Source organism: Mauremys reevesii, linkage group 3, assembly GCF_016161935.1.
Source record: "Mauremys reevesii isolate NIE-2019 linkage group 3, ASM1616193v1, whole genome shotgun sequence".
Lineage (NCBI taxonomy): Eukaryota > Metazoa > Chordata > Testudines > Geoemydidae > Mauremys > Mauremys reevesii.
In genome coordinates, this window is record NC_052625.1 from 190237027 (window position 1) to 190309115 (window position 72089).

The 72089-nt window shown below is 42.2% G+C and overlaps 2 long non-coding RNA genes across 2 annotated transcripts in view; one reads left to right on the forward strand and one right to left on the reverse strand.

Moving 5' to 3' along the window:
• Positions 1 to 9908: 9908 nt before the first annotated feature.
• LOC120400457 lies at positions 9909 to 28254 on the forward strand. The gene is made up of 3 exons (XR_005595823.1): positions 9909 to 10123; positions 23641 to 23732; positions 28096 to 28254. It is a non-coding gene; the product is annotated as an uncharacterized LOC120400457 (long non-coding RNA).
• Positions 28255 to 70722: 42468 nt separating this feature from the next.
• Positions 70723 to 72089, reverse strand: part of LOC120402124 — an 8841-nt gene continuing 7474 nt past the window's right edge. Inside the window, exon 3 of the long non-coding RNA XR_005596996.1 lies at positions 70723 to 71898. This is a non-coding gene — a long non-coding RNA (uncharacterized LOC120402124). The remainder of the gene's footprint in view (positions 71899 to 72089) is intronic.

Sequence of the window (72089 nt, forward strand, 5' to 3'; positions counted from 1 at the left end):
GGTGAATCACTTGCATTGTGAACACATCTGAAGAGATACCACCCACTAGAGATGTACACATACACTGGTTCAGACTGGATTTTCCAGAGACCAACAGACAAAGAACTGGCTTTTGGCATAAAAGGATTGCATTTAAACGGACTCAGAGCCTTCTTTCTGATCCAGCAAATGGACAGGACCTTCTGTCCGAGGGCCTGAACCCTTGCAGAATAGTTGGAAAGACTTTGGCCTACTAGGGTCCCATAGACTGGTAAGTGACTTCTGATATAAGCATTTAGCATGTGTATAGGAACTTGTAATGCTTTTACCTTAACAATAAAGGTGCTTGCTCAGAAACAGCTGTTTGGCAAACTGTAACTGCTGGCATACAGTGTTCATGGCCCTTGGAGAGAAAAAAAAGTGCAGGCATTGGCCTTTAGGCAGACTGGCATGCTCGAGATATTACAGTATCAGGCAGGGAGCAGTGCAGCCTTAAAATTCCCAGTCAGAAGGGAGTAGGTCATGGCTGAAGACCAGACTGGGAACTCCTGGAGCAAACCATGGAGCAGATTCAGTTACCCTGAAACTGTGACAGGAAACTGTGTCATTTAGGCACAGCCCATAGCAAGGGATGGCACAGAGATGTACCACCATCTGGGAGCTCGCCTTCCTGAGATTCCCAGTTGGCAGTGCTTAATGTGTTATGGATTGCTACCTTGAAGAGCTGGACTGGCTCCAGGGGTGAGTGCAAAGCATCTGTATGGAGTCATGGATCCTTCTCCTTGCCCTTGTGATGGGGGCACCCCGGGTTTGTTAAACGGACTACAAATTATAAGCCACTTGCCTGGGAGAACACTGCCTCCTACTAAGGTAAGACCCTTTAGTTCCCTTCCACACTCTTTGGGGAGGCAGGAATTAACCCCTGGAGTAATTGCTCTGCTCAGTTATAAACCAACCCTCTTGTCTAGGCAGAGACAAAGCCTCATTTAGTACAAGGGACCAGTCAGGGGCCGTTAAAGGGACATCACATATACCCCACTCCCCAGCAATAGCACAGCATACTAAGTGTCCAACAGCTGAATATACAGATGAATATTCTTTCAAAGGATTAAGAGCCCAAATATCCCCTAGCCCCTGTATCTTACGTAGGTTCCTCCTGCCCCTTGTGGTGGTGGCTGCTCTTTGGGTATGGTGCATGCTGGTGAATGGTTAACCCTGGTCCCTGCTGCATCAGCTGGTGTTCATCCCTGTGGTCACTGTGCTGATCAGGACTCCTCTGCTCAGGCTATGCATCCCCTTTCCAGCCCTGGCCCTGAGTCAGCCTACTGGCTCTGGGCCAATCGGGTGTCCTGCAACCAGTTCCCTTTGCTCACTTGCATAGGGCTGAGCTCCCAGTCTGGAGTTGCATTCCAATGAGAGACAGGCTGGCAGCAAGAAGTCAGGAGGGATTTCCAACCAGCCCTCTAGCCAGCAGCACTCGGACGCTCCCCTCTCTGGCCAGCCCCTAATCAGTCAGGGCTCATGGGGGTAAGACTGGCTCTTTCACACTGCTGTTGATCTGTGGAGCCCCTTTAGGACACAATGTACCCCTGGGGTAGCAGGGAACAGTCTCTGAGCCTGAGCAATGGTGCCTGGTCCATACACTAGCCATGACAGTGCTGGGGAGGGCAGGGAGTCACCTTTTTGTCCTTCCTACCCCCTGAGCACACATCTAAGGGCAGAGTATAATCTAGCCCACAACTGTCATAGGGCCTCAATTTACCCCGAGGGTATTTCCATGACTTCAATGGCTTTGTACAGGGTGTGACTCAGAATTTGGAATCTTCTGCATTGAGACACCTACATCTAAAAAACATCTGGTCAAATTCTGCTTCTTGTTTGTACTGATGTAACCCCGTCATGAGCTGCACTGGTGTAAGTGAGCAAGAATGTGTGGAAGGTAAGAACAGAAATGTGACCCTTAATTTCCAGGAAGAGCAGCAACGGTTTAAGAAATTTCTTAGTCTTTCCTTTCATTATTTAACAGATAAACATTTTATATTAGGTAGATCATCATTCATGGAAAACAAATCCCTTCACTGGGGAAAAATACTATTCTGTTTATGCTGCACATTGCCCAGCCTCTGTTAATTTGACTGTAAGAACATGTTTCATGGGATTCATTACTGGATTTGGGAGCATTATGGCTTCACCTTTCTGATTTAAGAAAAATAAAACCTTCTAGTAGATTAAAAATACTCAAAAACTGGAAAGTAATTATGAATGCATTGGGCTGGAATTACACACCAAAATGTAACCTAAAGAGATGTTAATACCACAGGGTATCTGCTAGAAAAAGCAAACAAAACGCCTTTTTTCAATGATGTAAAGAAAATATTTCCCCCTACTGTTATTGCTCTGTTTGTCACCAAGCTAAATACATTTTTTAAACTAAAAATAATTTCTCACAACAAAACTGAATGGGGAAAAAAATGAACAATTATATGAAAATGGCAACAAGCTTTTAAAAAAGTAACTACCAGTCCAAACATTCAGTGAGTGGAATTCTGGCATGCTTTGGGGTTGGCCAGAAAAATGGGATTAGATTAACGGTGCATACGTGCTGGCGGCAGCAACTTATGCTTGTTTGTTTGATTGAATACAAATAGCAGCAAATTGCTAGTATTTGTAGAAGAATCAATTACATTACAAAGATTCATTGCATCCCTTGTTGGCCAGGCATAGATGTGCATATCATTGCCCCTGTTCAGCAAGGTGCTCGCAGTATTGTCTTATGCTTGTTTCCGTTTAATATACATAAGAGCAGCCTTCAGTTACTCTGTACATCTCTGCTATCGACAAGTCATGCTCAGCTAGCCAAACACCCTTCTCAGTTGCCTGCTCTCTACAGATATGCCAACACTGCAATTAAACACCCATGGCTGGCTCGAGTGATCTGCCTCATGCTCATGTAGCTCGGGTTGCAGGGCTATAAAATTGCTATCTAGATGTTCAGGCCTGAGCTGGACCCTGGGCTCTGGGACCATTCCTCTTCATGGGCCCAAGGCCAATGGGCCTCATGCAGCTCCCATTAAAATCAGTGGAATTATTCTCATTGGAAGCTGGATCATTAGGCAAGGGCTTAAGTGCTTTTCTGAACTGGGGTCCTAAGTTTCCTTCTCTCACTTATGATTACATGTTATTGTGGGATTCCATGGTCTGCAGATTCATTAATTAAGTTTATAAATAAGAATAGTGGGTGGATGGGTGTTTGCTTATTTATTTGTTTGTTTTCCTTCATTGCCGGTGCTGGAAACTCAACCCAGGTACTGAGAGACTATCTGATTTTTTTCCTATTATCACTTGTAATAAAGGATCCACCAGTCAAATTAAACTCTCAGGGCTTCTTTACACTTACCGGGGGATCAATGAGCGATGATCAATGCATCGGTGATCAATTTAGCAGGTCTAGTAAAGACCAGCTAAATTGACCGCAGATTGCTCTCCCATCAACTCCTGTACTCCACCGGATTGAGAAGAGCATTGGGAGTTGACAGGAGAGCATCTCCCGTCAACATCGCGTAGTGTGGACCTTGTGGTAAGTAGGTCTAAGCTACATCGATTTGAGTTATGCTATTCACATAACTCAAATTGAGTAGCTTAGATCGAATTTCCCCTGTAGTTTAGACAAGGCCTCAGTAAACCCTTTGCATCCCTGCTGTCTCCAGATTAACACCTGTGCAGTCCCATTGCCCATAATGGATTTGCCCCAGTAGGACTGATTGGCCATATAGATGGAACACAGTGCTACAGTCGAAAAGAACAGATCCCATCTCTTCTAATTGGCTTGCCTCTTCCAGGCTAAAAAGCAATAAAAACGTATTTTAGTCACTCAAGTAAGCAGATTGACTCTGGATACATATGGGGGGCAGAATGATTGGATAGGATGGTGCCATTTTTAGGCATTTTGTCAGAACAGAACTATAGTTTAAGCACCCATCTGTTACAGCATATGCAAGTTGAATTACACATTCAGTTACAGGAGATGAGAAGGGTAGTTTCCTACTTGATTATCCAGTTTCTCCCTGTCCAAGCTTCTTTTATTGTCCAGGTAAGCCACTGAAAATGGGGGAATGTTGTTATGACCATGCTGTGTTTTGTTTTTTGTTTCTTCACAATGGAAAGGAGAATCAATGCCCTTGTCTAAGCTGGCATGGAGGAGTGGGTGATTTTATATGTGCAGAGGAAGAGGATCTGTTTCCAAATTCCCTGACAACTAGAACAATTTGAGCAGAGGAAATTTAAAATGGGATTAGACCAGCCAGAAGAAAAATTACTATATAAAATTACATATATAAAAATTAAGTGAGCCAAAGTTTCCAGTTTCCTTTATTTAAATATGGTTGCAGATAAATTAACACTAACCTGATTTTGTTAGCTGAAAAATTAACATAAAAAGAAACACAAAAATTATCAAGTATCCAAAACCTGACAAAAAAGTTATTGCTTAGAGACCTTTTCTTGGTATGAAAACACTAGATTGTAATTTAATTCAAAAAACCTACTTTTCTGCGGTCTGACAAACCTCTCTAAAAATTATTTTCTTGCTGATTACAGAAGCAGACAATTGATGCCCAAACTATCAAAGGTTGTATTGTCAGTATGTTAATCATCATGTTTCTTAGCAACCACATTTTATTTACAAGTAACAATACCTCTGCGGAAGGCTGCCACATTTAATGACAAGCAGCTGTGTGTGGAGGGGGAGGAAGATGCACAAAAACTTAGCACCTTTAGTATTAAACAGTTTGTGAAGTGGGAAGAGACCTACTTTTGCTGATATTCAGGCCTTGTCTATACTAGAGGGCTGAGTCCTTGGTAACTGAACTAGTGGGACAGCACCAATGTAAGTACAAAACAGTGTCCACTCTAATCATGGTTTGGGTTCCAATTCATTTGCACCTTTGCCCACATTAGTATGCTAGCACTGTACTTCATGTCTTCAGTTGCCTCTGGGTACCCATCCCACAGTTCCCACCGCAACTCCTTGAAGCATTGGCTTCTGTGAGATTTTGAAAGGTTTTCTAGGAACCAAAGGAAATTGTGAGAGAAGTCGTCAGACTCCCACAATTCCCACATGGCACTCCCAGCATTAACCCAGTGCCAGGGCCATTCCCTAGTATTTTGTCTTAAAATGAAAACTCTATCCTTCATCTTCTCAGGTCACCGCTTGCCACACCTGGCAATACCCATATCTGCCACCTCAATGTACACCACATGATTGGGTAGGACTAAGATCAGGTGGCCCTAGATCAATTCCTTTGAAGGTTAACCAGAGCCTGTATGTCACCTCCAAATCAGATCGCAGTGCGTTTGTTTGTAAGAGAGTTTCTTCCAGAGACAAGCCAGTGATCAAATCCACGGAGAGACAGAAATAAAAGATTTTGATGTTTACTGTAAAAATAGCATTCCAGAGAGCTCTACAGTGTGTGGGACATCTTTCTTCACGGCCAGCTTGATCCCCTTTGGTCAAAACCACCTAAGCAATCATCTGCTTGGGATGTGAAGTCTGTGCACTGTGGGAGGACTGTTCGCGCCAGTTAGGCAATTATTCCAGGGATAACCATACTGACCCTAGGAACACAGGAACTGCCAGATAGGATCAGATCCATGGTTCATCAAGTCCAGTATCCTGTCTTTGACAGTAGCCAATACATGATGCTTCAAATGAAGGTGCAAGAAACCTCACAATAGGTAGGTGGGAATAATCTGTCCTCATTAAGGTCTCAACCTAATTCCTAATAATTAGGGATTGGTTTACACTCTGAAGTATGAGACTATATATTCCTTCCAAAATTTTTGTTAGCATTAACTATTATAACTCTGGATATTCTTGTTATCCATATATATGCTTTTCAAATGCTGCTCTTTTTTTTTACCTCAGTGGCATCCTTTGGCAATGATTTCCCAATCAGCTGTTACATGAAAACGTACTTCCTTTTATCAGTTTTGAATTTTCCACCTTTTAATTTTATCAAATGTCTCTTTGTTCTTGTGTTATGAGACAGGGACAACACCCGTGGAGACTGGCAGGGTGAACCACCACACTGCTTTAAGCAGTTCTAATCCAGATGGTGATAGTAGCAAATCTCTGCACCACTGGGGGCACTTTAGTACATGGACGTGAGGTGGGTGGCAGGCACACTACAGGGATGGCACGGAGACCAGCTTGATGAATTGGTGTAACATAGATAAGGTCACATATTACAACCAGTGCAGAGTCCTTATAGCTCCGTGGACTGCAGACAACTTTGCAGATTCACAGATCTACTATCTTTGCCAATAAGCAGGTAGAGGGAAGCTAAAACAGTTCACAAGATTGATTCTTGCCAACAATACAAAGACATGGCAAGTATCTCAGTGCAGATGGGTTCAGAGTGGCATTGGCTGACTCCACAGGGACCCACATCTAGGCTCAGTTATCTAAAAAGATAGTCACTTGATACCCTACTGAGGGTGAAGCAAATGGCGAGGTAATGAGGGAGTACTCTAGAGGAAAATTTCTTCCTTGGAAACTTTCTTTAGCACTCAATTGTGCCATTTAGGAACAGTCCTGTAGTGGGATAGAGTCACACAACTGTCAGGGAAACAGAATCCTTCCTTAAACTCCCAATCAATGTGCTAGGGGAATATGGCAGCTCCTTAGGGAGGAAGAGTCTCCTCACCCATGTACACTAGCCCTTCTCCATGGTCCAGTGCGGAGTCATGGCCCCATATCCTCCCTACCCCTTTTGATGTGGCTAGAGAGAGCAGTCCCTGCATTCTTCAAAAGGCAAGGAGAGCAGTTGTGTCTGGCTTCCTGCAGGTCATTCAAGAGGCAGGGAAAGCTCCTTTTCCTCATCGCAGTCACAGTGGGCCCCTTAGTTATGATGGCAGTGTTTTCTCCCTAATAACAAATCAGCTGCGTTAGTCATATCACTCTGGAAAAGTAACCAAATGAAAAATAAATCACCATTTCAAAGCACTGACAGTGCTACTGACAATGACATTCAACAAAGCACATCAAGCAGACTTCACTGAGGAGTGTTTGATAAACTTAAAAGCCTCAGGAGACTTTGAAGTCTTCTAAGCACCCAGCATAGCTGCAGTTACTTACTGTTATTGCATCCAAGAAAGAGCCACCAATATGCTACTCAGATATCCCGGAGAAAGACTCTCTCATATATACATATATTTATATACACACACCGCAAGAAAATTAATGACTTTGTGTGAAGTAGCACAAAGTATCTGAAGATACCGCTAATGTTTCTGCTTTGAAGGTCATCTGAGAGCCAGAGTCCTTATATTGACTATAGCAACAGAAGAAGTTAACTTCTTCAAATCGGTGCAGACAGGCTAAGGTCAATTTGACCAAGAGCAACGAGAAGTTCAATCAAATATTATACTGACATTTTCTGTACTCTAACAGCTTTCATCCATGGATGTCTACTCTAGATTATTTACGAACTTCCTAGCAGCCATGTAGAGTGCAGAAAAGATAATTATATTTGTTTTAGAGATGGGTAAATGGAGGCATCTGGAGAATAAGGATCTAATTTTCAGAGGTGCAGTGCATCAGAAGTTTGCATGTACTTCAGTGGGACTTGCTGTTGCTCAGCGCTGCTGAAAATCAGATCCCTTAGAAATCTAAAGAAGCCTTCAGCTGACTAACAATAGGCACCCACTTTGGAAAACTTTTATTTTTACTGTTACTGTTTATTACAATTCCTTATCCATATTAGTCCCATTAAGAACTAGTCACAATCTTTTGTGCTAATCCGTCTCAAAGTTTGCTAACCCTGTTGTGACACCCGGGCACCCGCTTATTCACCACTGTTATAATTAAGATATGTTTTGCACAAAGTATGACTTGTGAGGTATCATTCTAAAAGTCTTGATCTACTAGACATTAATATCTCATTGGATTGTATGTGCTATCATCATATGTGAAGTTATGAAGTTTGGCTAGGTATTAGGGCTGTCAATTAAAAAAATTAAGCGTGATTAATCATGTGTTTAATCGCACTGTTAAAGAATAATAGAATATCATATATTTAAATATTCTGGGGTATTTTCTACCTTTTCAGATATATTGATTTCAATTACCACACAGAATACAAAGTGTACAGTGCTCACTTTATATTTATTTTTATTACAAATATTTGCACAGTAAAAAACAAAAGAAATAGTATTTTTCAATTCACCTAATACAAATAATGTAGTGCAATCTCTTAATCATGAAAGTTGAACTTGCAAATGTAGAATTCTGTACAAAAAATAACTGCACTCAAAAATAAAACAATTGTAAAACTTTAACACCTACAAGTCCACTTGGTCCTACGTCTTGTTCAGCCAATCGCTCAGACAAACAAGTTTGTATACATTGATTTGCAGGAGATAATGCTGCCCGCTTCTTGTTTACAATGTCACCTGGAAGTGACAACAGATGTTTACATGGCACTGTTGTAGCCGGCGTTGCAAGATATTTACATGCCAGATATGCTAAAGATTCATATGCCCCTTCATGCTTCAACCACTCTTCCAAAGGATATGCATCCATGCCGATGACAGGTTCTGCGCAATAATGATCCAAAGCAGTGTGGACCAACACACATTCATTTTCATGATCTGAGTCAGATGCCACCACCAGAAGATTGATTTTCTTTTTTGGTGGTTCAGTTCTGTAGTTTCCGCATTGGAGTGTTTCTCTTTTAAGACTTCTGAAAGCAAGCTCCACACCTCCCTCTCAGATTTTGGAAAGTACTTCAGATTCTTAAATCTTGGGTCAAGTGCTGTAACTATCTTTAGAAATCTCACATTAGTACCTGCTTTGCATTTTGTCAAATCTGCAGTGAAAGCGTTCTTAAAACAAATGTGCTGGGTCATCATTTGAGAGTTCTATAACATGAAATATATGGCAGAATGCGGGTAAAATAGAGCGGGAGACATACAATTCTCCCCTAAGGAGTTCAGTCACAAATTTAATTATGGAAGCATGTCCTCCGGAATGGTGGCCGAAGCATGAAGGGAATACAAATGTTTAGCATATCTGGCACGTAAATACCTTGCAATGTCGGCTGCAAATGTGCCATGCAAACACCTGTTCTCACTTTCAGGTGATGTAAATAAGAAGCAGGCAGCATTATGTGCCGTAAGTTTAAACAAACTTGTTTGTCTTAGTGATTGTCTGAACAAGAAGTAGAACTGAGTAGACTTCTAGGCTATAAAGTTTTACATTGTTTTGTTTTTTGAGTGCAGTTATGTAACAAAAAAAATCTCCATTTGTAAGTTGCCCTTTCACAATAAAGAGGTTGCACTACAGTACTTGTATGAGGTGAATTGAAAAATACTATTTCTTTGTTTATAATTTTCATAGTGAAAATATTTGTAATAAAAATAATATAAAGTGATCACTGTACACTTTGTATTCTGTGTTGTAATTGAAATCAATATATTTGAAAATGTAGAAAAACAACCAAAAATATGTAATAAATTTCCATTGGTATTCTATTGTTTAACAGTGCGATTAAAAGTGTGATTAATCATAATTCATTTCTTTAATCGTGATTCTTTCTTTTTAGTTAATCGTGTTAGGTAACTGTGATTAATTGATAGCCCTACTATGTATGTGTTACTGAAACATGTGGTGAGGTTGAAAACACCCACAAGCAGCCTTTAAGGTGCAACAGTAAAAAGGCCAAACAATGTTAATGACTTCTTGAGGAAATGCACACAAGCACAAGGATTACCCCAGGAACTGTGTATAATAGAAACCTCTCAGAGAGAGCACTACGCAATGGGAACTGTTTGACCCAGGTCATAACAAAAGAGCTTTCCAGCAAGTGGGAAAAAGATATAAAAGGGGGAAATGACATCATAATGGTACCTCACTCTCCCTCCAACAACACACCTGGAAACACCCAAGGAACAAAGACTGAACTGGGGGGAGTGATGGTCCCAGGGTAAAATAATTTCTACCCTGAGAAACCCAAGCTGCAAAGTCAAGGCAGCTTCTGCCTTAAGAATCTGCCAGTCTGTTTATCACTCAGGATGAAAATTTGCTGGTTTATATCCTACCTATCTACTGTGTTAAGGCCAGTTTGCAGTTTTGTTTATTTACTAGGTAATCTGCTTTGATCTGTTTGCTATCACTTATAATCACTTAAAATCTATCTTTCTGTAGTTAATATACTTAGTTATTTTATGTTTTAATCAAAACTAGTGTGCATTTGACTAAGGTGTCTGGGGAAAATCTCAGCTTGGTTACCACAAGTGTGTATGGTTCTCTTCACATTGAGAGAGAAGTGGACCGGGTATTAAACCCATATACTGGCCAGATTTGACCAGGGCAGGACGGTACTGCTCAGGGTCCTAGGCTGGGAGGCTGGTGGTGAGAGAACCTGCATATGACTGCAGCTGGGTGTGTCCCTACCTATGTGAATGCTGGTGAAAGGACAAGCTTGGAGGGCTTTGCAACTTGTCACAGAAGCACAGTGTGAGTGGGAGCCCAGGCTGCTGGGTTAGAGGTCTCAATGGTACCCCAGTTCCAGGTGGCACCCTAGGGGGAACCTGTCACACCCGTAACACAGGGGGAGTTGGTAGCAACCACTCTATTTAGGATGCCTAATACTTTCCATTACAAAGAATGCTTGCCACTTTTTTTTTTTTTTTGAAAACCATTAACATCTCCATTTTTGCAGCAGGCCTTTGATATTTGGCACACTATGGAAGTGAGACAAGGTTGGTGAGGTAATATCACTTACTGGACCAACTTCAGTTGGTGAAAGGTACTCAGAGTGTCACAGCTAAATACAAGGTGGAACAGATTGTTAAGCATAAGCAGTTAACACATACTCTAAGATACCATTCCAGGTGAAGTAGCAAGCTTATACATCTGCAGTATTAGGGAAAAGGGGGGGTAAGTGGGTTGTTGTAATAAACCATAAATCCTGTGTCCTTATTAAGTCCATGATTTTTAGTGTCTAGCAAAGTTATGAATTTAAGCTCCCAGGCTCATCTGTTGAAGGTGTTGTGCAGGTTTCCTTTGAGGTTGAGGACTGAGAGGTCAGATATGGAGTGACTGCTCTGTGAAAAGCGTTCATCCACAGGTGAAATGGTGTTTTGGTCTTTTGTCATTTTTCTGTGTGGATTCATATAGTGGTTTTACCCACTATACAATATGTAATATGTAAAAAATTTTAGGTGCTGGGAAGTGTGAAACGTTGCCTGCTTGTCTATCAAGGAAAGAGAACAGCCAGGTACAAAGCTTGGTCAGCAACCTGATCAAGTAAACAACTGGGTCAGAAGTCCAGTCAGATAAACAACTGAGTTAGCAGACTAATCTTACTGTTAGGAGGAAAGTGCTTATACAGTGTATAATGAATAACTTTGTAACAATGTGTTTAAGGTGAGCACCTGAATGTGGAAGTACACTTGCATTTAGCCCTATGCTGTGCCCTATTTTGGTGGACTGATCACTCACTGAAGCAGCAAATAAATGACATACTTCTTCAGCTCAAGAATCTGTGATCCTGTGCATTCTCCGTAGTGGGGAAAAGAACCAGTAAACACCCACGTAGTTCTTACTGGAGCATTTAGTGCACTGGAGGAGGAACACCATATGTTGTGATAGGTATGTGTTGCGGGGGGTGGGGGTGGGGGGTATGTTGATCATCATAGTAGTGGAGATGCATAGGCAGGTTTTGTATCTGTTGTTCTGGCAGGGTCTGGTGTTGCTTTTTGTTGGTGTGTCCTGGTCTGTGGAGAGCTTGCTTCTGATGATGAGCTTAGTGGGGTTGGGGAGTTGTTTGAAAGCCAGAAGTGGGGGTTCAGAAAAAAATTCTTTGAGGCTGTGGTCCCCATCAGGTATGGGTTGTAATTGTTTAATTATACACTATATGGATTCCAGTGTGTGGTGTCAGATGACAACTAGGGAGTGTGTGGTCGAAGGGTTTTATTTTCTGTATTGAAGCAGGTTTTCTCGGGGTATCTGGATGGCCCATTCCATGACGTGATCTACTTCTCTGGTGGAGTGTTCTTGTTTGGTGAAGGCAATTTGAGTGTGTTCAGTTTGTATCCTGGACTTTCTACTCTGAGCCCGTTCCGTGGTATCTGAGCACCTGGCTGTAGATAACAGATTTCTTGGTGCATTTGTGGTTGTTACTGGAAATATAGTAATCAGTGGCTTTCTCATATCTAGTTGTCTGTAGGGTCGCACTTTTGAAGCAGATCACAGTACCTAGAAGTCGATGCTGGTGTGGGAGTGTTCTAGAGAGATTTTGCTGGATGCATGGTGGCTGTTGAAATTGTGGTGGAAATCTGTGAGGGAGTTTGTCATCAGTCCAGAGAATGAAAATATCATCAATGTATGTCATGTTTATCACTGGTTTCATGGTGCAATTGTCCAGAAATTTTTCTTCAAGGTGACTGATGAAGAGATTAGCATATTGGGGAGCCATCTTAGTACCCAGGGCTATTCCCATGGTTTGGACAAAGTGTTTGTTGAATGTAAAATTGTTATGGATAATAAAGACACGGACGAGTTTGACGGGGTGTTTGGGGTGGATATCTGAGAGTATGTCTACACTGGCACTTTTGTCGGTGTAACTAATGTCGCTCAGGGATCTGAAAAAACACACCCCCTGAGCGAAATAAGTTACACCGACAGAAGTACCAGTGTGGACAGTGCTGTGTCAGCGGGAGATGCTCCACCACCGACATGGCTACCGCTGCTCATTGGGGGTGGTTTAATTATGTCAATAGGACAGCTTCTCCCATCAGCATAGAGCGGCTACACAGGCAATCTTACAGTGCCGCAGCTGCATTGATACAGCTATGCTGCTGTAAATTCTCTAGTGCAGACATAGCATGAGTGTTGTCCATTGTCTTGTAGATATTTGAGGCAGGCAGCAATGCTGTCATTGTGAGGGATGTTGGTGTACAGGGAGGTGACATCCCTGGTGGGAAGTATGGTGTTCTGAAGGAAGCTGTTGCTGTTGCTGAGTTTTTGGAGGAAGTTGGTTGTGTCCTGGAGGAAGCTGGCCCTTTGTGTGGTGAGCAATTTGAGGATGATTTCTCTGAGCCATGATATTCCTTCAGTAAGAGTGCCATAGCTAGATATGATGGGTCTGCCTGGGTTCCCTTCTGTGTGTTTCTTGGGAAGCATGTAGATGGTCCCTGAGGTAAGTTCTTGGGAGATGAGGTTGTAGCATTTTTCTTTCGGGTTGTTTTTCCTGGATTTGTTGTCTTTGTGCAATTCCATTCAGATTTAGCTACAGAGTTGTAATGTGTTAAAAATAGTCATTCTCCTTCTTTTACTTACTTTCCATAGGGAAATTTTAGCACCCTGTCCCAATCACTGAACTTTCTAAAGCACCTGGGCCTGCCATCACCAAAGAAGCAACCGCATAATCTGGGCTAGTAATGCCTGGGAACTGCCAGAACAGCTGTAGCAGGATGAAGATGGGGTGAAAGCAGTGATGGGCTTTCCCAACAACCCCTTTCCCTCCCCCGCCCCGCAACATTCCTGGCATCTCTCCTGGGGGCACTGTATGAGGCAGGAACTCCTACAGCACCTCAGACCAACCACATAGCCCCAGTGTCCCATTTTCCCCTTCTCCGCAGAGGGCACAACATAGATCTAGAGCTCCCCCTACTCCCAGGCTGATGACAGGAAATAAAGAGTGACGCCAAGCTCCCCTGTCAGCCCCCCAGATCCAGCACATGGGTACCCACCCCGTAGGGCATCATATTGGGCAGCTCCCAGGCTGATGAGAGATGCTGAGCCAGACACTAACCATAACCACCACCCCCTGCAGATCTCAGCAAATGGTGCAAGAAGCCCACCCTCCCATTCTGGGATAACAGCCTTCTCCTGCTGACAACTATTGCAGTCACTCCTTTAGTTGAAGTGACAAAAGTCTGTGTTGCAGTGCTGAATGCTCAGAGTTTGAACCCTGCTGGAGTGCTTCTTACAGTTGTACATAATAGAATATTTTTTTATCATTCTCTTTTTGAAAAAAACATAGGAAATTACATACAAAATGGTAAGTTAAAAGAATATTATTTAGGGTGCAAAATCAAACATTCAGAAGTTTTTTAAGTGCCAGATTTATGGTTTCCCATGAAACTTTAATTTGGCCCCTTGTGCATGTACATTATGGCACACTCTGCAATTACATGATCACATATTAATTTTTCCCCAGAATCCCTGCCTATTGCACAGGTTGGATGCTCAAGGGGTCCAAATTAAGGTTGCACAGACCATTGTAAATCTGGTATTTTCTAGTGTTTAACTTTGCAATCTAAATAACATTCTTTTAATTTATCAAAGTCGGCCTATAGGTTAGGCCAAAGGAAAAGCTATGCCACCAAAAAAATACAAAGCAGCCCCCAAGAAATAGCAAAGTTTCAGAAACAATGGTATTGCCACCAAGGAATATCATCAAAATCCAGAGAACAAACTGTAATATTCTATGAAGAACTATCTGTGTATCAAGGGCTATAAGAAAAAAAGTGTAAAGCTATCATCAAATTAATAATGATATTTAAAGACGCCAAATTTTAATAAAAACTGAACTCGCAGTGTGCCCAGAATTTCTGTTACTGTTGTGGCAGTGTAGCAAAACTTCATAAACACAATTTAATCAGCCCATTATACTCTACTCTATATGAACTATATAATTAATCTTGCTAAAGGCAGAGAAGAGGTAAATTTTTTTCCTCATGGTTAAGTTTAATTCTGTCAAGCAGCTTTGTGATCATTAATAAAACCTCAGTGTTTTCACCATTACGCACCTTTGGAAATATGATGCTTTTTTCACAGCAGTTTACAATTAAAATTCCAAGTAGAAAATTCAACTCATGTTTAAAAAATACTGGAAAAGATGGGCATGCCTGTGCTAGCAATTAGGCAAGGATCACACATGCATGGAATAAAGGTTGTGCATGAAATGTGTACTTGTCCTTAAATAGGCATGAGACTTTCATGGCACTAATCTTCCATAGGTGATCCTCACTCCTTTGCCAGAATCAGTAGCTCAAAAATGACATTTATATGTCTCCAAATGAAAGTAAGCATCTATTCAACACCATAAATTGAACTGATAGAGGATTGTGAACTGTTTTTTCTTGCTTTTTGCTTATCTTTTTAAATTAACTTTGTATTGAATTTTCCATAAAGGAAGACTATAACCAACCAGTAGAAATATTATAATATGAATTTTACTTTTCTAATTTACTTCAGCTAATTTGTTTGATTTTCTAATGAGCTAAGTTGCTCTAACTTCAGTTGCAGTCAGTCATACAAATAGTGGAAACAAAAAATTCAAAGCATCAAAAATAAATTAGATGAAACACTTAATAAACTCCAGTAAGGAAGAAAGATAATGTTTACCACCAAAAGTTATATACCACATATGCGACAATATTAAAAAATAGAAAAAATAATGGTTCAGCCAACAATGGGAATCATATAGTGTACACGTTGAGTTTGTATCTTATATGATATCTTAATGGGAAAAAATTGTCATAGGAAATTAGGACCATAAACTCCAAGAGCAATTTATCACCTTTTTACAGGAGCAACTGCAAATGCAAAAGAATGAGCACATTGCCACGTGCAATTGCTGTACTTGCTACTGAATTTTTTTCACATGCAGTTGTGAAAATGTGCATGTCCTGTGTGAAGCAAACACATTTTTTCAAAGCTGTGCTATATGCAAGAAATGGACGGCTCAGGAAATTGGTAGTGAGATTTCAGATACTGTTTCTTTAGGATCATGTGTTCCAATCCAACTCAGATTAATAGTGATCCAGAGCTGCCATCTTTTATGTTTGTATGGCAGCTTAGGTGAAACGAGTTAGTGGGTTTAGATCAGTGGCCCCCAAACTTTTTAAGTCACGCCCCCTTTACCCCAATATAATATGCGCCCCCCAGGAGCTGTAGTCGGGAGTGGGTCTGCCTCTGGGGCCGAGGGGCCAGGGTCAGGGGCCGAGGCTGGGCACATGGCAGGGCTGGAGCAGAGCTGGGAGCAGAACGGGGCTAGGTGGCGCTCCCTCCCCTCCACCTATGAGGGCTGGCCTGGGTCCCGCCGTGTCCCCATGAATGTTCCTCGGCACACCTGTAGGGGAGCGCGCCCCACAGTCTCTGGTTCAGATTATTCCCAGGGAACCTTTGTCAACCATCCCAAAGCCACCACCATAATTAGTGTTGCTTAGTAGGTTCTTTGGCAGTCTGAGCAGAGATCCAGATTTAGGCCATGTCTCCACTATGAGCACTTTACCAATACGGAATACCAGCATTCTATACCAACAAATCACTCCTAGTGGCTGTAACCATACTGACAAAGAGGCACTTTTTACCGATAAAATAAAACCATTTCCCATAAGCAAAACAAGCGATACCAGTAAAGCACAACTATGTCAGTCAGGGACCACACCATCGACTGACACAGCTGTGCCAGCAGAAGTCTGTAGTGTAGACCTGGCTTTAATTACTCTCTAGTTGTCCTGAGAGGAGAAAGGGTTGAACCACACTCAAGGGGCACAGTAGTCATGCTTGCGGTGCTGTACCAATTTTGTAAGCAAACTCAGGGTTTCTTTCTGAAAAGCTGTCAATTTGTCACCTTTCTTTCACGAGCATATAAATTTGCTAAAGGAAATCCTCAGTAATAGAAAAGAATAAAGGAGGATACTCTGGTCTAAATCCTAAAATCCTGCATTTGGGAATATTTATTATTTGCTGGAAAACAAGAATTTAGCTTTGACTGAACAGCAACAATAAAGGAACAAAATACAGGCTCTAATTAATCACTGAGTGCTTGTCATGCTGACAACTAAAGAATTGGAACGTTACAAAGTACCAAAGCGAAACAGCATCAATCATCTGATGATGGCAAATAAATTAATCCAAAATCACTGGGTGCCATCAAGGTCTGGGGAGGGTGGGGGGGAAAGACAAAGGAAGTATAGCAGGGGGCATCAAACAGAAAATGTACACCTGACCCTGTTTATATTCATATTACATAACCTGGCAAACCACCACCATTTCCAGGCCTGTGCCAATCAAAACAGCCAGATGCCACATTTATTTACTTGGGGGATGACAGCCACAGCTTTATTTATAGCGGAGTCAAACAGGTTTATGGTTACAATACAAACCCCCTCTGTTAGCATGCAGCATATGCAGTTAATTAATCTCACCAGCAAACAGACTTTCTCAAACCCAGAAGAGCACCATCATGGCTGTATAACACAGTGCCATAGGTTTGCATGGTGGTTTACTGACATGGTCCCTTCCCAGCAGAGCTTACAATTAAAATCACACAGACAACATAGCAAATAATGAAAATAGTCTCCTGGAAGTGACTGCAGGGAAGGGGCAGATAACAGCAAACAATGAGGAGGGAACACTTTGTTGTATTACAAGGAAAGCATGTGGCAGATATGGTCTGTTTCATAGCCAAAGGCTTGTGGGAGGGATAGTGCTGGGATGGTAACTTGTCTGAAAGAGTTTTGAGGCTAATGAAGAGATTTGAAGGAGAATATTTTTGGGACTGCCTGGGAGGATGTGACCAAGATAGCATTACCCCCAGGAGCAGAGGTTCTGGTTGGGTGGATCACCTGCTGCCCTTCCTGAAAACTATGGGGTGCAGACATTGCTGACACCAACTAAGCAGAAGGCTTCAGCTGTGTGACAGTGTGGTGCGGGTGGTGGCCCCACAGAAAGCCCTCTCATGGAGTGGCATGAGGGTCTCCACACACAGGACCCTCTGTTGGGAGGCAAGAACATTGACAGCAGGCTCCCTCACCCAGAGTATTCTGCTGGGCAGGATGGTGAGGGAATCTTAGCAGAGACACCTCTCCACAAGAGCCCTTTGTAAGGTGGGAAGCAGGGAAGCCAGTCAGTGGTCTTCAGATGGGCCAAGGCATACCCTGTTCTCAGACTACTTCTCACTGTCTGCAGGCATGCTGTGGTCTGGTCTAGCAAGAGGGAAGTTAAGGACCGGGGAGGGGATCTGGTCACCACAGCAGGGCTCTGCTGAGGTGATGTCACCCCAAATAGAGCTCCTTAAGTGGTTATGTTCTAGATGCCATTTTTAAATTAGTACTATACTACCAATATCAAGTAAATATTGTCCATCAGATAATCCAATCCACTTTCCTCGCTTGTGGCCAGATTGTTGCCTTCAGTATATCCTCCAGCCCTTTGTCCAGCCAGATTTAAATGATTCAAGGGATGGTGCTTCCACCACTTGCCTTGGGAGGCTTTACAAGAGCACAATAGAACTCAATGCTAGGAGATTATTTCTAATATTTATACTAAATTTCACCTGACTCCTGGAACCACGGTATCCAACTCCTCTCCCTTCCACTCTTCAAGTACTTTTGCAGATGCTTAGCATATCCCCCTCTTAGTCATAGTTTGGACAAGCAATACATATTCAGTTCATTTCAACTCTCTTCATACATCAAACCCTCTAGACCATTAATCAATTTCCTTGCTCTCCATACTGTAGAAAAACATCATAAAATCCTAGCAATTAGAGACAAAAAAGACCTGTGAGATCATCCAATCCATCTCCCTGCCAGTGCAGTGTATTTCTTAATTTTTCTGACAAGCTCATTTTCAAAGTCCCGAGTCCGGCGGCTGCCATTTCTTCTGTCATTTCTTCCAATTTGTCAATAACGAGACCGATAATAGATTTAGATAATAGATAATTAAAAAAATCTCTTTTCAGGGGAACTTTTTTTGTGATCACACTGTCAATATTTCTTTCAAGACAATTTTCAAGAGTTGGCCTCAGTGAAAACTAAAGTCCTCTCATTCATATTCACATGCCGTGTTAAACATGCAATGCTCCAGTAGTTTAGTTTTCCCACTCCAGCTTCCAGCTGCCTTCAGCACTGAGTTGAAAGAACTAAGTCCTAAGGGTGAGAAGTTATTTAGCTTCCTCGCTATCCTACCTCTGTGCATTTCCAAAGAAGAGAGACTATTGTCACTGATGCCAAGAGGTGACAAATTATGTGTGGCTAACTTTCCGATATAGTCATCTATCTCCCTAAGAATACTGAGGCCACTGGAGGGAAGCAGTGCATGAGAGACCTGAAACATACTGAAAGCTGTAGCTATATTTTCACACATAACTATAATAAACCGATGATTATGCTTAAGTTAGAAACAGATGGGACAAAAATCTGGACCCTCCTCACTTCCCCTTAATATGTATTGATTGATTTATCAATCAATCAAAGAAGCCGTACCCACCATGGGTTTGGGGTCATGTACAACATTTGTTTAAATATATACAAGTTTTACTCTTTTCCAAGAAACAAAAAGCAAAGAACATTCCTCAAAAAACCTCAGCAATTACACATAACCAATTACCCCTCAAAGAAACACTTTAAAAGAAGAGAGATGTCTTGCATTTGTGCAGTGGAAGTCAACAGGTTTGGGCTCTGACAGATAATACTAATACTTGGAACTTTGTATGTTCATTAGCTAACCAACCCTCACATCACCACAGTGAGGTATCAAAGTATTTTTTGTCTCCATTATCCAAATGGGAAAAATGAGAAAGAGCACAAGTGATTTGCCAGATATCACACCATATGACAGTGGTCGAGCAGTGAACAGACCCCAGCACTACACAGTTCCATGTCCAGTACTAGCCCATACGGCCATTCAACAGATCAGCCAGGGAACTAACCACCAGAACTGACGGAACTGTACTGAAAATCCCCTGCCTGACCCATCATATATATAAATCTAGCATCTGTCACTGGATTTCTGCATTGACTTCCATGGGAACAGGATTGGGTCTCAAGAGAGCAGTTTGCTAATGACAATGAAAGATAGATAGACTTTTGCCAACAGGTGCCTGTTAGTTATAGAATTAGTAAGTATCCTTTCTTCTGTTGGTTGGCTGGGTGGGTTGTTTGGTGTGTGTGTGGGGAGGGGGGTGTTGTTTTTTGTTTTTAAACTCCAGGAAGTTATAAAAAAAACAACCCACATCAATGCATCATTTAGATTTCATGTTTATTACAAATCAACAAAATTTGAATTACAATAGTAAAATTTAAGTGTGCGTCTTTAATAATCCTCCTTTGTGCACATGCAATGTTCAGTGCAGTGCTTAATCACATATTATTCTAGATGTATCAGAATAGGATAGGTTGTTCAGAATATTGGGCATGCAGGGGAAATAGAATGTGCTCCTATAATTAAAGCCTGTGTCATAATGCATATGCTCATGGAGGTGAAGTTAAAATTGAGCCTGCAACCTTAACTTTAATATTTAATGACTTTTGAGTTCTTTGTAGCCTTAGGATTGCTTTAACATAGCTTACTGCAGTGAATGTATATAACAACAGATCTTAATTATAATACAATCAGACCAAATTATTCAAATCTGGGTGCCAAAAGTTAAGCTTCACTATGTATCTTTTAGTAAATGTGACCTGATTTTCAGAGGTATTGAGCAACTGCAGCTCCCACAAAAGAAAGAGGCAGAAAAAGAAAAGAAAAGTATGGTAGTAAAAAAAGGCGTTAGGTTTGTGCTACATAATTATTACAGTATGGTAAATAAGGCCCTACTGTGTGATTTTGTATCTGTCCAATCTATTTGGCCTCTTTTAACATGTGCTAAATATAGAGTAAATGCAGCAACAAAAAAGAAAACGAATTGATAAGAAAACAAGCACAGCAGTACCTTGCAGGAACTGTATAAAAATAAAAGTCTTAGAGCTCTTGAAAACATAGCCTTAGATTTGTCATTCTGAAGCTCAATGGGGAACCACTAGCCCAGCTCACCAGGGCTTAGAAAGGAAGAATCATAACGGGGATTGTACACTGTGGAATGTTCATAGTGGATCAGCACAGGCATTTCTGTAATAGAAGAGGGGAATTCAGGTTTCAGTGTCCCTCAGTGACATACATTCTTGCCTTGCCCACTGTCCCCTAAGTAATGTATGCTACTTTATACTGAAGTGTAAAGTGGCAGTGTCAAGTGGCTTTAATGTAAATGAGGGTCAGGCAAATGGTGATAGTATAAGACAGAGGATACTCTCATACTGGGGGATTCCTTTAGACAAATTGTACTTTGAGACAACCCTACACACACACACACAGGACTCAAAAGGACTTTAATAATATAGATGGTTGAAAAACTGATTTTGCATCCAACAAAAAAATGTCAAACAAAAGTCATCCCAATTCAGGACAAAAAGCCAACATTACAAAAATGTTCATGAAATTATTCTGGAAAAAGTATTATTTGGGGCCGATAAAAGGTTTTACTTTGAAAAATATTGGAATATTTCATTTCAATAAATTTAAAATGTTTTGTTTATATTTGGACCCTTCTTAAATAAATTTGTAAACTAAAAGCCATTTTGAAAAAAAAAATTCACTCTAAAAAATGACAAAATAGGACACCTCAACATTTTCAAAATAGGTGTTTCAATTTTTTCCAAACAACATTTAATTGAAATCAATAGAATTTCACACAAAAAAATAGTTTTCATCAAAATGGCATTTTCTGATAGAAAATTGTTTTGACTAAAATTGTCCTTCCAGCTCTATTTAATAATAATTGAAAAACACACATAACCCTTCCTCCATTCTCCACATACAGATTCTTTATTAGGCAGGGGGTTCTATCCGAAGGACTCTGACTCCACACCACCACCTGTCTGTTATAACCAGGAGACGATCATTTAAAGTGATAGAGCTTGGGGATGAGACAACATAATAGGGAGTGGTGATGGCCTGTCTTGTTTATTTTCATTTAATCTCACACCTCACTGATAGTATAATTTGTACAAAACAAAAAGCAATTCAGTTACAAACCCAAAGACTCACAACTAACCAACATTAAGATGCAGCCCTCTTAATAATACAACAAAATATAACAGTCATCACTCAGTGCATGAGCCCATCCAGGAATGGATCTTAATAAAATAAAAAGAACAGGAGTACTTGTGGCACCTTAAAGACTAACAAATTTATTTTAGCATGAGCTTTCGTGAGCTGCAGCTCACTTCTTCGGATGCATAGAATGGAACACACAGACAGGAGATATTTATACATACAGGGCCATCTTAATTATCACTTCAAAAAGTTTTTTTTCCTCCTGCTGATGATAGCTCATCTCAATTGATTAGACTCTTCCTGTTGGTATGCATACTTCCACCTTTTCATGTTCTCTGTATGTATAAATATCTCCTGTCTGTGTGTTCCATTCTATGCATCCGAAGAAGTGAGCTGCAGCTCACGAAAGCTCATGCTAAAATAAATTTGTTAGTCTTTAAGGTGCCACAAGTACTCCTGTTCTTTTTGCAGATACAGACTAACACGGCTGCTACTCTGAAACCTAATAAAATAAAGTCTACCATACAAAATATCACCCAATGCCAAACATCCAAACTCCCTCATCCTGCTCCTTTGGGAGAAGATGTTCTATTTTCCACCATTTCTTCCAGGCCCTTAGACAGTCATCTTCATCTTTTCTGGATTCAGCCTCAGCAAACAAGCTCCCACCCAATCCCTTCTATCACTCAGGCAGGTCAAATGAGATGGATATTGGAGCTGGGCATTATCAGCGTATGGAAAGCACAGCAGCTCTTATCACTTCACCAACCCTTCTAGCAGTCTTACATACACATTGAACAGAAGGTCTGGTAAAACAGAACCTCAGAGCTGTTTACATCTATGATGCCAATTCAGCTCTAGCCCAGACTGTTAATGACCAGTGACCGTTGGAGATCTCTGTTCAGTTCTTGTAGAGATGAGTTCAGGGTCCAAGATGTGGGTCCAGATGGCAGTGCCCTTTACCTCCCCAGAGTTTGAGCAGAGTTGGGATTGGGGTATATACAGAGACAAGGTTAGCTTTTCAACATAGAATCACAGATTCATAGAAATCTGGGGCTGGAAGGGACCCCAAGAGGTTATGCTGCGGAGGGACCAAGTATATCTACACTATCCCTGACATGTAAATCAATGCAGCTCTATTTACTTCAGCAGAGCTACATCACTTTACACCAACTGAATAACTGGCTCATAGCTTACTGCCTGTGCTAGAGATGAAAGAAGGGATTGTCTAAGGAATGTAAGAAAGGTACCCAGCTGCCATTGAAAGTCAAGCAGTCTAGGCACCTTAAATGCATTAGGGCTCTTTGCAAATCCCAACGTTAAAGAAATTCTTGTCAGTTATAGCAACCTTTAATCTCCATTGCAGACTGTGGTGACAACATGAAACTGAGATCCACAAAATTATGGCAGAATTCTGAACCCCCTCAATGTTTGGAGTGTTTAGATTCAGGGTTCCAGCTCCGGCCTGTACCTTGGTCTTACTGTACAATTTGTATGGCACTAACAGGTTCTGAGGACTAACTCATCAGACTGAATTACCTTTCAGCCCTGGGAGTAGCTTCTCCAGGTTACAGTTGTTGGGACCAATGTAGGGATATCTACACTTCCACTGCTTGAGCTCAACTTGCTTTGGCCTCCAGTCTCCATGACTAAGTCTGGAACTTTTCACAAAAGCACACATTCCCTAACTAAAAATATATACTAATAAAGCAGAGGAGCTTTTCAGTTTCCACTAACATGAAGATGCTTTTTGTTTTTTATACACGTAGAGATCCATCACCACCCACAACAGCTATGTGGCAACATGTCACCACAATTTACAAAGGAAAACATCACAATTCTCCCGAGATGAAATTTGCAGGTAGGAAGGCCCTTCAGCTATCAATAACAAAGATTTGTTTTTGTAATTATATCCAGAAAATCAAAGAGCAACCTTTTACAAATCAGTGTCATTTAACCCTTCAAGAGTAGTTTGCATGTGATCCTATACTTCCCAAGCCCACTAAGGTCCAGGGGAAATATATCAGTGTAGCCTTGGCTCTCCTCTGAGGTCCAGCTCACACTTAATATTCTCAAAGTGTGTGAAAATAAATTGCATTACCAATAAGGTAAACAAAATGTAACTGTGCCATCCAATTATAACATTATACAGCACCACAACATTTAATCATTATTTTTCTTATTAGAGTCATTCCAAAACGTTCCCCCTCACCTCCTCCAGCGCAATTCTACTGTTATTATTAATTATTTGTTTTGCAATAGCAGAGATAGAGCACAATATTTTTGCTTTTAAATGATAAATATGTGTCACATCTGACAGTAAGAAAAGCAGTCACTGCATTTGTAGGATTCTAGAAACTAGGAATTATCACTAAGGCTGTTTAAATGAATTTACAGTGATAGAGTGCCTGCCAAAGAGCTAGTGCATTGCAACGGTAATGTCAGTGCCCCGTGCCTTGGCTACCACATTTCAAGCAGCCTGTGCTGTGGTTGCCTGTAACCACACACATGAGAAGGGGAAATGGAATCAAACCAGAATGAGACTATCTAACTTCATCTCCACCCTTCCAACTTTTGTGCTTCAAGTAAAATGGAGCCAAGGTCCAATTTGCCCAGATTCTGTTTTTTCAATATAAAACCCTCAACTAGTGATTTTTTTCTAAACCAAAATCAAAGCCTGCACCCTCAGCTAGGTGCTTAGATGCTACAGCAGTGAGGATTACATAAGTATTGGGATAGATAGATAGATAAATCTCATCGCTATTTGATAGAGCCATTTACTGAGTCTTTACAGACTCCAGGGATTCACTATACAAACTGGGGCCCAGAGACGATTTGTTAAGCCAAAACCTGCCCATTGACATATTAAAAAGGAAAATAGAACCACATCTGATCTGACCAGTCTCTACCAAGGAGGCAAAGCAGAGATACTGGCTGGCTCTAGGGTCTGCTAATAATCTGTAGAGTCTATCATCTGTCAAAGGTCACTAGTGATTAATAGCTGTCACTATCTGACAGTTGTTTTGTGGCCTGTGTTAATGAGTGAGGATGGGGGTTTCATCACAAATCCAGACCTTGTTGGCAGTCTCAGACAATCTGAATGGGCACAGACTGAACTATGCTGCATATGGTCTTTTCAGACCAGGGTAGAGACGCTTTGATTGGACAATGTGGGGAGACTTGACCTGTGATTGGTGCAGTAGTTATAAGGGATGGGATATGTCCCAGGAATGATGTGTATGCAATTCTAGAAATCTTGCAGGAATTCTGCTCCTGAACAGAGCCTTGATGCTAAAGAAAGCCTTTACCATATGGTAGCAGTGATTTTGTATGCTTCAGTACCCTGCCGCCACTATTTCTCCTTCAAGTCCTATCCACTGACCCCAGCCAGTTCCTTCCATTGCAGTTCCCTTCACCATCCCACTCCCACATCCTACAGCTACATCCTCCTACTCCAACTCTTTGCCACCATCCCAGAAACACTGTCACCTCCCACTTTCTCTACATAGAGCTGTCTCAGGCCATCCCTCCCAGTATCTCCAATTTGATTTGCTAACAGCCACCAAATCATTACACTCACTGCCTAACAATTCCCCAGACTGAGGCAGCACCTCATCCCTTCTAATCATCCTGTTGACAAACAAAAGACTCCAGTTTCCAAATTTGTCAGTTTGGCACTTGCAAGAAATTCCCTATGTATCTGAAGAAAGCAAAAGAAGGTGAATAGGTAAAGGACATAACCTGCAAATGAAGGCACCGTCAATACATTTCCAGACTCACTTAGCAGCAGTGATAGCAAAAATATATGCACACACATGTAATTAAGTGCTCAAAACAGAAGCAATTTCACAGTGAGAAATCCAGGTGGCAGGTAAACACAAATACAGGTGACATTATATCTTTGGTGCCAGTGGTAAGTGGCCTTGCATCAAAATATTTATATATCCATTGAGGAGCACTGGGTTTGTATATATCTGCCAAGTTAATCAGCATGACATTAAGCCCTTCCTCACTGATTTTTGCTGCTACATACCAAAAGCTGCAGACAGAGGTAAATTAGGGGTTTGTGGGGCCCTGGGCCAGAGCAAGTGGGGTCCCCCACCCCCATCAGTGCTCCTGCTGGGGAAATGGGGTCAGGGTGCAGGGGCTTGCAATGCTCTGCCCTCCTGGCGCTCCTACCAAGGAGCAGGGGAAGCTTCCGCACCCTGACACCACTTCCTGGCGGGAGCGCCGGTCGGAGCAGATTGGAGCACAGAGGCACCCATTTTTCTGGGGGCCCCCCAATTGGCTGGGGCCCCTGGGCACGGGGCCCATTGGCCCAGTAGCTAATCCACCACTGATGACAGGGGGTGGATCACTCGATAAATTACCATGTTCTGTTCATTCTCTCTGAAGCATCTGGCACCTCCATGATGAAAAGAAAGGATATTGGGCTAGATGGACCATTAGTCTGACCCAGTACGGCCATTTTCATATGTTCCGGTGCACATGGTAGCATTCTCCTGAAGGCTGATGACCCAGTAAAGAACCAGCACTTTAAAGTGATACACCTGATACATGGGGTAGTCTCTGCCTCGCATCTTGCCCCATATACTAGGGAGAGCTCATGCAGTTAAGCAAGGATGGAGCGTGCCTCCACAGCTCCTCCTGCATACGGGAAAGATGAACACTGGACCTTCCTTTCAGATGGTGCAGATTTATGCATCTGATGCACCCAGCTTTTGGGGTGAATTGCATCTACAAAGGTGTTAGGAAGGAGAAGTCCCTGCACTTCTCAAGCACAGGGGTCGCAACTATATCTGGCCTTTGACCAGAGCACAGAAGGCGGGGAAAGGCCCCTTTGAGCCTTATTTCCCCTCACCGCCCCCCCCCCTCCACCGCCCATACCCACATGCCCTAAAGCCAGGCACAATCTTGCTCAGCATTTGCAGCAATTTGACAATAAAAAAAAATGTACCATGTCCGACATAAGAGGCCACTTTTTCAGAGGAAGCAATGCATTGACCATAAGCTCCCTCCTCCCCGCCCACCCCCAGAACTGATACCAAGAGAGGTCTCCATTTGTGTAAGGCCTTAATAAAAGGGCAAAGTCAGATATTGTGAGACCACGGAGCCCATGGCTTGAGGCATCCCCTGGGTTAAGAGAGCTTGGAATGTAACAGAGAATCTCAGTTTTCATGTGACAAGAAAGCACACAGCTAGCCCTCTCCCTCCAGATCATAGCCTGGAAACTCTAACAATGTGAACAGATACAGGCTTCCCACTGATTTTCTCCTGCAGCTCATAACAGAATCACAGCCCCCTCACAGCCACCCAGGACTGGCCTTTGGGGTATGGAAAAAGCAGAGCTGGGGAAGTTCCCAGATCAACTGTAGGAGGCAGTGCCACCTAGGCTACTACAGTCACTGCCATCTCCCCTTTAACCTGCATCTCAGCCACCAGTGTAACCTCTGGTCACAAGCAGGGGCAGCCAGCTAGAGTAAAAGGCAGTATAGTCTGATGGACAGAGCAAGGGTCTGATCTCAGCCACAGAACTCTCCAGCCTTGGTCAAGTCACACAGGACTCAATTTTCCAACTTGGGTGATAAAAGTTAGCGACCTAAATCCAGAGGTGCTGAGCACTCACAACTCCCATAAACTTTAATGGGACTTACAGGGGATCAGCACTTCTGAAAACATGACTCTTATTTAGGTATATAAATATGGATTTAGGTGACTAACTTTATCCACCCAAGTTTGAAAGTGATGGTCTTAACTTCTCTGGACCTCGGTTTCAGTCAGCTGTGACAATTAAATAGCCAATGGACCAGCCCCTGGGCACTTTTCTGGCCCTTCCCTCTGTGGTGATGGCAACCGGGTCTGGAAGTCAATACTACAGCCCTTAGGCTGCTCTAACTTACTTATTTAAAGGTGTCCTACCTTTTACTCAGCTCCTGGTGGTTCTGTGTTTAGTGCAGCTCAGCCAGATCCAAAGGTTAGGGCCACTGTGTGTAAATGCTACGTAAGACACAAGACTCATTAGCCACCTCAGAACCCCAGCTTGTTTGAACAACCATCCCTTGCAAAAGTTATTAAAATGTCAGTGAATACTCAGCTCCTGCAGTAATAGCTGAAGGCTAAGGGAACAAGGCCTAAATACATCTTCCTCCTTAATTAACAACAATAATAAATAATGTTTGATTAATAATTATTAATAATAATATGATTTATTTGTAATACCATAGCTTCTTGGAGCCCTAGTCATAGACCCAGACCCCGCTGTAGGTGTTATAGAATCACAGAACAGAAAGATGGCTCTGGCCCCAAAGGATTACAATCTAAGTATAAGACAGGAGACAACAGATGGATATAGACAGACATCCACAGTGTGGCAGGTACTATCCAAATATATGGTAAGACACATTCCTTGTCATGTAGCACATACAATGTAGGAGGATAAGCAGCAAATGAACAGTCATGACTGTTTTTTTCTTGGAAGTGGGGAAACGGCAGGTTGGTGACAAAATGTGTGATAGACCTGGTAAAATGCTAAGTTTGGTTTTGCTCATATCAGAAAAAAGGCATGAGTGTAAAGACCTAAGTAGGACCAACAGGAGGGAAAATTAGCCTGAATATCATGGAAAAGTTCTCAACAGTGAGATCTATTGGTGTGTGGAACAGTCTTCCATGGGGATGATCTATTACTTTCAACATTTAAAACTAGGTTGGACAAAACTAGGTCGTTCTGCTTTGAGCAGGGGGTTGGACTAGATGACCTCCTGAGGTCCCTTCCAACCCTGATATTCTATGGTTCTATGGAAGCAATATAATTCAAGGAAGAGTGCTGCACTAGCAACAGATTGTCTTACATATCATTTCCATGTCTAATGTCTGTGGTTATATGATAGCATCATGAATGATTTGGGAGCCCTTTTTAAGTTTTAGAAATGTTTGATTATGGCTCTCTCTCTCCATTCATTCTTTGTGGGCATTAGCTCCTGGTAATATACAGGTTTGATATTTCAATAACCAGCCACCTGCAAATATTAGCTTTTTCATGCACCACTCAACTCTATTTGATTTTCTATAAAAATAATTGTTTTAAATTCTTTTATATCTATTTAGGGTGTGTGTGGGTGTGTGTGTGGGGGGGGGTGTGTGTGTGTTATCTTTTATGTAAAAAAAATAAATAGAGAAAGAATGACCTTCAGTGACAGGTAATTCAACTGGCTATTTGCCTGTAATTCACATGCTGTATAATGTTCATTTTACAATGATTTCATTATGCAAACTGCACATCTCCTCTTGAGAAACTTAAGTCTAAATATTGAAAGCAATGAGAGGCATCCAATTTATTATGTTGCTAAAAATCATGTACAATGAGGTTTTAAAAAAATAAACTAAACAGATTTGAAAACCTGAGCAGTTGGTTTTGGGTTTGTTTGGTTTTTTTATTTCTTAATTTATGTAACTTACTAATGCTGCACAAGGTTTGACATACACACACACAGACACACAAGCACACACAGAGAGTGGAATAACAATTCAATAAAACGTAAAGGCCTTCCCTTGTACTGTGCAAAGGGAAAACTGAAGGGGAACAGAGCTTCCTGACAGTCATAAGCTTTTGTTTCTCACAGCCTAGCAAAAGGACAAACTCCATTCTGTAAGCAACAGAGGGAAAAGAAGCAGCAAAGAATCCTGTGGCACCTTATAGACTAACAGACGTTTTGCAGCATGAGCTTTCGTGGGTGAATACCCACTTCTTCGGATGCAAGAGGGAAAAGAAGGAACTTTCAACACAGGCAATTATAAATATAAGCACCCTTTAAAGACTCTCTAGGTAGGAATTGTGTGGATCCACACCATTCCATAACCAGATACAAATGTTACAGAACAGTCTGCTCTTTTCTCATCCTCCAAAAGGGAGCTGGCACTAAAGGCCTGATTTATGATTGCCCAAAGGTTGCTTGACATTGGATGTGCTAGCATATAGCAGGAAATTTCCCTACAGGCGCTCTTGAAACAGGAAATGTGGCCCTGAGAAGAAAATCTAACCAGGGCATTCTTGACCTCCAGTTTATTCCCTGCTGCCAGAATGACTCAGTGGGGCCATAAGCCATGGGGCACAGGTTAGGACAGTCCTTAGGATGCTTTGAGCTGTGTCAGAGACCAAAACAGCTTCTGGAGTTGTAACGCACTTTCGCTCCTTTTTCAGTGCTTGAACCAAGTTCAGCTCTGGGGTAGGGATGAATGTAGCTGTAAATATCATATTGCACCCACAACAGAAACGAAGGAGTAAAGGACGTGGCAAACCAAAAATAAAGGAGCCAAGTCACGCATTTTCACCGCTGACATTTTGCCTCCTCTGGAATCATGTAATGCTGCTCAGTGTCCCAGCCCTACTTTCTACTCTTAGTCTCTCTTTCCAGCTCTTACTTTGTTCAATTGCCAGTCACAAAACCACAGCTAATGAACCACAGCTTCTGCTCAGGTCATTAGCTGTACCAGAGAGAGAGTTAATGAACCCTAGTATATAAAGACAAAATCAGGTTTTCCTTTAATAGTTTTCATACCGAGAGCATCATTTTCTGTTAGCGCAATCCCTGGATGATTTAGTTTTGAGTCCAGTCTTTTGCTCCAATCTGGTTTTGGAGAACATCGGGTCATTAAGTGTACGGAGCCGATGTTCAGATACAGCACAGAGATGGCAGAGGTAGTTGGGGGAGGGGAGGGTGGGAAGTAAACCATGTAGTTTAGAAAGCCATTTGTGGAGAATTCAGCTATTGTTTGTTTATTTATCTGGATTTCCACAAGAACAAAAAGCAGCAACTGCCCAGAGCATGAGGTACCCCAGATACCTGTCTGAAAATTACGTTAACCAGCAGCTTATGCCTTCCCCAACAGCCAGCACAAGTCTCCCTCCCCGCATACAGATCAATACCCCCATCAAATGCCATCCAGATAGCTGGACCTTGCAGTCTATCTATCTATGATACTTAAATGGCCCCCTATCACATCCAAGTGCTTTACGGACATTGATGTATTTATCCTCACAACACCCCTGTGAGGTAGGGAAGTGCTACCATTCCCATTTTACATATGGGGACCTGTGGCACAGAGAGGCCGGGACCTGCCCAAGGTAAGGCAGGGAGCTTGTGATGGAGCAAGAAATTGAACCCAGGACCTAGGCTAGCACCGTAACCACTGTAGCATCCCTAGAGGTCAATAGACCAGGGCTACTTCAGAAGAGAGTGGACAGCTTCTTTCAGAATTGAGTGTCCTTCGTGGAGAATTCTCTATAATCGGCCCTGTCTCTTTTCAGTTGAAAGCGATCCATCTTGAGAGGCTCCGCTGATCACAGCTGTGGGCCGTGTGGCATAGAGAGAGAAGCAATCTCTCCCCTAAGATGGTCCTGGAGACAGCCAGAGCAGCTCACAGAGCACTGGTGTCATATGCTCCCACCAAGAAGCACGTGCACTGTATTCTGCGCCCATTTACATTTCAAATTGATTTAAGCTGTACTCCCAGGGAGAGCACACTGCAGCGATCCAGTTTTGAGGTGACTGGGTTGCAGTAGCAAGGTTCACATCAACAAGAAATACTCGCAATCTTCTAGCCAGGTGCAGATAGTAAATGGCCATCTGGGCACTGCTGCCATCTAACAGCTTCTGAGGACACAGCAGCCCCTCCAGACTGCTAACACATATCACAGATGGCAGGCCCACACTCTCATCCTCTCCATATCATCTGGTTGATTCCTCTCCTCCCCCCTATGCATACTCATATCACCTGAATCTTCTCTGGATTGAACTTCAGCCCATAGTTCTCATCCATGGCCCAGTCTCCCTCTGGCACCGGGCCAGACATTCAACAGAACTGTCTGTGTCAAGTGTATTGGTTAGAGACATAGAGCTGAGTGTAGCCAGCATACTGAGAGCACTGCAGGTCCTTACTAGCCCACCTATCTGTCCCATCTAGACAGTGAACAGGAGGGGAGAGGAGATGAATTCTTCCAGATGTTTCCCTAAGGGAAGAAAAGTATCCTTGGCATATCACTGTCTAGGATCACTCAACTGGGCAAGCATGGAGCCACCCAAAGGCAGACTAGCCTACCACTGATGCACTCTGCAACGGCATTGAAGGCTGCTCGCAGGTCAGACAATAGCAGCATGGACACCTGATCTTAATCAATTGCCCCACGGTGATTGCCTACCAACACCACGCTGGCAATTTCAATTCCATTCCCAGGTCTGTGCTAAGCTATAAAAGGATCAAAGAGCTCTAAGATAGGTAGATACTGTGAGAGCTGTCTCACCACAACCTTCTCTACTACCTCCACTGAATACAGCTATGATATTGGCCAAGAGTTAGCCAGATTGTCAGTGTCACGTGATATTAACCATGATTTCTACAAGCCCTGATCTCACCTTATCAATGGTACAGTACCAATTGCCTATCAAAGTCTCCTAACAATCAGCTCTGATATACCACATTTTGCAGAGATCAACTCCAGTTTTGTTTTTACAGCACACCATACCCAGAGCTAGAGTCACTGTGGCTGTCTGAATCCCTGCACCACAGGGGTGGACTCATTCCAAGGGACAGCAGGCCAGAATACTGCCACCAACCTCCCTTCGGCTTTTTCACCATGAGGAAGCAGTTTTAGACTATGGGTGGGACCAAGCCATCCTAGCCAGGCAGTCTTACCAGCCAATACTGCTCACTTTTGGAACCTATTTGTTGCTTTGGTAGAAGGATGTCTGTGGCCTCTTTCTACTACCAGCAGCACCTGTTCCCCAACTGACTTCCTACTGCTAACAACCAATGCAGAAGACAGCACAGACACTGGGCAAAACCTAGCCACTGGGTTTTCCACTCAACCTTTAGCTCGCCAGCAAAGGGTTTCATCACATGAATACGCTGCATGTACAGAGCTTTGCTCTTTATTAAATGTAATGAGCTGCCATTAAACTGTCTATATACAATAATCTACTGGCCAGTACTATACTCCCATAGGTATTCTATTTGTGTACCTTAAGATCACCCTTAAGCTGTGATGAGATTTGTTAGGCCAAAAACAGATCTATTTTCCTAAAAATGTACTTCCTACAGATTCAGGTGATTAGGATAAAATTAAATTCAAATATAAACCACCCTGGGTTTGGTCTGGCATAACCAGAAACTCACCAGGTTTTTGCCTGTCATTGGCTCTAATTTGACAATCTGCCATGACTGGCAGAATCAGTCCGCAATGCACAAGTAGTTATGACGCGCACTCAGATACTGTAGTGATAAGTACAGTGTAGATTAGAGAGGGAGGCTGATCTGTTAAGTCAGCTGCTGGCTTTCTGCTAGTAAAATAATATTGGACCTACTGGGATAGATTCTGGCTGCTGCTAAGGCTGCTTTGCTTCACTCCAGTGGCAAAAACTGCTTTAAAGCCGTCTTAGCCTGCGAGCTGAGGATTCGATGCAGATACCTGGCATAAGGGAATCCCAGGTGGTGCAGAATTAGTGTCGCTTGCCCGGTGCCGATTCCTGCACCACCACCCCCATCCCAGGTGCACAGGCTGAGGGAAAAGGGAGATGGCCAGAGTGCACAATCTCCAGATACTAGAATAGCCCCTTTTGGGCCATTGCAGCCCAGCATAGCACAGAGCAGCCCTGAGACTGCAATAGCCAGTTCCTCAGGAATAGATCAGCCCCTGGCAGCTTGAGATCAGATATACGGAGGCCAGTCCTGTGTATCTGGTATATTGTGTATGCTTGTGTAATTCATAGGTCAGTGGGTATTATGCGTCTCCCTCCGTTTCCTTTCCACAGAGGATGTGAGTCTATCATAGCTCCAGTTGTAGAGACTAATTCTTCAGCTCAAGCTGTGAAAACTTATGTTTGTAACGCTGGATGTTCCCATTTTAATCTCTGCTGTCAGCCAAGATGGTGGCTGTCACATTTACCTGGATTTACTTCCCACAAAACATTGCAGGTGTCATTACTATATAAAACAGCTACAAATTCTTCCAAGATCTTGAAGACAAAAAGGAGGAGAGGTTTTGTGTATGTGTGTGTAACTGGGTCTCATCTGAGTGTGATGTTTTATCCTTTACCATGCATCGATATGGAAAAGGGGTATGACTATACTGTCACAAAGGGTGTGTAAATTCAGCCGGCATGAAAAAGTGACTTCTAATCAAATTACGGGATGTGATTATATATCATACTTAGGCTTGAGAGAATTCGATTTTTAACTTTTTATAATTTCAACAGATAAGATGTTTAATGTTTAGCTTTGTTATTTTTATCTATTTAAATTTTCATAGTTGCCAGAAATTATGGCAATAATTATTTAATGACAGCAGGTGTTGAGATTCAAAATTTAAAGCTTTACAACCATTAAAACACAAATTGCCAACATCACATATCAAAATATACAAAGGAAATACCCTTCAATCCAGTGTGCCCATGTGTTTAAGTACTAATGTAATGTACAAAAGTATATTTGTACTTAAATACATAAAGTATTTTGAAGTACTCTACACACTTGTGCTTAAGTATTCTAAATATTCCGTACTCATACTTGTACTGAAGTACATTTTAAAAGGTACTGAAAGCAGAGCCGGCAGACACATACTCTCAGTGTCCTTCATTGAGGGAACAAGCCCAGGGTGAAGCAGAAAACATATACCAGCCCCCGGGCATGCTCCAGCGCTGGGAAATTGGGGCCTAAACAATTGCTTAGTCTGCTTCTGCCTTTCATTGTTGCTTTTCTTTCCTTCTCTTCCACCATGTGCTTGTATTATTTAGGTAGTTGTCCATACATTGACCAGACAATTGCAGGGAATGTTATAGTTGAAAGTACTTGTGCTTATACTTGTACTTTTACTTATAAATACACAAGTGATAGTTCCACAGCGTACTTGTACTTCTGTCAGGGGCAGCTCCAGGCACCAGCGCACCAAGCGCGTGCCTGGAGCAGCAAGCCACAGGGGGCGCCCTGCCGGTCCCTGCAAGGGCAGCAGTCAGGCTGCCTTCAGCAGGTTGGGACCGGGGACCTCCCACGCCGAAGGCAGCCTGACTGCCGTGCTTGGGGCAGCAAAAAAGCTAGAGCCGCCCCTGACTTCTGTAATGGTGTCCTGGGCATTTATACTTAAGTCCTTTTTATCAGTACTTACGGCGACACGGATAAATCAAACCCTAATAATTTCTCAAGCCGCATTTTTCTTATGTTGCCTATTTGTACATTTCAGTTACGATCAATGGAAATATTTTTTCATCGGTTTGTGTCTGTACAATGAAATTGATGTTTACTGACACTTACAGACAAAATAATCTAATCTTTCCAAGCCTAATTATACTCAGCCAAAAAGGAATGCAGAAAGGTAGAATCTATTGTGGAAATAAAATCTCTTCTGCTTAAGAGAGATTTGTGGGCTAAAAAATTAATTCAGAACAGCAGAAACATCTATTTTATTAGCAGAATTTGCCTCGACTAAACTATATTAAATCTAATCAGTGCAGGAGATGATGACAGGCACCATGTTGTTATTTTGCAGCATTGGCAAAGGCCTGGTAAACAAGGGAAGTAATTTAATATTTTTCACCTTGTTAAACTACTTAACAAGCTAGCTGATTACATACTGTACCTTTAAAAGGCAAAAATCAGGGAGCTCATTCAGAGAAACATCTCTCTGAGACGAGGAAATCATATGATGGAGGCTGTATTAAGATGTTTGCAGCTATATATTAAGTGTTGATTTTGATTGTCAAATAGGATTTAACTGCTAAAGAGACTCTGTCAAGTGTTTAGGCCACATGTTCAACCTACCTTTAAAGCAATATATTATGTTAAGAAATAGATGGGTTTAATTCAAGCAATGTGGATTTCCATAAATACATAAGAATGGCCCTACTGGGTCAGACCAAGGGTCCACCTATCCCAGTATCCTGTCTTCCGACAGTGGCCAATGCCAGGTGCCCCAGAGGGAATGAACAGAACAGGTAATCATCAAGTGATCCATCCCCTGCCGCCCATTCCCAGCTTCTTGCAAACAGAGGCTAAGGACACCATCCCTGCCCATCCTGGCTAATAGCCATTGACAGACCTATCCTCCATGAATTTATCTAGTTCTTTTTTGAACCCTGTTATGGCCTTCACAACATCCTCTGGCAAGGAGTTCCACAGGTTGACTGTGCATTGTGTGAAGCTGAGGACCTGGCCCACAGTTTTTATTCCATTAAAATGTCCAAGTTTTTCCATACTGAATATTCATTTCACCCTTTCAATAATAGTGTTCTCTGTGTGTGTGTGTCGCTCATTTATGAGGATTCATGGGTCAAGCTGGGGTTTGTGATTACTGGGACTACTGATTCATGCAAGCACTAATTAATAATAATTATTACAATGATGTTTAGTATGGGAGTGTGCAGGAGCTAGCCATGATCAGGGCCCCATTTGTGTTAGGCACTGTCTAAACACAGGGTAGTATACAGACCCTGCTCCAAAGAACTTACAGGCTAAACAAGGCTGTGTCTACACTGCACACCACTGGCAGCAGCATGTAGGGGATGTGTAGCTACACCTCACAGTGCAAAGTAGGCTGCAGTATGTAGCTACACATGTCAATGTAATTCTCTGGCATGGGGGAGGCAATAGGGAAATGCCCCAGAGCCTTTTCCCCACTGTTTCCATGCTGTCAGAGCCTTCCCTGCTGCTGGAGTCTTCCCCAGAGGCCCCATTCAGGAACAAAAGCTCCACTTTGTTCAACATCACAGGCTGACGAGTAGAGAAAAGAGGGAGATGATTTGTGTAAGGGTTCCAAGCTCAGGGGGGTTCCCAAAACATCTGTGACTGGGGTGAGATGGGGTGAAATAGAAAAGGCAGTAGGGCCCCAGCAAACATGATGTTCCGGGTCCCCAGCTTTCTCTCGACGGGCCTCCACATTTCTCTTGATGGGCCTCCATCCCTTACCTAGATGTTCTTGCCAACAAGCGACATATAAAGGGTACAGGGAGAAATGCAGAAAGTCAGTGGATTAAGGCAGAAAATAAGAGAGCAACTGGTGATTCCTGCTTTTCTGCTGAACTCCATTCCTTTTGCCGTTTATCTGTTTCTTCTACTGTGACTAGAGCTGGATGAAGTTTTTTGAATTTCAAAATTTGGATGAAATTTCAAATTTCTAAATTCAAAAAAAACACACAGGGAAAAATTTGATGGGTTTTCTGTGAATTTTATCCCCTGCTCCCTTTTACTGGGGATATTTTTCAAACATCTGAAAAAATTGTGACATATCCTCCCCCCTTTTTTTTTCTTTTTAACCAGTTCTAACTATTAACTCATTCTCCTAATCCTCCCCTACTCTATATGCCTGTGTCATCCATCTGTCACATCCTGTCAGACACCTAGATTCTAAACCCTCTAGGACAGGGACAGTCGTCTTTGATTTTTTGCTTCTTGTGCTATATAGCGCTTAGCAGAACAGGACCCTGATTTTGGATCGGAATTCCAAGCTACTACCATAATATCCATAATAAAGATGAAGAGCTTCAGGTGTGGCACAAACAATCACCTCCCATTATACCTCTCGGTAGCAGCACAACCCCAGATAAACTTGAGTGACAAGCACATGCCAAAAAGGCGGAAGACTAATGAGTATTAAACTACGTCAAGAATTAATAGTCCATGGGAGAATACAGATGACACTGCTATTTTCAGGGAGCTCACTAGTATCATATAACACATAAAATTAAACCAGCAAGGACACATATAATATAGATAATAAAATGTTATTTTTACTTGCATTATGAGGCTTATTTAAGTGTTTTTCTCCCCTGACTGATCAAACATGACCTAAAAAAAGAAACACTAGAAAGTAGTATATTTTTCCCTCAAATCTTCTCTTCCTGAGTAGCCACAAAAATAAAAAGTTTAACAAATCTAAACTCAAAACAAATAAAATAACTCTTTGGAAGCTCATTATTCCCCTTTCTCTCTTCTTTCTTTAGCCATCAGCCTCTCTGATGCAAATGAGTGGGGAATACACATATGGCCCAGTGCAGATCCAAAGTAGTATATGACCAGCAGGTGTTGTTTGGAGTTTTATTCTAGGATCCCTCTTTTTTCTGATTTTCCTCTCTCTGTCTCTTCGATGATCAAACCACGACTCTCACATCCCCATTGCCATCTCATAATCTCAAAACATTCAGAGTTCAACTTTGGTTTGGATAATGGAACATGAGAATAGATGCTGGGTCAATGCTTATTATCTAAAGTATCCAAACCTCTCAAGCATGTACAATAAGTAGGTCCCTACCAAATTCACAGTCCATTTTGGTCAATTTCACGGTTATTGGATTTTTAAAATTGTAAATTTAATTATTTCAGATATTTAAATCTGAAATTTCACAGTGTTGTAATTCTAGAGGTCCTGACCCAAAAAAGGAGTTGTGTGGGTGGGGTGGGAGTCACAAGGTTATTGTAGGGGTGTTGCGGTACTGCTATCCTTACTTCTGTGCTGCTGCTGGCGGCAGCACCACCTTCAGAGCTGGGCGGCTGGAGAGTGGTGGCTGCTGGCTGGGAGCCCAGCTCTGAAGGCAGAGCCACCAGCAGCAGCAGCGGCGCAGAAGTAAGGATGTCATGGTATGGTATTGCCACCCTTACTTCTGCACTGCTTCGGGCTGGGCACTGCCTTCAGAGCTGGGCACCTGCCACTCTCAGCTGCCACTCTCCGACCAACCAGCTGCCAGAAGTAAGGGCGGCAATACTGTGACCCCACTATAAATAACCTTGTTACCCCCCACAGCTGCTTTTGGGTCAGGACCCCCAATCTGAGAAATGCTGGTCTCCCCTATGAAATCTGTATAGTATAGTGTAAAACGCACAAAAGACCAGATTTTGCAGGGGGAGACCAGATGTCATGGTCCGTAACACATTTTTCATGGCTATGAATTTGGTAGGGCCCTAACAATAAGATTGGATAGCTCAAAAGAAAAGACTTATCATGAGGTTTCCAATACTTCCTCAGTCCCAAATGATGTCACTGTTGTTTATTATTTTATTAGAGCAGTGTCTAGAGGCCCCAACGAAGATCCGGCCCCCGTTGTGCTAGGTGTCAGAAAACATTGTGATAGAGAGTCCTTGCCTTGAAGAATTTACAGTCTAAATAGATAAGGCAGACAAAGTATGGAAGAAGGGAAGTATTATCCCCATTGTAGAGAGCAGGGAATTGAGGCTCAGATAAACGAAGCCCCAGGTCATACAGGAAGTCTGTTTCAGAACTGGACGTTGAATCAAGTTCTCCGAACTCCCACCACATCACCTAAATCAAAAGGACACCCTTCCCCTCCAACTGATAACCAGAAGTGAAAAACAAAGTTTGTGTCATTCTGAGGAATGTGGTTGAATGTAAGAGCTAAAGGTAACAGGGAGCAGAATTTGACACATGACCTCTTAACAGCAGATGATGCAGCTTGCTGAGCCAACCCCGATATAATATCTCCGCTAGAGAGGGGAGGACAAGAGTCAGAGAGAGACAATGGAGGGTGGGGGAGAGAGAAATTGAATGGAGTAGGAGAAGGAAAGAGGTGCAAGTGAGAAAAGGAACAAGGAGGAAGGACAGACAGTAAACAGAAATGGAGAGAAAAGTGAAGAAAACAGAGGAGAGAGGAACAAAGGCAGAAAGCAGAGTGGTAGAGACAGAGAAAACAAAAGAATCTGGAGAATATCCCTCCTGCCAGAAACAGTGTGGTCTCATCAACAAGTTGAAAACACTGATTAAAAAAATGATTTTAAAAAATCAGGCATGATAGGAAAAGCCCAAAAAGCAGGTTAAATGGACAACAAAGAATGTAAAGCACTGAAGAAGATGAGAAAGAAAAGCCTCATTTCTTATGACATTAAAAAGGTTTTCAGTTTGCATCCATGTGCAAGCCATTTTGCACGGGAAGACTATTCACATGAGTAGAGTAATTCATGTCTATAAATGTTTGCAGGATCAGGACCTTTGATTCAGGACTTAAACCCTTAATCAGACTCAGCTCGGTGCAATTGTTCTCTCTCTTTCCCCACACTCCATTTAATTCTGGATCACCTGAAGTTCAAATAGTCTTCCAGGATTTTATTCCTGTATTCCATGTTATGCCTAATCAATTTTCACCCTCCTCTCTCCCTTCCCCTCTCTGCACAGCCCTCCGATCAATTAGATTACACATCTGTTGATACTTTCTATGATTTCGGCCTGCTTGAACATCCGAGTTTGAACCTGGAGTAAACAGCCTGCTGCAGTCCTAATAGCCTAACACTTGACTTAACACTCTTCAGCTGGAATCCTTAACAAAATGAAGCTTAACCTGGTTTAAATTAAATTATGCTGCAGAGGGCATGGCATATTGTGTGCTTGAGTCAAAGGAACAAGCCATCAAGCAGGTCATCCATATCGAATTATCTGTGCAGATTTAAAGCTAGAATATAAATTTATGCAAAAGCAGACAGAGGCAGAGGAAATAACCTCCTAACTTGTAATAAAGGCCGGTGTGTATGCTCCTGTGTGGAATTTTTATAGGACCCTTGCTCGCATGGAACTGTAAGTCATTCCACTATGTACGGTGAGAATGGACGGGATCGTACGGTTTGCTTCTGGTGTAGTTAAAACAGTTTTTGTCATTAATGGCTCCCAGTGAATGCAGATGATATGGAAAAAAGTAGTGTAGCACACACATGTCACATGGAAAGTAATATAATGAAATAATTATTAAAACTGTACAGAAGGGAAATATAAACACACAAAACCAGAGAGGGGAAATAAAAGAGCGGGCAATGAGCAAGGAAACTAGCAAAATGAGACAGAAGGTTTCCAATTGAATGGGCCGGATTTTCTAGTGTCTGTATTCCACATATATCCCTTAACTTAATGAGGGCTGAAGCCACCAAAATGCTGACCTAGCCATAGGTAGATGGTTTATAATGAATCTGTGCCTACATAAATAAAGACTTCACACCCATCAGCTAAATCTTGTGGGAAAAACAACTCAGGATCTCATGCTTTCAAAAAAACAAGGAAGTATCCATTATTTGTCAATAGAGATCATAGAATCATAGAATCTCAAGGTTGGAAGGGACCTCAGGAGGTCATCTAGTCCAACCCCCTGCTCAAAGCAGGACCAAACCCAACTAAATCATCCCAGCCAGGGCTTTGTCAAGCCTCACCTTAAAAACCTCTAAGGAAGGAGATTCCACCACCTCCCTAGGTAACTCATTCCAGTTCTTTACCACCCTACTAGTGAAAAAGTTTTTCCTAATGTCCAACCTAAACCTCCCCCTCTGCAACTTGAGACCATTACTCCTTGTTCTGTCATCTTCTACCACTGAGAACAGTCTAGATCCATCCTCTTTGGAACCCCTTTTCAGGTGGTTGAAAGCAGCTATCAAATCCCCCCTCATTCTTCTCTTCTGCATCCTAAACAATCTCCTCAACCTCTCCTCATAAGTCATGTGCTCCAGCCCCCTAATCATTTTTGTTGCCCTCCACTGGACTCTCTCCAATTTATCCACATGCTTCTTGTAGTGTGGGGCCCAAAACTGGACACAGTAGTCCAAATGAGGCCTCACCAGTGCTGAATAGAGGGGAATGATCACGTCCCTCGATCTGCTGGAAATGCCCCTACTTATACAACCCAAAATGCCATTAGCCTTCTTGGCAACAAGGGCACACTGTTGACTCATATTCAGCTTTTCGTCCACCGTAACCCCTAGGTCCTTTTCTGCAGAACTGCTGCCCAGTCATTCGATCCCTAGTCTGTAGCAGTGCATGGGATTCTTCCGTCCTAAGTGCAGGACTCTGCACTTGTCCTTGTTGAACCTCATCATATTTCTTTTGGCTCAATCCTCTAATTTGTCTAGGTCCTCTGTATCCTATCCCTACCCTCCAGCGTATCAACCACTCCTCCCAGTTTAGTGTCATCTGCAAACTTGCTAAGGCTGCAGTCCACGCCATCCTCCAGATCGTTAATGAAGATACTGAACAAAACCTAAATAAAAATGACTAAATAGAAAAAAAAATCAAACCAACCTCCCCGTCCCAGCCTCAAAAAAATCCACCATTGAGTCACAATTTTTTTTTTCAAATAAAAATACCAAATTTGCTTTGCTATGATTGGTCTGGGTTTTATGGCCAGGTATAATTAGGGGAAATGGTGATTCTCTTCCGAGGTCCACTCACAAAATAATTTCCATCCATGAGAATGCGTCACTGCTCAGAGTAGAGTATACCGATATTTAAAACAAGATTGTGCTGCTCTCTGGGCTCCACTGAGCATCTTGGTCTGGGCTCCCCCAGCTCCATTTGTTCTGCTATGCTCTGCAGGCATGGCTCCCTCTTGACTGGGGGGGAAATGATGATGGTGATATCTCCTGGGACCACCTACTTGGGTCACCAAAATAAGACATCACTCAGAGTAAATAGTGCAGATGTGAGTTTCTCCTTCTCCTTTCTGACATGCAGAATGCTATTATTAACAGCGTTGACACTGAAATGATCATCACTGGGCATTTGAGTTAACCTCTCACTGAGATGAATGGCGCAATCCAGGCCTCTATGACTAATCATTCCAGGCTCTCTGAGGACTCACTAGACATCTCTGAATTGGTTATATTCAGTTCATATTTATTTTATTTTTAATGAAAGATGAAAATCTGGAGAACAAAGCCATAGCTTCAGAGACATGGCAGTACAGTGTATGGGCATATAACAGTTGTTTCCAAGCCCTGCATTCTTCATAACTTATGATGATTTGGGCCACTCATTCAGGAAATGTTCACTAAGCCTGCATTTTTCAAGAATGTTAGTATGACTGATTATTCGTCTGAAAATTCATACAGGCAAGTATTTTATAAGCACCCCTACCCTGTACGAAACATCAGTAGGGTTTGAAGCCAGGATCCTTTGTACAGCAGCACAGATTCCATTGCTTGCACTAAAAGAGTATCCCCATGAATAGGCAGTAGGAGTGTTTTCTAGTATGCCAGCTACTAAAAGGGACAGCAACATATACTCTGTCAGTGTGTGACATGTTATTTGATCTTTCCTATTCCTTATCATCCTGTTAAAAACTGTCAGGCAGCCAGCGAAGAAGCAGAAATAACATCATGTCACTTGAGTGACCAACCACAGAACACAAATAATGAATAATAAACCATGGAGAAGTGGCAAAGAGTCCTGTGGCACCTGACAGACTAACAGACGTATTGGAACATGAGCTTTCGTGGGTGAATACCCACTTCATCGGATGCATGCTCATGCTCCAATAGTCTGTTAGTCTATCAGGTGCCACAGGACTCTTTGCCACTTTTACAGATCAATACTAACACGGCTACCCCTCTGATACTTGAAATCATGGAGAGTTGAAGTGATGTCAACAAACGATTGCCTGGGAAGATTTTGTCTGATCAATTCAGCAACTACTTACTAGTAGCATCCTGTGTACTCTGCCCACTCCCCTATTGCCTTCAAGGACCCTCTACGCCTCCACTTTTCTCTCCTCTCCTGGCCTCCTAGTTTTATTGTTCCCTTCTGCAGCCTGACCTCTGCAGCTGCTTGGCATTCTGTTCCCTTGCCTCCTATCCCAGCTCCCTCCAAATCACTCACTGGAGCTAATGACTGGTGGGCCAAAAGCTGACAAGCAGGCCTACCTTGGTAGCCTACTAAAAGCCACAGACCCTAGCAAGGAAGCCAGGTACCAGGAGGAGAGGCAAGAAAGTTGAAAACTAGAGGTTAGGAAGTTCTCGTGGAGGGATTGATACATCCCAGTAATTGTCATATCTAGCACTACCTCTTGCTTGCATTCTCGATAAACAGACCAAGGTCTGAATGGACCACGGAATGTAGTACACTCTCTCTCTCTCGCTCCTAGACTTAGCCCCTTCAGAGCGGGGCAGAGTTTAAGGCACAACACGATAAGCAAGACAACACGAAGACGTTTGCACCACCATCCCCCACATGCTATACCTGATCCATGGGAACAGGAATTCAGTCTCCAGGGCTGTCAACCTGGAGGCAACATAACACTGAGTTCACACAGAAACAAAGGCTGAAGAAAAGACAAAGGGAGAAACAAAACTGACATAAGGCGAATTCGTCCATGAACCCCCTTTTGGAAATATAGCTCACTGACTGTTTTGGGTGCTAACTAGGGATGGGTGAATGTTCACTCATAACTCAAACTGAATCCAAAGCTGTGTGGAAGTTTGGAATGGTTCAGCTAACTTTAACCCTATTGTTCTTTCACTTTCATGTTCCTACACTGCCCGTTTCTATCTGGGAATAGAGGTGAAGTGCCACAACATAGTGCCATAAGAAAGGGTCTTCTGCTATTCACAGCATGGCAGGATGTGGGAAGCTCTGTAAATCTCAGAAGCTAACCTATTCTATTTGTGACGGGTTCGGTCACAGAGATCCCCTTGGGTCTGTCACCTGATGTGCTGAAATTACCTCTGAGCCCATTTTCCCTGCCAGTTTGGGATTTCCAGAACCCTGTCTTGTTGAGCCAGACACACTAGCCTGCTGCAGCATAGACCCAGGGTCTTGTCTACCCCCCCAAAGCTGCAGACTTAACTGAAAACAGCTCAGCAAGTCACCTATCTCCAGCACCCAGACACCCAGTTCCCAATGGGATCCAAACCCCAAATAAATCCGTTTTACTCTGTATAAAGCTTATACAGGGTAAATTCATAAATTGTCCGCCCTCTATAACACTGATAGAGAGAGATGCACAGCTGTTTGCTCCCCCAGGTATTAATCACTTACTATGGGTTTATTAATAAACAAAAGTGATTTTATTAAGTACAAAAAGTAGGATTTAAGTAGTTTAAAGTAACAGACAGAACAAAGTAAGTAACCAAGCAAAATAAAGCAAAATCACACAAGTCTAAGCCTAATACATTAAGAAACTGATTACAGATAATATCTCACCCTCAGAGATGTTCCAATAAGCTTCTTTCACAGACTAGACTCATTCCTAGTCTGGGCCCAAACCTTTCCCCTGCTCCACCTCCTTTTATAGCTTTGGCAAAAGGCTGGAATCTTTTGTCTCTCTGGGTCTCCATCCCTCCTTCTAAATGGAAAAGTACCAGATTTAAGATGAATTTCATTATCAGGTGATATGGTCACATGTCACTGTAAGACCGCTGGTCTCAATTCCCCATAGGCTGGCCCACATGTACACAGGAAGGCTTTCTAGTAACTGGGGCCATTTACAACTGATTGTTTCTGGAGCACCCTTAATGGCCTCCACTTAATATGTTTACATCAGTGATACAAGTTTATATCTTATTCTCCTAACTCCAGATATAGAAATAATACATGCAAACAAATAGGATGAACACACTTAGTAGATTACAAGCTTTCTAATGACACCATACAAGGGGTATTTAGCGTAAAGTATATTCCAATTATGTCATATTCATAAGCATATTTCTATAAAGCACATGGAGTGCAACATCACTTTTAACATTAGTATTACTTACTTACAGTTTGTGCTGGTGCCCATGAAATGCCAGACAGACACTTTCCAGAGTCTAAGGATGGACAGATAGGTAAGCATTGTTCATAGGAAGAAAGACAACAAAAGGAGTATGCTAAAGGTCAAGTTTCCTTATATCCAACACAGCAAAAGTTGATCTCTAATAGGTCTGACTGAATTTCGTGTATCAAAAGATTTTTTGACGTAAAATGGTCTTTTTGACCAACCACCAAAAAAAAGTTTGTGAAAAAAGTTATGGTTTAAAATTTTATTTTTTTCAGCAAATCAATTAGAAAAAAAGAAATCAAATTAATTCAGTTTGAATGGAATAGAAATTAAAAGGTTTTTTCAGTTTGGGGGTTTTTTTACATCTTTTTCTGTGGAAAAATGGGAAAAAAGAGACAGAATTAAATGGAATCTAATGGAAAATTAAACTGAATGTAACCCATTTGATAGAAATGAAATTTTTTTAATTGTTTCAAATTTTTTGGTTTTTTTGTTTGTTTGTTTTTTGTTTGTTTTTTGTTTGTTTTCTTTGTTTGCAATAACAGATGCCCACATTTTGACCCGTCCTAGTTCTCAAGTAGAACTTGAAACTGGAGAGGCTAGGGCATTGTGGAGGAGTTCAGTGATGCTGAACCTGGTATAAGAGGTCACAAAAAAGGCACAGATACAACTGAATGAAACAATAAAGTGCAGAAATACTGGTGAAGCTTGGGAAGGGCAGATTTATATAGAACCGTTAGATTTCCAAGCCATCCAGCACTGTGGTATCTGAGAACCTGTCCTCATCTACCATAAAAATATTGAAATTTGAAGTTTGTTTGAATCAAATCCCCAAACCTTTAGAGGTTTGTCCATTGCTAGCGATAATGCAATCCCAACTCCAGCCCCTGCCATGGCCTTGACACAATCCAACAACCCCTGAAACAACATACAAAGGGGAGGAGGGAGGAGGAACTATATTATCTGCTACGAGTTACTGGAGTGAAGAAGAAAAAAAAAACCTCTTCATCTGCTTTCTCCTGAAGTGTGTCTCTCTCCTCAACCTTGTAACAGATGATTCTGAACTGTGCTCTAACATCACTTGAAGCACAGTCTGCTTCAGGGAAGAGGAAATGATTTCTGCTGCCCCTGCTTGACATCTGCAGGTCCATTGTCAAATACCACAGGAAAAAAAAATGATTTTAGTGTAAAGGATACGTGCATGCACACCCACACACACACACAGCTTCAAAATAGCATTTTTTTTAAACTCCAGAAAGTGAAAATCCCAGCATTTTCAGGGACAGCCCAGATTGACATGTTTATCTATGCGCTCAGATTTTTTTGTAACTCTTTTTCACACAAAATTGGCTATGCTTCCCTTATTCAGAAACACTGTGAAATCTTCCTCTTCGTACAGGTCTTTCCACAAAAATGACACTCAGAATATTTATACCACTTTCTCCTCCAAAACTTTAACCAACCAAAAATAAAACCCCAAACTCTGAAACAAATCATTCTTTAAAAAAACCCAATAAAATACATTAATACTTGCTTTTAAAAAATAACTCTATCTCCAAGCAAAATTTTTACCCTGAAAAGTAAGGAGTGCCAGAGATTCCATGAAGTCTGTTAGAGACTTCAATATTGCTATAGATTTTACGTGGAAGGCACTGAGATACTCCCATGATGGATGGCAGTATTAAAACCTTAAGGCAAGATAAGATTGACAGTCAAGGAAATAAAGAAAGGACTTATAGAATCATAGAATCATATCCAGAGTTGCTGAGATCTGCAAATAATATATCAATATTTTGTGTGTGATGTTGCCCATTTTCTCATGTAAAATTATCCATTAGAAATGTGGGAACCCTTACACCCTAGGTATTACACTTCAAGGGTTATAGCTGTAACCTTGTAAATGATCTCTGAATGCCACTGCAAATTGGCACCTGGGGTAAAATTTTCAGAAGTGCCTCTGTGACTTAGGTGCCAAGTTCCCAATGACTTTCAGTGGGATTTAGGGTCTTCTGAAAATTTTAGCCCTGCTACCTCAACCTGGAAATCTGTAGGACAATAAAAAATGTCCACCCAATAATAGGACAGTTACAGAATGAGTAAAACTCAGTAGGTACACTGGGATTTTCGAACTACTAAATGGTATCCCTCAAGGGTTGGGGGAGGACAGAGGCCTCGGATGATGAGATTTAGTGATAAATAGATCACAAAATGAAATTATTGTATTTTAGGTGTTTCAAATTGATTGCTTAATTATTTGCTCCGTTATCTTTCTGGGTACTGAAGTTAAGCTGACTGGTCTGTAATTCCCCGAGTTGTCCTTATTCCCCTTTTTATAGATTGGCACTATATTTGCCCTTTGCTGGCATTAATATTATTTCCAACGCAACTATCTTAAACCTTACCAATCAATGTCTTGCTTACAGGTGGAAATTATGAAAACACATAAAGGCTAAGACTTCAAAATTTGTTCCCTGTACGCAATCTATAGGCTTTGCACTGTGTCTTATGCTGAGCCAGCCCACTGGGCTTGCAGAGATCTCAGGTGTAGACCACTTGTCCTGAACTGGGGAGACGTAGAGGTGTCAGGGCTAATCTCTGCTCTCGCTTTCTTTTTTAAGAACATATCCAAAAAGCAAGTGGCTGCAAAGATGATCTAAAGCCACATTGGCGCATCCTCATGTTCTGTGCTGCAGGCTGCTCAGTCAGACACAAGAATCAGGCCCTGCAATCACAATCAGGCTGAAGAATGTTACCAAGTTTGTGGTTTTCTCGTTCCTGTCTATCCTTCTCCTTCCTCTTCTCTTATTTTCTTCCTTAGTTCCGTCTTCCCTCTCTGCTTCAATTCATCCTCTATCATTTTATCTTCTCTGTCCCAATTTTCCCCTTTTCTTCCCTCCTCTGCTTTGTTTTTCCCTCTCTGATTCTTCCTCCATTCTTCTAGCCCTCCTCATTTCAACAGTGTACTCCATTTTATACTTACATCATTATGTACACTGGAGCAATAATCAAGAGACCAGGCTAGAAATACAACATGGAAATCCCTGATAAGGCAGGCTAGAAAGAGCTTTTGTGTTACATTAGCGTCTTTTGTATTATATAGCAAAAATATCTTATTATTTTGCTAATTTACTACACTGGTCTCTAATCCAATGTGCAGGTCATATACACAATGTCTATTAGCTTTCATTATTGCTTTCTGTATTGTATTGATAACCCCGTTTTTTGACCCAAACTCTTACTTCTCCATTTAGTCTATATTGTAATTGAGGGCATTCTTTTTTTAATCTAATTTTCTTTTTTAAATGCCAATGAGAGTTAGAATTTTTTTTTGTTTTGGTTTGTTTTTTTCCTCAGAAGCCTAACCAGGGTGATTTATTGCAAAGCGTTTTCCATCCCATCTCCTATTGTGTTTTCAGGTATTGAAATGTACTGCATCATTTTTCAAGGCTTTTAATATTGCATTTGAAAATTATAAATACAGAGCTAATAACAATGTATTTCAACTGTACAACTGTCTGTGAGACGTTAATTCCAGGATAGTCAGGAATAGCAGCTCTCCCAGCCATACAATCATCTCTAATTTGGAAAGCTGTCTGATATTAAACACATTAAAGACAGAATCCTGACCTAGTTTTATCAGGCTGGAATGATTCAGTGTTCACTATTTTCCTTCCTAATATCAACCCTTCTGGTTATTTTTCACTATGAAAACAATTTCCATGTAAGGAAAAATGTTGAGTTTAAGCAACAGTTAAAGAGCTTGACAGAAACAACTACCCTTAGCCAAATCATATTTTATTCATCATGGGTCCAATCCTGCTGAGATGCTTGGCATTAAAGGGAGCTCAGCTCTTAGTATAAGGTATATATATTTAGTCACAAAAATAAACCCTTATATACAAGTTTGAGTACCAAAACTCTGGGCAATTAATTGCTGCTGTTGCAGTTTGGAAAACTTTTCAAAGTTCTTTTTGCCCTTTACTTGTAAATTATTCCAGTTCTTACAAAAATGCTTTTTTCCAAAATGTCTCTTTTTACTTTAACAGTCCAAGAGGTGGCAAAACGGCCTGAGCTTTTGTAAGTTATAAATGAGGGCCTTATCCAAAGGCCACTGGAGTCAAGGAACATCATTCCATTGACATTAATGGGCTTTGAATCAGGCTCATTATTACAGTTGGTTGGGAATTTTTTGACTTTTTTTTTTATCTAAACCAAAACTGTTTTTTTGTGGAAATGTATCAGCTTTGATTACATTTTCATGGGGAAGATTTCTCAGGCACAAGATTGTATTTCTGGTCAAGCCAGAATGAAAGCAATACCATCCCAGAACAGCCAAGGCGTTAGGGCACTCAGCTAGGATATATGTGACCCAGGTTTAAGTCTCTACTTTGTCTAATTCAGAGCAGGGACTTGAATGTGCATTTTATGCAGCTCAGGTGAGTGCCTGAGTCACTAGGCTAATTGCTATGCCAGGAGTGCAGGGTTTCTTTCATTGCAAAATAATTGTAAAGGTCTTGTTCTTATCCCAATGTAGAATGAAAACAAATGCTGAAAAAGTGTGACATTTTTCAGAAAACGGAATCCTTGTTTTCTGGCTAACCATATTCATAATGAATGAAAAAAATGGTATTTTTGTGCAAGGTGCCGGGTGTCTCCTGACAGAGACTGAGGCATCCTGAACTCTCACTGAAGTCATTGGGAGCTGAGGACACACAGCACCCCTCAGGAGGTCCCTTGTATCTTGTAGGAACCTGGCCCATTGGACTTATCCAAAGCCCACTGAAGTCAAGGAAAAGACTCCTATTGGCTTCGATGGCCTTTGGATCAGGCCCTGTATATCTATCTTTTAAAATGTGGGATATACAGGTCATTCAAAGGCTAATTTAGTGAATGGTGGGAGGAGAGAATGATTAACATGGTGAACCTGCATTTCCTTAATTATATTTTAACCCAACCAAGTCAGGCTAAGTATTCCAGCACATCATTCATAAAGAGGTACTTCCTTTTCACGTGGCTGTCTGGATTCATGATAGAGTCTTGCACAGATTCAAATAGAGTGGAACTTGCTTAGAGTGACATCTTCATTTTCACAGGACAAATTCACTATTAACGGTTCAGTTTACCAGCGACTGCAGTTGGCACACTGCAAATGGCATCGAAACTAACTGGAGTTTAAGTATAAATGGAGTTTCATTCCATTATTGTTTCCAAGTTCATTTAAGTGGGTTCTTTCCACTATATTTTTATGGAGAAGTAGCTCTTTATTCCACCCTATGATTATGATGTGTACTCTAGCACAAAATATGCATATTATATATAGAGAGAGCCCAAATTGACAGATGTATGATACAGGCTCCTGGACTGCTGGGAGTTTCAAAAAGAAACACTATCAACTTTCTTACAAAATTCCCCTATGCTTTCTTTTTTTTTCAGTCCGTCTGTTTTTTTTAAAGGGATGCTGTCTGAGGTGGCAAAACAAAAATTTGACCTTTGCTATGTGAACTGCAGCTAATGCTATTGGCTGAACTGTGTGTATGACATCCACGGTCCTCTATTGGGTGCAATATGTCAGTCCCACTCCTGCATGCATGAGTTCCATTTACAAGCCCAGCTGCAGCAGCTAACTGGGTAGAACCCTTTGATTTTGAAGACAAATATTAAAAATGTGTTGCATTCATTCCAGGTCAGAGTGTGTTTTAGATCAGATCAGCACTGCTTTAGCATCTTTCCTTGCTGCTACTTTAGCCTCATATCATTCGTAAACAATGCAGTGGGGCAGAGCATGCAGGCAACAGCTTGTCACTGTTGGAAGCTGAAAAATTATTATAATCTTCCACCAAACCATTGTTAGTGAGGTTAACATTGTTAGAGAGACAGTTATCTCCCATCTTCAGCAAAGTTTCAACTCCAGCAGGTTTCATGTGTCCTCAAGGGAGGGCTGTAGACAGAGGTTCTCTGCAGCAGAAGGAGGAAGGATAGGTCCTAATAGCAGAGTGAACCTGTTATGGTCTGATTATATGTGATCTTCCATATTGGTACAGTTCTTAGTCCTCTCCCAAAGATCAGAACTAAAATTTGGCCATTTTTTTCCCCAAAATTCCCCATGAAAATCAACGGACATTTTTTCAATCAACTTGAATATATAAACAAACCCTATATAGGAATGAAAATATTTCTCCTACAGGTTGAGAAGGAAGAAATTATTATTATTGCTATGATATTATGCAATTATATGGTCCCTACTACTGTAGTATCCGAACATCTCATAGTTTTCAATGCTTCACATCACCCTGTGATGGTGTGTGTACCTCACATAGGCTCTGAACGGGCTAAAATGGAACTGAAAGGCCAATTATGTTACTTGGCTGCACAAGGAGAAGGGGCCAGGCTTAACTATAGATAAGTGTCAGCTAGAAGAGGAGATGGGTGGTTAATTTAAACAGTGGAAGTTTGGCGCAGAGGAGGCTACTGGGAGGAGAATGAGGATCTCTGCAATCACTCTCTGCAACTAGAAAGTGGAAAGATTGGCAGGATCAAGGAGGAAGCCCAATGAGAGAAATGGCCCTGGTACCCTCTCCTGAATAGAGAGGTCTGACAGCAGACCAAGGGAGGCACAGAACAGCCAGTGCAGTGGAGCTGGCTCTGATGGAAATCCCTGAGAAAAGGGCAGGAACTGGACCTCCAGGGAGAGACCCCTCAGAGGCATTCTGACAGGGAACAGAGCAGGGGGAAGTTGAGAGGGAGATAAGGTCAAGCCCAAAGAAGGCGGAAATGGGTTTGGGAGTTTGTTAGGGGATTCCAGGGAAGGTCCCTAAGGGAAGGTAAACCTAGAGCAGTTGCGGGGGAGAAGTCCTGAGAATTGCTAGGAAGGGAGAAATCCAGGAAGCTGGCAGCAAGGAGCCTGTGTAGTGAACTTTAAATGCCCTGTTTCAGCATCCCTGGACTGGAACAGCCTAGGTTCCTCTACCAGCGACAAGTGATGTAGCATAAGGCTGGAGAAGGGAACAAGGATGACAAAGCCCTGGGAATACCAATGTGAGCCCTGGGAATACCAATACCAACTCTGGGGCCTAGAGTTGGGGCTGAAGACCTCTTTGTGAGAACATTTGGACCTTTATTTGTCAGACTGTTACCCCAAAAGGGGTGGGACCAAATCATTACCTGCCCAGAAGGCTGAACTACAGGAAGAAAGATGGCTTCAGGGCAGGAATCAGCAGAAGGCATTAGATAGGGAAAGAGCTTGTTACACCATGCCCAGTCTACTCTTCTACATACCCTTAGGAGGCAGGAAAGCTCTACTACCCCCATTTTACAGATGAGAAGATCAGAGAATCATAGAATATCAGGGTTGGAAGGGACCTCAGGAGGTCACTTAGTCCAACTCTCTGCTCAAAGCAGGACCATCCCCAACTAAATCATCCCAGCCAGGGCTTTGTCAAGCCTGACCTTAAAAACTTCTAAATGAAGGAGATTCCACCACCCCCCTATGTAACCCATTCCAGTGCTTCACCACTCCCCTAGTGAAAAAGTTTTTCCTAATATCCAACCTAAACCTCCCCCACTGCAGCTTGAGACCATTACTCCTTGTTCTGTCATCTGCTACCACTGAGAACAGTCTAGATCCATCCTCAGGTAGTTGAAAGCAGCTATCAAATCCCCCCCTCACTCTTCTGCAGACTAAATCAAGATGAGGAAGAGAGATACTAAGTAACTTGTTCAATCTCATACAGGAAGTCTGTGAAAGAACAGGGACCAGAACCCAAGCATCTGCGTCTCAGACTAGCACTCTAACCACTGGACCACATTTCCCCTCTGATAATTTGTGATTGGGGCCATATAAATATCCAGATAGCCAGATGGTGCCATGTAAATATCAGACATCATTACATATTATTAGGTCATACATTTAACAACAGAAATAATTCTGCTTTAAATTATATATTCCAAAGTGTAGAAGCACATCTCTTGAAACAATGTTGAGGCAGGCATATTTTAAAGTAATGGCAAATAACTTATCAGACTCTCTCCTTCTCTAGAGCAGACCTTGACAAGATTTGAAAAATTGAATAAATGAGAGCTTGCTCACCAGGTGGGTTTTTGCAGGCTGTAAAGTGCCACTGGTTCTTATATTCCTAAAAGGAAGTGATAAGCCCTTCTATGCTGAATGTGAGCACTCTATAGACTTCTGAAAAGGAAATCCCTGCAGTGAGGGATTTGTGAGATTTGGCAGAAAATCTGCATCACAATACTGTGCTATTTCCCGCAGGGACAGAGCTCACAGAATTTCACAGAAGAAAGGTATTACTCCACCATCACCACTTTACAAGCAGCAGAGAGGAGGCAAATCAGGCACCTGCCACAAATACGTCTCTCTTTTAGGCATCTGCCCCAGCACCGAAATGTCTGCAAGGTCTTATGTGCCAACCCCACCAACCCAGTTGTAACATACAATTTATATGCGGCATAAGAACATCAGACTACAAGCTGGGATATCCTCAGAAAATCCACAGCGTGAACCAGTCTTGATTGTTTTCAGAGCTCTCCGTCAGTTTGCCAGACTTTGGGGCTTAGCACAAGCCAAGGGAGGCAAGAAAGAAAAAAGGCATATCAAAAAGGGATATACTTTGGAACTTTCAAATGGATGCCAAGATCGTTTAACTATTCAATTAACTGGGGCTGTAAGATTTGCTTTGAGAGCACTTTATTTCTTAATCTGTTCTCCCCTGCTCTCACCTCTGAACAACTTTTAACTTTCATTCTTTATATTTCTCATTGAATAAAAAGGGAAGTATAAGACTGTATGTTTATGGCAACACTACACTGCTACCATAAGCGGCCATAGTGTGTTGTGAGAGCACTAAAGAAGCAAATGGCAACAGGGGTGGCTCCAGGCATCAGTGCTCCAAGCGCGTGCCTGGGGCAGCAAGCCGCGGGGGGCACTCTGCCGGCGCCGTGAGGGTGGCAGGCAGGGTGCCTTCGGCAGCGTGCCTGTGGAGGGTCCGCTGGTCCCGTGGCTTCAGCAGACCCTCCATCCTTGGGGAGGCAAAATGTATAGAGCCGCCCCTGAATGGCAAAGATAGGTCTCACACAAAGTGAAACATACAATTGCAACTCAGTTGTTTGGAAGAACCACCCTGATTTGGAAATAAGAACAGAGCTCTTTTTTTATGATTGAGTAATATAATCTGGCTTGTAGCAAGAACAGGATGGTCTTCATATCGAAAATTGTACAAAAACGTATATTCAGGGGCAAGGAAGATGCCCTGTTAAAGTTGCCAACTCTCTGGGATTGGCCTGGAGTCTGCAGGAATTAAAGATTAATCTTTAATTTAAGATTATGTCATGTGATGCAATCTCCAGGAATACGTCCAACCAAAACTGGCAACCCTGTGCCCTGTTCTCTTAGAGGAGAACTGAGCCAATGGGAATCATGCTTAGACCCAGCACAGGCTATTGCCACTTGTTGTACCTGGATTTGAATGTAGCTACTGCACAAAAGCTACAACTAGTGCAACCTGCCTCCTAATAATGGAGGCAAATGAAAACACCACACTGGAGCTCTATGTGACACTGGCAGACCAGATACTGGCTCATGCTAAGGCTCATAGGCCTCATTGAACACTGACAACTGTATATTTGGAAACCAGAGTGGTTTGCCTGTATATTAGTATTGTTAAAATAGGTATTACATTTATAAAAAATGTGTTTAGACTTTATGAAATGCTTGGGAGTTGTTGCATGCATTAATCTCACTTATAAGATCAGTATCCCATGTCATCAGATACAGGCCTTGAAGGAGCCGTAGGTATAATTAAGGGTGTGTACTAGAGTAGGCCTGCCTTGGCAGAACAGTAATACATCAAGTATTGGCTAACCAAGTGTGACATTATCAGATTAAAACATGACCATGTAGATCATTGTTGCTCCCTCTGTTATATAATTGCAACAAATATTGTACAAAGGTTTTCAAATAAGGTATCTATGGAAAGGGGGGAGGGATAGCTCAGGGTTGTGAGTTCAGTCCTTGAGGGGGCCACTTAGGGATCTGGGGCAAAATCAGTACTTGGTCCTGCTAGTGAAGGCAGGGGGATGGACTCAATGACTTTTCAGGGTCCCTTCCAGTTCTATGAGATAGGTATATCTCCATATATTATTATGCTATTTGTATGCATGTATCATTCTTGTATTTGAAGTTATGATCATTGGCTCTATACCTAGATTTCAAATATGTTTGCTCCTGTAGTAACACCCACAAGGTAATAGTCTGCATATCTTGAAGAGACTATTCAAGTTAAGTGGCCCATCAGAAGAACACTTAGCTCCCAATGAAGATGCCCATCTACACTGAATGGACTTTCCTCTGAACGTTCCATCTGAAGTATAGGTAACGGCTGCTGCTGTGCCTAAGCAAAATTATGCATGGGCATGTGACTTGCCCATGTGACTCCAAAGACCATCCTGTCACCTGTGATTTCCTACTAGCTGTGCTGAGGGCTTTGTTTCAAACAATGGATTTCCCTCCACAAGGCAGAAGCTATAAAATGCACTGGAAACATCTCAATTTTGCCTCTTTCCCACCCAAGCCTATGGCCTTATACTAATGGAAGCATTCTAATCAAGGGACTGAGGACCTTCCAGTGAGTTGAAAGCAACCAGAGACTTAACAAGCCAGCAGTTTATTCCATCACTGCTTCAAGCCTGAACCAAGAACTTTGCAATTACTATATGTATTTGATTCCTTTAACCAATTTTAACTCTCATCTTTCTTTCTCTCCGTTTATAAATAAACCTTTACATTTTAGATACTAAAGGATTGGCAACAGCGTGATTATTGGGTAAGATCTGGGTGTGTGGTTGGTCCTTTGGGATCAGAAGAGCCTTTTATTTGATTAAACTGGTTTTAAAGAACCACTCATCTTTAAGTCTAGCTTTGGATATTCAAGGACTGGAATGCCTAAGGAAACTGCTTTTCTGACTTTTTGTTAGCCAGTGTGGTGAAACAGAAGTTTACTTTGGTTGCTGGTTTGGTATATCTTATGGGCGAATAACCACCAGTTTTGGGGTGTGTCTTCCCTATTACTCAGCAGTCCTGAATTTTGTATTCTCAGTTGACCCATGGAGGCACAGTTACACCAAGTAAGCACATTCCTGGCTGGAGAGGATGATACAAGAACACCCAGAGTTCCCATGTAACTACGTAAACAAATTCCCAAGAGATTGTACGGGAACACAGCAACCATTCTTAAAATAAGGATGGGATGGCAAGATAATGGATGAGAACGTTTTGTTCGAACTAGCAGATACAAGGTATAAGGGTGGTAACTAACTCTGGAGTGTAATATGTAACTTGTTGGTATCAATGTATAAAAGAGAAGTCATAGGAGGGACATCTTTCTATCGGCCGAAGGTACAGCATTTTGTTATGCTGACTGGTCCTTTACTTTGTCAGAGGCATGTATGTGTTAGCGTCCCTGTAACCCATTGGTCAGGGTGCTAGTACCATGCTTTGCTGACAATAAACCTGGGTGAATCCAGCCTGTGGTCTTTCTTTATGAACAACATCGAGATCTACTGAATCAATGTGCTGCACTCTCTGCTAGTACAGCTAACACTAGAGCTCCAAGAATAGCAGCACTCTGCAGCACTAACACCACCAGATAGTATTTAGGTATTTGCTTTGAAACTGTAAACTCCCACACTCAGGGGAGAAGCACTCCCAACAAAAGAAGACCCATAGATATGAGACAGGCCATTGTGGAACATCAGAGGACAAAACACTTCACTGATTTCTCTTCATAGATGTGGGGAAAAGCAGACATGCAAGCGGATTCATCCCAGCCCCGACAAGAAGGAACTGCATCTCTTTATGCTGCTTGGACTCTGAAGGGTATCCTACAACTCCCCCATTTCCTTTCAGCCTCCTTTAACCACTGTGCTCCCCTTTCAATCAACCACTTCTGCAAATGGCAACCCTCACACACTCTGGCTTCTTGGAGAGGGAAAGAAGAATATACTTTTTAAAATTTTATGCTTCTTCAAGCCATTCTCCATAGATACCCAAATGATAGGTGCCTTTGACATTAGGTTGATGTGATATTGTCATATCTGTGACATCAATATATCACTCTTCAAAGTGGTATCCGTCTTAGTCTGTATCAGCAAAATTAATGAGGAGTCCTTGTGGCACCTTAGAAACTAACAAACTTATTTGGGCATAAGCTTTCATGGGCTACAGCCCATTTCAGATGCATGGAGTGAAAAATACAGTAAGAAGAATATATATTATAGCACATGAAAAGATGGGAGTTGCCTTACCAAGTTGGGGGCCAATATCACTGTTCAATGTATATAAGACTAGAAACATTTTCATTTCAACTCTAGAGTACATGGAGGCTTTGATTTCCAGTTGTATAATATGATCATATTGGATCATAGGGCCAGTCTCCTTAGTGCCAGCAGATGGAGGTTTCATTTAGTTAACTAGATGCTTAACTGTGGTGAGTCTTTGTTACCAGTGGAGGGAAGCATACGTGGCCAACTCTCTGAGCTCTCATTCCCAGTTCTCCCGGTGATTTTCAGTGTGTGGGAAGCAATTGGTTGAAGATATTAAGCTTGTTGTATTAAGCTTTGAGAGACAGTCCAATGACTGGTTCCCCTTCTTTGTTTTTAAATCTGACATGAACCAATCAGAAGACAATCCTTGCCTCATGTGAATAGTTGAGACAGGCAAGTCAGAATATGAGATGTACTTCATGCATACCTTTTTCATAGTCCAGGAAAAAACAGGGCATCTCTTGTGATTTGAGATTGGAAACTGCACATAATTTATGGGTTTCCAGAACCCAAAATCCATAAGGTATAGATGTCTTGGGACATTCTGCCTGTGGAATTTCAGCTGTTTAAGCAACCAGTGGACATGTGCGCAGGACATCCTTTTCCAAAGGTCTCCTGTTTTGACACCTACAGCTCTGCAAACTTTTCAAAGCTTTTATAGAACCCTTCGGTTCACAGTAGTGCAATCTCCTTGGCTAGCTTTGTAGAGCTCTGTGTTCTCTCATCATGCAGCTTCTTTGTAAGCAGCTTTATTTCCCTGCAGGAATACCCATTTTGAAGCTTTCTGGCCCTTTTATATAAAAACCGCTCTGCATTTTTTGATGCTGTTCTAAACTTATTTAACTAGCCCACGCCCCAGTAATACAAGTTATTTGAGTCATCTGTTGGAGAACAGCCTTAACTGGGATCAACACCAGCAGGATTAAACAGCTGTATAAATATTTTAGGTCCATGGCCAGATTTTTATACTGTCATTCATGCTGAATAGCGCCTTACGCCATGAGTAGCTCCATTGACTTCAGTTAGACTACTTGTGAGGAAAGGTGTGACTCAGTGTGAGTAAGGTGATTAGTATCTGGACCTCAGTCTTGTTCAGCTCGTTGTTTCTTCATTTATGAAGTTTGAATCACTTGAATGTACTTCTAAAATGTGTCTGTGTACTTCTAAATAAGCAGTTAATAAAAAACCTTGTAGCTACTCAGTTGTATACGACACTTTGAAACAAAGGAATATAGGAATTGCCATACTGGATCAAAGCTGCGGTACATTTAGTCCATGATAACGAACAGTACCATGGTAAAAGCCCCAGGGAAGGCAGATATGAGACAGTCAGCCTCTTACATTAAATCTCATCCTAATCCTTAATAGATAGAGTTGGTTTGAACCCTGAAACATAAGGTTTAATAGCCCTTCCAACTGTTTTCAGCATTACTTACAAATCTATATATTGAAATCTTTGGTTCTCCAACTCTTAGAGCTGCTTTGAAGGCCTTTGCCTTATGCTAGTGTCTTAAAATTTATATTTAATATTTCCCCTGGTCTTTAGGGGAAATGTAAGGCATGGCAAGAGTCTAGCCTGGTAATATGATTTGCTTTATAATGCGACATATTAAGTAATTGAATAAATGGACAGTGTGCAACTTAAACCTACTCAGAAGCTACTGTAACTTGTGCTGAATCAGGGTTGTTCATGTTGCTCATGTTCATGAGGTAATATCTGTTATCGGACAAACTTCTATTGGTGAGCGAGACAAGCTTTTGAGTTTATACAGAGCTCGTCTTCAGGTCTGGGCCTGAAGAAGAGCTCTGTGGAGGTTCAAAAGCTTACCTCTCTCGCCAACAGAAGTTCATCTAATAAAAGATATTACCTCACCCATGTTGTGTTATTTATATTTTTTTATAATTGGAGATATACCAATCTCCTAGAGCTGGAAGGGACCTTGAAAGGTCATTGAGTCCAGCCCCCTGCCTCCATTAGCAGGACCAATTTTTACCCCAGATCCCTAAGTGGCCCCCTCAAGGATTGAACTCACAACTCTGGATTTAGTAGGCCAATGCTCAAACCACTGAGCTATCCCTCCACTGTCTCTCTAATATTCAAGGACCATCTCAGTGCTGTTTATTAAGAGTGAAGAATGCATGACAGAACAAGGAGCAATGGTCTCAAGTTGCAGTGTGGGGAGGTCTAGGTTGGATATTAGGAAACACTAGTTCACTAGGAGGGTGGTGAAGCACTGGAATGGGTTACCTAGGGAGGTGGTGGAATCTCCATCCTTAGAGGTTTTTAAGGCCTGGTTTGACAGAGCCTTGACTGAGATGATTTAGTTGGTGTTGGTCCTGCTTTGAGCAGGGGGTTGAACTAGATGACCGCCTGAGGTCTCTTCCAACCCTACTATTCTATGATCATAACAGGCTGGTGCATACTGTCTCTTTGGAGGCAGAAAAATTAATAACTGAATGTCCAATGAGTGGGCACTGCAGGGAGACAGCTCTGGAGAACTTGGAAGTGTTCACTGATTCTCACCTGCAAGGTAAAGTTAGAACTAGCAAGTCCTGAAGAGTTTGCTGGCAAAGCAGACAATCTGGTGTGTCAGGGAACTGATACACAGCTTAGCAGCAGCAAAGCTCACCCGAGCTGAGGCAGAGTGGTAACACAGTGGCTCACAGTTCTGGGTGTCCTGAGCAGGAGGAGGCCACAATAACTAAAGCAGATCAGAAAAAAGGGACGTTGATTTTTCACAAACACATCAATTTATTCATTATGTTGTAGTAGTAGTATGATGGTAATGCCTAAGGGCCCCAGCCATGGATCAGAATCTCCATGTGCTAGACACCATATAAAGACAAAACAAAACAGTCCCTGGCACAAACAGCTTACAAAGTAAGGATCAAGAGTTTATGTTTGGTAAATCAAGCTGTCAAGCAAAGAATGCAGCTTCTATTTGCCTATTCAGGGGTACACCTTGCTCAGGCGATGCCTGGGAGGGGCAAGAAGGGCCACATGCTGAATATGCCCCCCCAGGTGTCTGGGGAGGCATATTCAGCAAGGAACCGCAGCAGTGAAAGGAGCAGAACATGGGGCTGCCAGGCGGCCCCATGCTGGCAGCTCCTGTGGCACGGCTGTACTGCCCCCAGTCCCGCCTGCAGCCCTTCCATGCAGCTGCGGCTCCTGGGGTCTGTACAGCCTCGCTGGAGGAGCTGCCAGCACAGGGCGCTGGCTCCTGGGAGCAGCCATCCCACATTCTGCTCCTTTCGCTGTGGTTCCTGGGACAGCCCTGTGCTGCAGAACTGAACCGCATCCCGTGCTGCCAGCTCCTGCAACACGGCTGTACCGATACCACTCCCAGCCCTGTCCTCTGGCAGGGCTGTACAGAGCCCAGGAGATGCAGCTGCATGGAAGGGCTCGGGCAGTACAGCCGAGCTGGAGGAGCTGCGGGCATGGGGCCACCCTCCTTTGGCCTGAAATCAGTATCCAGCACAGCAGGAGGACAGAGGGCCCCCCAGGGAATGTGGGATGGGAAGGGGTCAGGGAAAGCATGGGGGGGCCGGGCTGGGGGCAGGGAGGAGTCACGGGAGGGGGTCATGTCTCCCCCTTTAGCTGGTGCCCCCCTTTGTGTCCCTTCCACGAGTTGCCCATCATTCAAAGTACAAATGCCATTTCCAGACATGCTACATCTAAGGACATGAAATACATACCCTATTCAAGGGATTTGTGAATGTAAACTGTGGCTCATAATGGTCCCTTCTGACCTTAAAGTCTATGAGTCTGAGTGGTTACAGCATTCCTAGTCCTCCACACAGTCAGCAAAGACAACCAGTATGTGTTGCAACTGGGAGCTTAATTAACGTGGGGACTTCCTGGACAAGTCTCTAGCTGCTTCTTAATTTGTCTCCTCACAGATAGAGACCTGTGAAAGCTGCAGCAGGAAGGAAGCAGAGTCCTGTCTCAGTGCAGCAATGGAGTCCATACTGCAAATGGCTCTGTTGGAGAAGTTTGATTTTGGTAGATCAGGCAGCTGGCCCTGCTGGATCTGTATATTTGAGCAATTCCAGAGGGCATCTGATTTAACAGAGCAATCATACCAGAGTGATAGCTCAGTGGTTTGAGCATTGGCCTACTAAACCCAGGGTTGTGAAGTTCAATCCTTGAGGGGGCCATTTGGGGAACTGGGGTAAAAATCTGGGGATTGGTCCTGCTTTGAGTAGGGGGTTGGACTAGCTGACCTCCTGAGGTCCCTTTAAACCCTATGATTCTATCTAAATGCCCATGCATTTGTTATGGGGGATGCTACTGAGGAAACCCTGTGTGCCCTGCCCCTCACTGATGAGGGGAAGAAAGAATACAGCCAAGTGAAAGAGGCTTTTGAGGCCCATTTCATAGGCAGAGACAATATTGTATATGAAAGGGACAAATTTAACAGGTGGTGTATTGTATTAAATTACATGAAATAAATGGGCCCATAGGGTGAATGTAGTGCCCATCTTTAAAAAGGGAGAAAAGGAGGAGCCAGGAAACTATAGACCAGTCAGCCTGACTTCGATACCTTGCCCTTGTAGGTTTCCAGGTATAAAACATTCAATCTGAAAATAGATGGAGTATGAAGGGATGATCACTAGCACCCAGCATGGATTCACCAAGAACAAATCATGTCAAATCAGCTTGATTTCTTTCTTTGACAGGGTAACTGATTTGGTGAATAAGGAAATGCAGTGGACATAATATACCTGGACTTCAGCAAGGCTTTTGACCCATTCCTACATGACATTCTGATAAGTATACTGGAGAAATGCAGGCTCAGCAGAACTACCGTTAAGTGAATACATAATTGGTTAAATAATGGCAAACAAAGAGTAACTATTAATGGAAGGAAGTCAGATTGGAGGGGAGTCTCAAGTGGGGTTCTACAGGGCTCTGTTCTGGGTCCAGTGTTGTTTAACATCTTTATTAATGGCCTAGATGTAGATGTAGAGAGCATACTGATCAAGTTTGCAGAGGGTAATCTGCCCCCCAGGTTTGTGTCAACACTTTGGAGGATAGAGCTAAAATTCAGAGAGATCTTGATAAATTGGAGAAATTGGCTATAAACACAATGGAATCCCACAAAGACAAATATAAGTTGCTACACTTAGGGAAGAGAAACCAAATGCACAAATACAGAATGTGGAAAAAACTGGCTTGGCGGCAGCACTGCTAAGAAGGATCTGGGAGTTGTGGTGAATCACAGCCTCAACACAAGTCAGCAATGAGACACTGGTGCAGAAAAGGAAGCAAATGCAATTTCAGGTTGCATTAACAGAGGCGCAGCATGCAAGTCATGGGAGGTGCTGGATGGCCTCAACTGGAGTCCTCTGCCTAATTTTGGTCACCAATGTATAAAAAGGATGTAGAGAAACTGGAAAGGATCCAGAGGCAAGCGGCAAAGATGATCAAAGGGATGGAATGCAGCCATATGAGCAAAGACTGAAGGAACTGGATATGTTTAGTTTGGAAAAGAGGAGATTAAGGGTGGGATATGAGAGGAGTCTTCACATACTGGAAAGGCTGCCACAAAATAGATGGAGAAAAGTGGTTCTCTTTTGCCACAGAGGGTAGGACAAGAGGCAATGGGTTCAAACTACAGCATAGCAGATTTAGATTAAATCTCAGGAAAAGCATCCTAACTCTAAGAGCAGTAGGACAATGGAACAGACAGCCTTGAGAGGTTGTGGAAGCTTCGTCACTGGGGATTTTCAAGAGGAGGCTGGATAGCCATCTGTCTTTGGATGGTTTAGATACAACAAATCCTGCATCTTGGCAAGGGGTTAGACTCAATGACCCTTGCCATCCTTCTATTCCTATGATTCTATGAAAGAGTAAAAAGATAACCATGACTTTGAGACTATATCTACATTGCAGTGTAAGCCCAGGATTCAAACTCAGGCTCAAGCCTCACCCTGCTTCCATCAACAAATTCTGCTAACCTAAGTCTTGGACCCAGGGTTCCAGAGCCCCATGGGAGTAGAAGGTCTGAGCCTGAATCAAGCCAGGACCCAGGGTTCAAGCCCTAATGCTTTGTAGTGTAAAGGCAGCCCCACTGGACTTATGCTCTGGGGGTCCACCAAAAGTATCCCACAATCCCAAAAGTTGACTTTCTTGGTCCTCTGAACAGTCAGGTTTGGTGGCCAGCCAAGTTTTCCCATACTGCACCACAAACAAAGGGCTAGACCAGCTACATTTTGGGAGGGCACTCGGAAGCCTAGGATATGGGTGGCTGGCCTCAGGCCTGCCTAGTGCAGTGTAGATGCTATAGCCCTTGGAACGAGGGTTCAACAACTCCTAACCTGTGGTTAGGAATGAGTGTAGACACTCGAAGCCTAGATTAACAAACCGAGGGTCTGCTAACTTGAGTTCTGCCAACCCTGGGCTTACATTGCAGTGTAGACATATCCTGAAACAGTCCAACATCAAAAAGTGTTAAGTTTGGCATACTGAGACCTCAGCTTGCTTAGTGCCATGGCACCATTAATAACCTCTTTAACTTTTATTAAAGATAAAAAAGGAAAAATAGTTAAAGCATTTGAAATGTAAAGTATTAAATAAGGCTTTCATTTTAACAGCTTTCATTTTCCCGTTAGCTAGAGAGTCATTAGAAGGCGGGTGAAAGCCCTTGTCTGACAGTATTTTATATGGTATTAAAGATGGTAGTAACTTTCCTTTTAGGAGAAAAGAGAAGTTAATGGAGATGGGCTGGATCTTTTATTAAAGTCCAATCGAATTTCCTAGGAGACAAAACAAAAAAACACCCACAAAAGAGGGAGAGAAAAGAACAGCAAAGGCAGAAAATGTAGCTTCTGTCTCTGGAGTTGACTCTCACTTGCAGCCTTACTGCTGGGGAAAGAAAACAAAACAAAAAAAACAAAAATTAAAAAAAAAACCCACCATACACACAGCACACAGTCTCATCAGCTGCTCCAAAACCTGGCAAACAGGTACCAGCATCAGGTTATTTCGGACATTGCATTTAGCTGCCTCTTTCTGATCACAAGGCTACAGCAGTGTGGCAAAATATACAATCTTGGCCAGCTAAGCCAGACTCGAATAAGACAGAAAGGAAAAGGAGAAGGATAAGAAAGAAAAGAAATAAGGTAGGGAGAGAAAAGGATACACACGGAGGAGGGCAGAGATGAAGTCTCACATCCAGGTATTTAGTCAGAGCCAGTAGAAGTGGTGATGGCAGATGGGTCCCTCTCTGTCATTCTGATCATGAGAAATGTCCTGACCAGACCAGGCCAAAGGCTCAGGGTCCCAGGAGACAGTGGGGGTGGCAGCCATGAGGGGGAAGCTTGCTTCTTCCTCTGTCATCTTTTAGTCAGCTAGAGTCATGGTAGTTTCCATCCATTTGTCAATCAATTTTCCTCTCAAAGTCTTTTTGAGGACCCCAAGGGGAGTGATGGTCAGAACAGCCTATCCCCTCATTTTTTGTTCAGTAGTTAGGCCTAATTTCTGACACATCAATTTTGGTTGTTTAATTTTTAGTTGCACACTGCTGTTTAGCAGACATCTTAACACAGTCCTTCAGTTCTAACAGGAAGCCTTTTTGAACTGATTTAGTCTGTCTAGCTTTTGCAATTTTCCCCAGCAACATTATTATAACACTTTATGAACTTTCACTCACTTTTAACAGTTGAGCTCACAATTAAGGTAAATTTGTAGGCTCAGTTATCACAACAGGTGTTGGAAACAAGGGTTAACAGCTCAGACTTATTAGTTCATAGTCTTGCTGAAAATTGTAAATATGAAACACTAAAGACAGGATAATTGTTGGCATAAGAGACACCAATTTACCAGCACAGGTTCAATTAGACTGAGACCTTACACTAGCAAAAACTATGGCAAAAGTGAGAATATAAGAAAACATAAAAAACAGCAATGTGACTTACTTGCGATCAGGCAATATTAACATCGTAAAGAGAAATTAAATTTGGTCCTACTGCTCCTTTCACATTTCTCACATAATAACAGTGCACAACTAGAGAATGAGAGACCAAAAAAACCTTAATAGGAGAGAAGGTTGGAAAAGCTGGAGAAGACTTGGCAAGACACCAAGCCAGAGCTGGCAACGATGCACAGGCAAAAAAAAAAAGCAAAATAGAGGAGATCCCACAAAATTGGACATTTTGCAATAATGTACAGGTCACCAAGAGTAGTGGAAACAATTCAAGAGGAAGTGTTATTATTAAGGGCAATGAATCCATCCTTCTAGGGACTATATCCTCAATAGGACAGAAAACACCTTGGTACTCAAGCATGAATCTAAACAGGTTCAAATCACTGGATGAAATCTTGGGACAGGACTAGATGAGCTCTCAAGGTCCCTTCTAGTCCTGCACTTCTAGGAGTCCATGACTACCAAGCAGTATCCTCTAAAGTGGATAACTCATCCGTAGTATCTGCGAACAACTTAGGCCTTTCAAAAGGAAGGTCCTCAACTGTGGCATGAACCTCCTTTGGGAAACTGGAGAGCTGGAGCCAGGAGGCTTTTCTCATCATCCCTGCTGTAGCAATCAAATGGGCAGCAGTGTCAGCAGCATTGAGGGAGGCTTTCAAGATTGTCCTGGGGAGTAGTTGGCCCTCTGCAACAATTGCCTGGAACTGCTCCCTGTGTTCTGCTGGTAGGTGCTCGATGAACAAGTTTAGTTTGGAATAGTTGATATGGTTGTACCTTGCCATCAAAGCCTGATAATTGGCAATCCTGAATAGGAGCGATGCTGAAGAGTAGGACTTTCTCCCTAGCAGGTGCAGGCACTTGTGGTCACTGTCAAATTGAAAAAAAAGTTTTTGGAAGCTCGTGCTTATTGGAAGAACATTCTCAGATGCATAGTTGAAACTGTATTTCTTGCTGAGCGTGGTCTGCCATTCCATGGCTCAGATGAGACTGTTCGATTGAAATACAATAGCTCTAGAACATGAAGGTAATTGCCAATTGCTAAGTTCAACCCTTTCTTAGCACATCAATGAACATGCAAATCGTGGAAAAGGTCATACATCATATCTATCAAAGACTATTTGTGGTGAATTCATTGCACTGCTGGCAAAGAAGATGCTATCAGCCGTTGTAGAGCAGATTAAAAGATGTGGGATTTTTCAAGTCCATCAACTCAACACCAGATGTGTCACATGTAGATCAGCTGACTATCATCTTGCATTATGTGCTACCCAGTGGACCAGTTGAGCATTTCATGACCTTCATAAACATCACTAGCCACACAGGGGAGAAACTTGCCTTGTATCTACTCAATTTCCTCACAGCAAATGGGATTGACATCAGCCTTTGTCGTGGCCAAAGCTATGACAATGCAAGTAATATAAGTGGCAAATATTTAGGGATGCAGGCAGAAATAAAAGAGTGCAATGCTTTGGTTTATTACGTACCATGTGCTGCACACTCAACCTGGTTGGCTAGTCTGCCATGGATTGTTGTGTTGAAGCAGTTTCTTTTTTGGATTTGTCCAAGAATTGTACAATTTCTCTGCATCAACCAGTCGTTGGGTGATTCTTAGAGATTCACTACCAAAGAGATGCCCAGTGCCCAAATCACTCAAGGACATGGTAGAGTGCCAATGCTGAAGCTGTGAATGAAGTTGTTCTGGGATACCACAACATCCTTGAAGTGCTAGAGATCATGAAGGATGATGAATCTCAAAATAAGCAAAAAGAAAAAATGAGTCTATCCTGAATAACGCACTGCCCACTCATTCAGTGATAAGGAGGCCTTCAGAGTTAATACCTTCATCACAATCATCGACAAACTGGAGAGTTCATTAGAACATCGGATTGAGGCTTACGAAAATATTGACAAAAGCTTTAATGTACTGACAAATTTTTTACTTAACATTTCAAGTTCCAAAGTCAATGAAGGTATCAAATGGCTGTGTCACAAGCACCCAGATGATCTCCCAGTACATTTTACTAAAGAATTTCTTCAATTTGTTGAATTCACATCACTCAGAGAAAAGATGATGAAAGCAAATCTATTTGGATGTACGAAGTTATCACTGAATCCAATGTGATAGAACGTTTCCCAAATGTTGAAACTGCGTTACGGCTGTATTCGTCACTAATGGTCACTAACTGTAGTTAAGAACGTTCCTTCTCTCTTCTAAGAAGGGTCAAAAATGTTCTCTGATCAACCATGACTCAAGAGCATCCCAGTGCTTTGTCCCTCTTGAGCACTGAGAATGAAATCGTCAGGTCTTTGAGTTACGATGATATCATTCATGACTGTGCCACAGCTAAAGCTGGGAGCAGGGGGAGACATTGTTTGTTTGAAGAATTGAGTGTAGTGAGAGTAGAATAAACTTGTTAATTTTACATAAACAAGTAAATATGTATGTAGATAAATGTTTGATGACATCATAATTTTTTTTTGCAATATCTAATTAATACTTTGGCCCTTTCCTCCCATTAGCCTTAGGCCCCTCATAACCTTAATCCAGCCCTGCCAAGGAGCGGAGAGTTGGAAGAGGTGAATATTTGGATGGGCGGACATATGTTGATGAACTGTGTTCTGTTGTTAGGGTGTTTGCTACTCTCCAGTAGTGTTTTCTATTATCATTGGAGCACATTTATCTTTGTTGGCATATATGGTTGTTTTATTGAAAAATTGGTCATCAATAAGCTAGTTGTTTGTCAGGGGGGAAAAACTGAAATGTTGTGGATTTATCATGGCAAATACAAAAGTCAGAATTTGTCTGAAAAAAATGGGACACTTTGTTCAAATTATATTAAATGGTTATTTTAAAATGTACCAAGACTTAATTGAAATAAGAAAAATCCATTATACACACTGAATAGAGGCATAATTCTTATAAAATGTTTCTAAATCTTATTTGGGTAAAACAGTTCAAAATTACACATTTTTATAGATCTCCTGTCATCTCTTTATATAAAGAAAAGGAATGTTCTATAGAAGCATTTGTTGGTAGGATCTTGGAAGCCACAGTTAATCAGCTACTGTTGGTTCACATTTGGAAAATTATCTTTGCATCATTAAGGGACACCAATACAATTATTTTTAATTGAAAACTAAAGGAGCTCCTCACAGGACTACTGAAGATTTTATATATTTCAGAATTTTCAAGAGGCTTGTTAGACACAGTGTGACAAACAGGGCCGGCTCCGGGGGTTTTGCCGCCCCAAGCAGCCCAAAAAAAAATAAGCCGCGATCGCGATCTGCAGCAATTCAGCAGGAGGTCCTTTGCTCCGAGTGGGAGCAAGGGACCCTCCACCAAATTGCCACCGAATACCTGGACGGGCCGCCCCAAGCACCTGCTTGCTAAGCTGGTGCCTGGAGCCGGCCCTGACAAACAAGCAGCCAGAAATATTGCACTCATTATGGATATCTCCTAGTATATGTTTACTTGCAGTACGTTATCCAGCCATTTGATGTCTGTGGGTGCTGTACTGAGTTCCAGTCAGGCAGTATCCATTGGCAGACAAAGACGACAAAGCTAAAACTCAAGCTAAGTGGAATGCTGCTTGTCTTGTATCAATAGTTTGTAGCTGGTTTATAAACATCAGTTTAAGAACGAGTGTGATTCTATATATCATGCCTTCTGCATGTCTGTGAGCTCTTCTGTAATCCTTCCACCAGGTGGAGTCAGCAGCAACAAGGGCCAGGCTAAATATCTAGGGGTTCCTCTTAACACCACAAAAGAGAACTGGCTCAAGCCCCCACTCAGTAATTTGGAAAACCTTACCACCACCCCTGGGAGCCTCCAACAGGCAATATTTCCCCTCTCGCAAGCACTGAGTGTGTGTACAACAAAATAAAAATTATTAAAAAGGGAAAACACCACAACCATGATTCAAAAGCATGTCATCATAGGCAAACATTCACCCACAATGCAGTAGGCAGTGTCCTCTGCCTCAGTTTCTCACTTTGCAGTGTGAATGTCCAACAAACTAATGTCCCTTCTCCCTCTGCTGCACCCCAGTCAGAGCTGGCGGTCCTTAGTGAATACCCAGAGTTCTGAGGTACATTCACGGGGTTCACCTCCCAATCCTGGGGGCAGGGGGGACCATCAAGCAATATCTCTGCTGCTGCCTCTGCAACTGGCTCACAGCTCTTGCTGTTTCTCTGCTACCACTATCTGCTGCTGTCATTTGCCACTGGCCACTGTCTCTCTGCTGCCACCAGCTGCCTCTGCTTGCCGTTCCGATGACATCACATTCTGAGGCCCCACTCTTAACCCAGCTCTCAGTAATTTCAGCAGGTAGTGGGGAACCTCACAGCCACTGCAGTCTGTGTTGTCTTTCACGGTCACCACACAGAGTCTAAGGGGTAGCTCCTAGACCTGCTCAGTAGTGATGTCAGCTCTAGGAATCCTCAACTGGAAACCAAGGAATTTCAGTTGAGTCTAATCAGCTCTGTCATTAAACGCTGGAGAGGAGCCCCTCAAATGGTGTCTAGGACTCTTTGGGCAGCGTCCACACCACCAGTTAGCAACACCTATCCCCACTGACTCATTTTGACTGGGATTTGGCATCCCTACCCTTGCTTAGCAAGTGAGGTTCAGGTTAAGGTGTCTCCCTCAATCAGGACATGCTAAGCACAGTTCTGCAGCCTGTTACTCTTACAACAATTACCACTGCATTCAAGCACTAGAGTGACTTGCAACCCAAACCAGCCAAAAATTGAACATTTTGCAAAGCAACTCCCTCTGCTGAGCAAATGCCTAGGCAGACTAGGCATTTATATGCCAATATGGTCTGATCCTGAAGTGTTTTCCCCCAGATCACCACTAGATGTCAGGGGAGAGCTCATTCAGACCCTGCTTACACTTCCATACAGCCACATACAGAGGGCAAGCCCTTCCTGAATGGCTACATTGAAGCCACTACCCTCTTCGAGACTCATTCCTTCTGTGAAGCCTACCTAATCTTGATGATTAGCTTGAGTGGCAATCAGAAAGAGCTGACAGTATTATTTATTTAGATTTAAATAAAAACTTCCCAAGCAAAAAGCTCTAGCCGTCCTAACAATTTATTAAACTTAACATAATGATCACCAGCCAGCAGCCTTAAATATGCATACATAGGTAACACGTTAACTGAGCCAGCCAGCAGCATTAAATATTCATGTTCAGGTATCTAACTGAAACAGACAACAGAATTCAATAACCATACGGGGGGTGACAAATTAAGTCTTCCAGTCAATAAATCTAAGGAATTTAAAAATTCCTTTCTCCACCTTCAGGAATATATCCTCATCCTTACCACAAGAGTACTTTCAAATAAATATAATTCATTAATATATTGTTTTTAACTTTCAAAAGTTTTGGAATCATGCAGGTGTGCACTAGCTAGTCGGTGAGACTGTGTGATCTTGTCACTGTTAGGTTTATGCTTTCTCCCTCTTGTTATTTTGCTTTGTTTTGCCTTGTTTCGGTTTGGCTTGTAAACAGATCTTGGCCAGGACTTTCTTATTATGCATTTAGGCCTTCTGGGTTCTACCATAATGCAAATAAATAATTCACACCTATTGTAATTAAGAGCAATTCTATTGAAGTCGAGGGAGTTGCAGCCACTTGTACTCAGTGTTTATGTGGCTGTAAATGTGAGTAAAGATAGAGAAGGAATCATAAGGGTCTGAAAGAATGTGTTTTTTTTTTAAAAACAACATATCAGCCAAATGATGCAGTCCTCCCCAGGCAAAACTCCCACTGGAAGAATGAGAGTTATTTCAATAGATACTGTAGAAGTTAGCCCTATATTAATAAAAACATTGCCTCTTTTGTAGTTATTGGTATTATTTCTTATTTCTATTGCAGTAGAACTACAAACCAGCTACAAATATTTCTATTGCAGTAGCATCTAGAAGCCCAACCGGGAGCCCATTATACTAGGCACTGTGTAAACACAGAAAAAAGGCCACCTTTTCCCCCCAAGGAGCTTACAATCCAAGTTATTTCCAGGGTGTGTTCCCTCGTCACTGATTTTTCATAAATAGAGTCAGAATGCTGCTTTCTCCAGCGGGGCTCAATGTAGGAGGGTGCTGTGTGAGGATCTCCACCACCACTCAGGGTTTCTTTCAGAGGCACACTTTTTAAGACCAAGGGCCAGATCGTCAGTGTAAATGCAGCTTCATCAGGCCCAAGGATCCTGAGCCTGAGTCTGTGATAGGGTGCAGTGAGTGCCATCTTCATCTGGTACTCCTGAAAAAATGAATTTCACAGAAAAGTCATCTAAATCTTCATCCTACCCTATGATGCTGCAGTGTCAAGTATCTTAGGAAAGATCATGGTGCATCAGATCAAAACTCAGTCTTTACTTTGAGTTTTCTGTCACCCTTGGCCAGAAACTCAGCCAAGTGAATTTTAGTTTCATGAAGAATGCTAGACTGAAA